Source organism: Triticum urartu, chromosome 5, assembly GCF_003073215.2.
Source record: "Triticum urartu cultivar G1812 chromosome 5, Tu2.1, whole genome shotgun sequence".
Classification (NCBI taxonomy): domain Eukaryota; kingdom Viridiplantae; phylum Streptophyta; class Magnoliopsida; order Poales; family Poaceae; genus Triticum; species Triticum urartu.
Genome location: NC_053026.1, coordinates 126,402,269 through 126,474,357, shown reverse-complemented (window position 1 = coordinate 126,474,357; position 72,089 = coordinate 126,402,269). Strand labels below are relative to the sequence as shown.

General features: G+C 45.4%; 2 protein-coding genes across 2 annotated transcripts; both read left to right on the top strand.

The window, feature by feature from the left end:
* Window positions 1-40,677: 40,677 nt before the first annotated feature.
* Window positions 40,678-46,451, top strand: LOC125508158. Its single transcript, XM_048672763.1, has 7 exons — window positions 40,678-41,239; window positions 42,735-42,926; window positions 43,082-43,354; window positions 44,286-44,388; window positions 44,885-45,003; window positions 45,116-45,283; window positions 45,385-46,451. Exons 1-7 carry the CDS (start codon window positions 40,874-40,876, stop codon window positions 45,994-45,996), a joined length of 1,833 nt encoding a protein of 610 aa, XP_048528720.1. The 5' UTR covers window positions 40,678-40,873; the 3' UTR covers window positions 45,997-46,451.
* Window positions 46,452-46,687: 236 nt separating this feature from the next.
* On the top strand, window positions 46,688-47,703 carry LOC125508159. Its single transcript, XM_048672764.1, has 2 exons — window positions 46,688-47,070; window positions 47,158-47,703. Exons 1-2 carry the CDS (start codon window positions 47,013-47,015, stop codon window positions 47,496-47,498), a joined length of 399 nt encoding a protein of 132 aa, XP_048528721.1. The 5' UTR covers window positions 46,688-47,012; the 3' UTR covers window positions 47,499-47,703.
* The last annotated feature ends 24,386 nt before the right edge of the window (window positions 47,704-72,089 follow it).

Below are 72,089 nucleotides of genomic sequence, written 5' to 3'. Positions count from 1 at the left end.
TTAATATGGCCCTGTTGCAACGCACGAACGTTCTTCTAGCGTAAGCAGTTTTACAATATCCCTCGCCCCCTCTCCCGGTGATAGTTTTAAAAGAAAAGAACAATGACATGGTCTTCAAGGTGATACTTTGACCGATATTATTTACAAGAGTATGCCGTTTGTTGTGTAAAATAAAAATGTCACACATTGGAAAAAAAATGTATCATATCTTTTTCTTTTGCAGAGAAAACTTCCAAACTATTCATCTTCAATCATGGCAATACAATCAACATAAAAAATAATAATTACATTCGGATCCGTAGATCACCTAACGACGACTACAATCACTGAATTGAGCCGAAGGCGTGCCGTCGTCATCACCACTCCCTTGCCGGAGCCGGATAAAACTTGTTGTAGTAGACAGTCGGGAATTTATCATGCTAAAACTCCATATGACCAACACACCAGTACAACAACCGCCGCTGATAAAGAGTAGCGTATATCAGAAGGATCCAATCTGAAAACACACGAACTTAGACGAATAACAACCGGATCCGAGCGAATCCACTGAAGACACACATTCACACGCCCACAAACGATGTTAGATGCACCACTGAAACGTGCAATACAGGAATCAGGTACTTTGCCGTCTGTCATGACAGACGGCAAGAGACAGGTTCACGAACGGAAAAAGTGTGACGCCCAGATAATTAAGCTACAGTAACCCTCTCCTAATGATGTCATGTCACCGATGTCACTGTAGTTAATCTCATGATGGTTCAAAAGCGATTTAAATTCAAATTTAAAATAAAGACAAACAATAAAAGTTTTCAAACTTTAAAACTAAAATGTTCGAGTTATACGAAATAATGCAAAGGTAATTTTGATGAAGAAACCCCACTTTTATAAAATCTTTAAATACTCTAAAATGAATAAAACAGTAGCAAAAAAATTATTGAAATGCCTTTTATAATTAGTAAAATATTAAACTATTCTATCTAAGGACTAAACTCTTTATGGTAGTGGGTTTAGTGGTAGTACTAATTTAGGGGTCATTTTTGTACTTTACAAAACTAAAATAAAAGAAGAAAGAACATAAAACAGAAAGGAAATAAAATACATATAAGAAAAGCAAACTAAAATATAAAAAAGGCCTCGTGGCCAACTGGACCTCGGCCCAACCAGCGACCCAGCTGGCCCCAGCCGCCCGAATGGGCCGGCCCACCCTGCGCCCTGGCCTCCTAACCCCCGGTCCGACCGACTGAAATCCTAACCCCTCACTGCCTCACTTGCCCCCTTCCACTCCCCCCACGTCTCTCTTCCACCCCCCATCGATCCTGATCTGGATCAGGAAAAGGGGGGGCTTGATCACCACCTACCGCCGCAGGGACCATGCCACCGCCGCCTAGGACCACCTCGCCGGCGCCTCCTCTCCCGCGGCGCCCATCGACCCCGACGTCCACGACGCCGCGGCCACCGTCACCTTCCTCTCCCACGCGGAATTTCCTCCTCGCCAGCGTCGCGTCCCCATCTTCCTTCCCGAGCACCGCTGCCCCCGAACCCTACAACCGCCATGAGCCCTGGCCTCTCCCTCTCTCTCCCTCCGTCCATGACCGCGCCCGACCACCAACCCTTACATGCGCCGGCCGCGCTCACCTCCGTCCGCGTGCACGCGCCCATAGCCGCTGCTGTCGTTACTTGCTGCCGCCTGCCTGCTCACGCCTGCCCTCAACCAGGGACGCTCGTGCGCGCGCCCCACCACGGTCGACCGGGCCACCGATGCCTGCCGCCGACGCTCGCCGCTTGACTCGCCGCTGCTCGCCTCCTGCGCCAGCGCCCGCGGCCTGCTGCTTGCTCCGGTCCGCCTGGCCTTGCCGGCAGCGACCCGCATCCGCGCACCCCCGACGCCTCTGCCCGCGCCTGCCCCTTCCGGCCTCAGGACACGCCCCGGGCGCGCTCACAGCGGCCCGCGCTCACCGCGCCGCCCGCGGCCTCCCTCCTGCCGTTGCGCCCCTCCCTGCTGCTACCCCGCCTCTGCTTGCCCACCGGCCGCCCGCGCCGTCCGTGGCTCGCGCGTGGCCATCCCCTGCTTCCCCCTCGACGTGCTCGCCTCCTGCCTCGCTCATCGCCGTCCCTAGCCTCGCCCCGTCCACCGCGACTCGTCCCCCCCCACTGGCCGGTGTTCTGGCTGCCGGCGCCCACGACGCGGGCTGCGTCCGGGGCCAGCCCCGTTCGGCCTCGGGCACGGGCACCACGCCCGCACCCAGCACTCGTAACCCGCATCGGCCACATGGGCCCATGACAGCTGGGCCCCGCCCCCACTATGCAATAATTAATTAATTAATTAATCTTGATTAATTAAACTAAGCAACTAATTAAACTAATTAATCATGTTTAGTCTTAGTCAATGACAGTGGGGCCCACCCCTAATTAGTCCTGGTTAGGTTAATTAAAATTGGTTAATTAAATTGTGTCACTGATGAGTGGGACCCACTGGTCAGGTTGACCAGTCAACCCTGTTGGTTGTTGACGTCATGATGATGTCAGCAAACACTATTCTGGATAATGTTGATTTAAAATAATTAAATAAATCCTAAAAATGATTTAAATTTTTTAAAATTAATATAAAATAAACTGTAGCTCAGATGAAAAAACTTTGTACATGAAAGTTGCTCAGAACGACGAGACGAATCCGGATGCGCAGCCCGTTCGTCCGCCACACATCCCTAGCATGGCGAACACACAACTTTCCCCCTCCAATTCATCTGTCCGAAAACGCGAAACACCGGGGATATTTTCCCGGATGTTTCCCCCCTTCACCGGTATCACCTCATACCGCGTTAGGGCATCCCTAGCACCGCTACTTGTCATGCCATGCATCTCTATGCATCTGTTTGCATTATATTCATTGTTTCTTTCCCCTCTTCTCTCCGATAGACTACGAGACTGACACCGCTGCTGGTGCCCCGTCCGACTACGTTGTTGACGACCCCTACTCGCCAGAGCAACCAGGCAAGCCCCGCCCTTGATCACCAGATATCGCCTATTCTTCACTATACTGCTTTCATTAGAGTAGTGTAGCATGTTACTGATTCTGTGCATGTTTGTCGGTGGAACCGGTCTCACGTAAGAGTACGTGTAAGGTTGGTCCGGGCCGCTTCATCCCACGATGCCGCCGAATCAAGATAAGACTAGTAACGGCAAGCATATTGAACAAAATCAATGCCCACAACTACTTTGTGTTCTACTCGTGCATAGAATCTACGCAATAGACCTAGCTCATGATGCCACTGTTGGGGAACGTAGCATAAATTCAAAATTTTCCTACGTGTCACCAAGATCAATCTATGGAGTCATCTAGCAACGAGGGAGGATTGGATCTACATACCCTTGTAGATCGCGCGCGGAGCGTTCAAGAGAACGGGGTTGATGGAGTCGTACTCGTCGTGATTCAAATCACCGATGATCCTAGCGCCGAACGGACGGCACCTCCGCGTTCAACACACGTACGGAACGGAGACGTCTCCCATGCCTTGATCCAGCAAGGAGGAGGGAGAGGTTGATGGAGATCCAGCAGCACGACGGCGTGGTGGAAGTAGCGGGATTCCAACAGGGCTTCGCTAAGCGCTGCGGGAGGAGGAAGATGTGCCACGGGAGGGAGAGGGAGGCGCCAGGCCTTAGATTGTGTTTGCTCCTCCTTTTCCCCACTATATATAGGGCCAAGGGAGAGGGGGAGGCGCAGCCCTTGCCCCTTCCTCCAAGGAAGGGTGCGGCCAAGGGGGGGAGGAGTCCATCCTCCCCAAGGCACCTCGGAGGTGCCTTCCCCTTTTAGGACTCTCCCATTTTTCTCTTCTCTTGGCGCATGGGCCTCTAGGGGCTGGTGCCCTTGGCCCATATAGGCCATGGCACACCCCCTACAGCCCATGTGGCCCCCCGGGGCAGGTGGCCCCACCCGGTGGACCCCCGGGACCCTTCCGGTGGTCCCGGTACAATATCGGTGACCCCGAAACTTGTCCCGATGGCCGAAATAGCACTTCCTATATATAATTCTTTACCTCCGGACCATTCCGGAACTCCTCTTGATGTCCGGGATCTCATCCGGGACTCCGAACAACATTCGGGTTACCGCATACTAATATCTCTATAACCCTAGCGTCACCGAACCTTAAGTGTGTAGACCCTACGGGTTCGGGAGACATGCAGACATGACCGAGACGTTCTCCGGTCAATAACCAACAGCGGGATCTGGATACCCATGTTGGCTCCCACATGTTCCACGTTGATCTCATCGGATGAACCACGATGTCAAGGACTCAATCAATCCCGTATACAATTCCCTTTGTCTAGCGGTATGTTACTTGCCCGAGATTCGATCGTCGGAATCCAATACCTAGTTCAATCTCGTTACCGGCAAGTCTCTTTACTCGTTCCGTAACACATCATCCCGTGATCAACTCCTTGGTCACATTGCACATATGATGATGTCCTACCGAGTGGGCCCAGAGATACCTCTCCGCTTACACGGAGTGACAAATCCCAGTCTCGATTCGTGCCAACCCAACAGACACTTTTAGAGATACCTGTAGTGCACCTTTATAATCACCCAGTTACGTTGTGACGTTTGATACACCCAAAGCATTCCTACGGTATCCGGGAGTTGCACAATCTCATGGTCTAAGGAAATGATACTTGACATTAGAAAAGCTTTAGCATACGAACTACACGATCTTTGTGCTAGGCTTAGGATTGGGTCTTGTCCATCACATCATTCTCCTAATGATGTGATCCTGTTATCAATGACATCCAATGTCCATGGTTAGGAAACCATAACCATCTATTGATCAACGAGCTAGTCAACTAGAGGCTCACTAGGGACATGGTGTTGTCTATGTATCCACACATGTATCTGAGTTTCCTATCAATACAATTATAGCATGGATAATAAACGATTATCATGAACAAGGAAATATAATAATAATCAATTTATTATTGCCTCTAGAGCATATTTCCAACAACCTTTACCTACAATCCTAAATGCTTAGTATAGGATGCTAGTATTCCATCAGTGGCCCTACATTCTTGTCCGTCTGCCATGCTATACTATCGGGCCGTGATCACTCGGGAGGTGATCATGGGCATATACTTATATACATATTATATGATACTTGTGGTGACTAAAGTCGGGTCGGCTCGTAGAGTACCGGCGAGTGATTCACGGATTGGGTCTGAAAGGACGTTTGTCCGGACGGCCCTCTGAGTGAACCTTTGTGGCAGAGCGACAGGGTAGGTTGAGACCACCTAGGAGAGAGGTGGGCCTAGCCCTGGTCGGCGTTCGTGGTTAATTCAATTAACACGCTTAACGAGATCTGGGTATTTGATGTGAGCCTGGCCACTAGCCTATACGCACTAACCAACTACGCGGGAACAGTTATGGGCACTCGACGTCGTGGTATCAGCCGAAGCCTTCGTGACGTCAGCGACTGGGCGGCGCGCCCGGGTTGGAATGGAATGCGTGCTCTTGTATAAGAGAGGCTAGGTCTGCTCGCCGGTCGCGTTCGCAACATGCAGGTGTGCAATGGGCGATGGGCCCAGACCCCTGCGCCATAGGATTTAGACCGGCGTGCTGACCTCTCTGTTGTGCCTAGGTGGGGCTGTGACGTGTTGATCTTCCAAGGCCGGGCATGACCCAGGAAAGTGTGTCCGGACAAAGGGGATCGAGCGTGTTGGGAAGTGTGGTGCGCCCCTGCAGGGAAGTTTATCTATTCGAATAGCCGTGTCCCTCGGTAAAAGGACGCCTCGGAGTTGTACCTTGACCTTATGACAACTAGAACCGGATACTGAATAAAATACACCCTTCCAAGTGCCAGATACAACCGGTGATCGCTCTCTCACAGGGTGACAAGGGGAGGATCACCGGGTAGGGTTATGCTATGCGATGTTACTTGGTGAACTTACCATCTACTCTCTTCTTCTGCTGCAAGATGGAGGCTGCCAGAAGCGTAGTCTTCGACAGGACTAGCTATCCCCCTCTTATTCCGGCATTCTGCAGCTCAGTCCACATATGCTAGCCTTCTTAAGGCAAACTTGTTAACTTATGTCTGTACTCAGATATTGTTGCTTCCGCTGACTCGTCTATGATCGAGCTCTTGTATTCGAGCCCTCGAGGCCCCTGGCTTGTAATATGATGCTTGTATGACTTATTTTATTTGTAGAGTTGTGTTGTGATATCTTCCCGTGAGTCCCTGATCTTGATCGCACATGTTTGCATGTATGATTAGTGTATGATTGAATCGGGGGCGTCACAAAAAGCCTTTGCCATCTGCTGGCAGACGGCCCCACTTCCAGCACAGAAAACCATGGTAAATGGCTACTTTGTCGTCTGCATAAATAAAGAGGACAGAAAATACCTTTGTTGTCTACCATACAGGCCAAACAGACGGCAAAGTAATTGGACGACATAACAATGAGGTTAGCCCCGTTAGGTGGCTAACGACAAAGAGATAAGCTCCTTTGCCGTCTGCCAGGTGACGTCAGCTGGCCCTAGAGGCAATAATATTGTATTATTATATTTGTATTATTTATAATTAAGAGTTTATATTTCATGCTATAACTACTATGTTCCTGAAATATGTGATTCAATGGAAAACTCATATGCACGTGTGAAGTAATAAACAATAACAATAGGTTCCCGGTCTCGCCTCTAAGACTGGCTCAAGTGTTGTTGGTGATCATGTTTTCTAGATCTTAGGATATCATTAAGTGTAATGATAGACCTAAAAGAATATTGAGGGTATGACGTTAGAAGAACGGTCATATTGAATCAACCCAATACTTGTCTGTTATACTTTGTGAGTATATCGTCTATAATCATCTGTTATAACATGGAGTGTTAACATGTTTTAGTTCCTCAGACCATGAGAGTATCTTGATCACTTCTAACCAGACAGTGGGCTTTGGGGTTGCTCAAACGTCATCTATAACAAGGTGATCATAACGACAACTTTCAGGTTCACCGGAAAGTTTGACAAGTGCCCGGATAGCTCAAGAGTGGGATTTGCTCCTCCGACGATGGAGAAATATTCTTGGGGCCCTCTTGGTGTGACGGCATCAATCATCGTCTGGTCAGACACAGATGACTATCTCACTGGGATGCCGGAACACGTCAACGAGAAAGAAGAACAAAACCGGTAAGGGAAGCAACGATATAGTGAGCATGGCGATGACTCAGGAGGATATTGATGCACATCGGGTTTTGTAAAGTATCGCGAAGCAAAGGGAACATCACATTATAACCAAAGGTTCACTTGGATATCATTCGTGTAATCATAGGGACCGATATGAATGTTCACGGTTCCGCTATCGGTCATTGAACGAAGGGGTTTCGTTCATGTCTATGATTTACCGAACCTACGTGGTCAGAAGCTTAAGGTAATCCCAATTTGCTGAGTATTAGTAGGACGGGAGTGATGAGAATATATTTGTGGAATTGTTCCATTAATATCCGGAATAGTTCTGAGAGGTTCCGGAAGCGTTTTAGGGTCACCGGAAGGATTTCAGTGAATATAGGGTAATACAGAGTATTACCGATTAATATATACAAGTGGAAAATGTTTCCAAGGATGTTAAATTATATATATATATAATGGTTTGAAAATATTTAGAATATTTTCCATTTAATTTAAATATCTATGGCCTTAAAAGGCCAAAAGGTGGAAGGCAACTTGGGCCACAAGGGCCCAAGTAGGAAGGTGCCCCACCCTTTCCTTGTGTGTGTGTGTGTGGGGGGGGTGAATTGGATTTGGGGAGGAGTCCTACTCGTCCCCCTATGGACGGCGCCCCAAAGGGGGACTTTCCCCCTTTGGTGGCTGCCCCTCCCTCCCCTCTAACCTATATATACTAGAGGATTTTCACCTTATGTATATACAACTTTTGGAGTCTCCTCTAGTTGATCTAGTTCTAGTTCTTGTTGGTCATAGTTGACTAATTAGAGCTAGCTCTAGCCACCTCTAATCCCCATAATTAGAAACCCCCTGTGGTTCTAATCTACTCCCTCTAATTCTCCGGCAATGATTAGCTCTGGACGGTGAAGCGTTGCCGGATCATGAAGACCGTACGCTTGCAACCAAGTAGAGAGGCCGTGATTTTGGTCTTCTGTTCGAGGTATCGTTTCAGGGCGGTTCACGGGGTCATCATCGATGTTCGAGGGACTCCAACTTCAAGGGATCAATCAAAGGGAGAAGAGTGATCAATTGGTCTAGGGTGTCCAGAGCACGACTATTGAAGAAGGACTACTTTGCTCCGAACCTAACTTTCCTGGATGATCCATGGTTTTGTCGCCGTTTCCGCATGTGGATACCATTGTTCTTGCGCATTGTGGAGGGAGTGGAGGCACATGATGACTACTTCAAACTCAAGAGGGATTGTTGTGGCCAACTTCCTTTCTCTGCTAAGCAGAAGTGCACGACTACTCTGAGGATGCTTGCACTTGGTACTGTAGCAGATGCCGTTTGTGAGATGGTCGGGATGGGGGAGAGAACATGCCTGAAGACTAATGTCAAGTTTGCTCACTTGTGGTGCAGGTGTTTGGAGTAGATTATCTGATAGAACCAAATGCATAGGACACAAAAAGGTTGTTGGCTATTGGAGAGGCCAGAGAGGTTCCAAGAATGCTCGGATCAATTGATTGCATGCACTAGCAATGGAAGAACTGCCCCAAAGGTTCATGGGGAATGTATCAAGGTCACACCAAAGAGGATACCATCATACTTGAAGCGGTGACATGATACGTCTCCGTCGTATCTATAATTTTTGATTGTTCCATGCCAATATTATTCAACTTTCATATACTTTTTGGCAACTTTTATATTATTTTTGGGACTAACATATTGATCCAGTGCCCAGTGCTAGTTCCTGTCTGTTACATGTTTTTGGTTTCGCAGAATATCCATATCAAACGGGATAAAATTGGACGGAGCTTATTTTTGGAAAATATGGAAAATTCGGAAGGAAAATCAATGCGAACCAGTGCCCGAGGTGGTCACGAGGCAGGGGGCGCCCCCCTAGGGCGCCCCCTACCCTCGTGAGCCCACCGTAAGGAGGTTGGCGCTCTTCTTTTGCCGCAAGAAAGCTAATATTCGGAAAAAAATCATGGCGAAGGTTTCAGGCCAATCGGAGTTACGGATCTCCATATATACACGAAATGGTGAAACAGAGCCAGGAGAGAACACAGAACCAGAGAGAAACAGAGAGATAGATCCAATCTCGGAGGGGATCTCGCCCCTCCCATGCCATGGAGGCCAAGGACCAGAGGGAAAACCCTTCTCCCATCTAGGGAGGAGGTCAAGGAAGAAGGGGGCCCCTCTCCCCCTCTCATCCGGTGGCACCGGAACGCCGTTGTGGCCATCATCATCATCACCGTGATCTACACCAACACCTCCGCCATCTTCACCAACATCTCCCATCACCTTCCCCCCTCTATCTACAGCGGTCCACTCTCCCGCAACCCGCTATATCCTCTACTTGAACATGGTGCTTTATGCTTCATATTATTATCCAATGATGTGTTGCCATCCTATGATGTCTGAGTAGATTTTCGTTGTCCTATCGATGGTTGATGAATTGCTATGATTGATTTAATTTTCTTGTGGTTATGTGGCTGTCCTTTGGTGCCCATCATATGAGCGCGCGCGTGGATCACACCATAGGGTTAGTTGTATGTTGATAGGACTATGTATTGGAGGGCAAGAGTGACAGAAGCTTCAACCTAGCATAGAAATTGATGCATACGGGATTGAAGGGGGACCAATATATCTTAATGCTATGGTTGGGTTTTACCTTAATGAACATTAGTAGTTGCGGATGCTTGCTAATAGTTCCAATCATAAGTGCATAGAATTCCAAGTAAGGGATGACATGCTAGCAGTGGCCTCTCCCACATAATACTTGCTACCGGTCTAGTAAAGTAGTCAATTGCTTAAGGGACAATTTCGCAAGTCCTACCACCACTTTTCCACACTCGCTATATTTACTTTAGTTGCTTCTTTACCTTAACAGCCCCTAGTTTTATTTTCGTGCTCTTTACTTTCATGCAAGCCTTTCCGAAAACACCTACAAAGTACTTCTAGTTTCATACTTGTTCTAGGTAAAGCGAACATCAGGCGTGCGTAGAGTTGTATTGGTGGTCGATAGAACTTGAGGGAATATTTGTTCTACCTTTAGCTCCTCGTTGGGTTCGACACTCTTACTTATTGAAAACTGTTGCGATCCCCTATACTTGTGGGTTATCAAGACCTTTTTCTGGCGCCGTTGCCGGGGAGCAATAGCGTGGGGTGAATATTCTCGTGTGTGCTTGTTTGCTTTATCACTAAGTAATTTTTATTTGCTGTTCTTAGTTGTTCTTTATCTTTAGTTATGGATATGGAACACGAAATACAAAAAAATTAGGTGTACTTTCTGCTCATGGAGATGGGGAACCTCCTAAAACCCTCGATGTTGGTTATGTGAAAGATATTATGTACTACTTTAATAATCCTGAGAAAACCCATTCAATTATGTAATGGGAGTAACGTTGGATCAATGTGAATACTTTAGGGATTATCGCTTGACACAAAAAGGGAAACTATTATGGGATCGAATTTATATATTGAAGTGGTATGCTAGACAACTATGCTCGGAATATGATTATACTTGTTGCTCTAGGATGAATTCTCCACACCTCCCCTTTTCATGCAAATTTAATGATAATGAAACCTTGGCTTCTTATGCTAGAGGTATATATGATTACTATGATGTGGAACAAATAGAAGAATTTGTTGCTTTTATGGGTGCTTATGAAATTGAATCTATGTTTAAAGAGTTTGATGATATTGATGATGCTTGTTATAGATCTGAAAATTTAGCTATCCTCAAATATTGCTATGAGAATTATGAATACAATTATGAAATTAATGCACTTATTAAGAAAGTCTTCGCTGTCCAAGAAGAGACTAATATTTTGCAGGAATCTATGGAAGAAGAAGTTGATGACACTATGAGCTCATTGGATGAAAAAGATGAGGAGGAGAGCGAAGAAAAAAATGAGGAAGAGCGGATTGATCACCCGTGCCCACCTTCTAATGAGAGTAACTCTTCAACTCATACATTGTTTAATTCCCCTTCGTGCTTACCTAAGGATGATTGCTATGATGACTATTATGATCCCTATGATTCTTTTGAAATATCCCTTTTTGATGATGCTTGCTATGCTTATGGCCAAGATGCCAATATGAATTATTCTTATGGAGATAAACTTGATATAGTTCCTTATGTTAAACATGAAATTGTTGCTATTGCACCCACGCATGATAGTCCTAATATCTTTTTGAATTCTCCCGATTATACTATATCAGAGAAGTTTGCACTTATTAAGGATTACATTGATGGGTTGCCTTTTACCGTTGCACATGATGCTTTCGATAAATATAATATGCATGTGCTTGCTGCTCCTACTTGCAATTATTATGAGAGAGGAACTATATCTCCACCTCTCTATGTTTCCAACATGATAAAATTGCAAGAAACTGTTTATATTATGCATTGGCCTTTACTAGGTGTGCATGAATTGTTCTTTTATGACATGCCGATGCATAGGAAGAGAGTTAGACTTCGTCATTGCTTGATATATGTTGCTTTGTGCTCACTACTAAATTACAAATCATTGTTAATTAAAATTGGCTTTGATATACCTTGGGATCCGGGTGGATTCACTACTTGAGCACTATATGCCTAGCTTAATGGCTTTAAAGAAAGCGCTGCCAGGGAGAAAACCCAGAAGTTTTAGAGAGTCATTTATTTATGTTGAGTGCTTTTATATAGTTTAAAAACAACAAAAATAAAGAGGGGAACCCAAAACTTTTCAAAAAGGAAAGTGAAAGTGAGAAAGACAAGCACTGTTGAAGTGGGAGAGCTCCTTGAACTTTGTTCATGCTCACGGCAACTTTGTGAATTTTGATTACAGAAACTTTTCAACAAAAATAATTATCCCATTTTACAATTCCATTGTATTATAAAAATAATGTGCCAAGGTTTGCCTTTAGGATGTTTACGATGCTTGTTGGTTTGTGCGGTGCAGGATAGAAACTTTGGATGTAGTGCATGAATTTTAAGTTTTTACTGGAACGTCAAATGGTTCTAATTCTTTTTGCACTGTATTGATGTAATTTTTTTTTATTTTTCCTAATTTTGGCAGAATTTTTCAAGTATCATAAGTATGGTGAATGTTCAGATTTCTACAGACAGTTCTGTTTTAGACAGATTCTGTTTTTGATGCATAGTTTGCTTGTTTTGATGAAACTATCAATTTATATCAGTGGATTAAGCCATGAAAAAGTTATAATACAGTAGACACAATGCAAAAACAAAATATGAATTGGTTTTCAACAGTACTTATAGTGGTAATTTGCTTTATTATACTAACGGATCTTTCCGAGTTTTCTGTTGAAGTTTTGTGTGGATGAAGTGTTCGATGATCGAGAAGGTCTCGATGTGAGAAGAAGGAAGAGAGGCAAGAGCTCAAGCTTGGGGATGCCCGAGGCACCCCAAATAAATATTCAAGGAGACTCAAGCGTCTAAGCTTGGGGATGCTGGGGAGGCATCCCCTCTTTCTTCAACAAGTATCGGTATGTTTTCGGATTCGTTTCGTTCATGCGATATGTGCAATCTTGGAGCGTCTTTGCTTTAGTTTTCATGTTTCTTTTTTGCACCATGCTGGTATGAGATAGTCCTTGGTTGATTTATAGAATGCTCTTTGCACTTCACTTATATTTTTTGAGTATGGCTTTATAGAATGCTTCATGTGCTTCACTTATATCATTTGAAGTTTGGATTGCCTGTTTCTCTTCACTTAGACAACCGCCATTTGTAGAATGCTCTTTTGCTTCACTTATATTTGTTAGAGCATGGGCATATCTTTTGTAGAAATAATTAAACTCTCTTGCTTCACTTATATCTATTTAGAGAGATGACAGGAACTGGTCATGCACATGGTTAGTCATAAAATCCTACATAAACTTGTAGATCGCTGAATATGATATGTTTGATTCCTTGCAATAGTTTTGCGATATAAAGGTGGTGATATTAGAGTCATGCTAGTGGGTAGTTGTGGATTGTAGAAATACTTGTGTTGAGGTTTGTGATTCCCGTAGCATGCACGTATGGTGAACCGTTATGTAACGAAGTCGGAGCATGATTTATTTATTGATTGTCTTCCTTATGAGTGGCGGTCGGGGACGAGCGATGGTCTTTTCCTATCAATCTATCTCCCTAGGAGCATGCGCGTAGTACTTTGTTTCGATGACTAATAGATTTTTGCAATAAGTATGTGAGTTCTTTATGACTAATGTTGAGTACATGGATTATACGCACTCTCACCCTTCCATCATTGCTAGCCTCTCTAGTACCGTGCAACTTTCGCCGGTACCATAAAACCACCATATACCTTCCTCAAAACAGCCACCATACCTACCTATCATGGCATTTCCATAGCCTTTCCGAGATATATTGCCATGCAACTTCCATCATCATATTTATGACTTGAGCATTCATTGTCATATTGCTTTGCATGATCGTAAGATAGCTAGCATGATGTTTTCATGGCTTGTCCGTTTTTTTATGTCATTGCTACGCTAGATCATTGCACATCCCGGTACACCGCCGGAGGCATCCATATAGAGTCATACTTTGTTCTAGATATTGAGTTGTAAGTAAATAAAAGTGTGATGGTCATCATTATTAGAGCATTGCCCCACTGAGGAAAGGATGATGGAGACTATGATTCCCCCATAATTCGGGATGAGACTCCGGACTTTACAAAAAAATAAAAGAGGCCAAAGAAGCCCAAATAAAAAAAGAGGCCAAAGAAGCCCACCAAAAAAATAAAAAAAACAAAAAAACAAAAAAATAATAACAAAAAAAAACAAAAAAATAAGAGAAAAAGAGAGAAGGGGCAATGCTACTATCCTTTTACCACACTTGTGCTTCAAAGTAGCACCATGTTCTTCATATAGAGAGTCTCTTGAGTTATCACTTTCATATACTAGTGGGAATTTTCATTATAGAATTTGGCTTGTATATTCCGATGATGGGCTTCCTCAAATGCCCGAGGTCTTCATGAGCAAGCAAGTTGGATGCACACCCACTTAGTTTCAGTTTGAGCTTTCATACACTTATAGCTCTAGTGCATCCGTTGCATGGCAATCCCTACTCACTCACATTGATATCTATTGATGGGCATCTCCATAGCCCGTTGATACGCCTAGTTGATGTGAGACTATCTTCTCCTTTTTGTCTTCTCCACCATCATATTCTATTCCACCTATAGTGCTATGTCCATGTCTCACGCTCATGTATTGCGTGAAAGTTGAAAAGGTTTGAGAACATCATGCTTGGCTTGTCATCGGGGTTGTGCATGATGTGAATATTTTGTGTGGTGAAGATGGAGCATAGCCAGACTATATGATTTTGTAGGGATAACTTTCTTTGGCCATGTTATTTTGAAAAGACATGATTGCTCTATTAGTAGGCTTGAAGTATTATTGTTTTTATGTCAAAGGATAGATTATTGCTTTGAATCACTCGTGTCTTAATATTCATGCCATGATTAGACATACAATCAAGATTATGCTAGGTAGCATTCCACATCAAAAATTATCTTTTTTTTATCATTTACCTACTCGAGGACGAGCAGGAATTAAGCTTGGGGATGTTGATACGTCTCCGTCGTATCTATAACTTTTGATTGTTCCATGCCAATATTATTCAACTTTAATATACTTGTTGGCAACTTTTTATATTATTTTTGGGACTAACATATTGATCCAGTGCCCAGTGCCAGTTCCTGTCTGTTGCATGTTTTTGGTTTCGCAAAATATCCATATCAAACGGAGTCCAAACGGGATAAAAACGGACGGAGCTTATTTTTGGAAAATATGGAAAATTTGGAAGGAAAATCAACGCGAACCAGTGCCCGAGGTGGTCACGAGGCAAGGGGCGCCCCCCTCCCCTAGGGCGCGCCCCTACCCTCGTGAGCCCACCATAAGGAGGTTGACGCTCTTCTTTTTCCGCAAGAAAGCTAATATTCGGAAAAAAATCACGGCGAAGGTTTCAGGCCAATCGGAGTTACAGATCTCCATATATACACGAAACGGTGAAACAGAGCCAGGAGAGAACGCAGAACCAGAGAGAAACAGAGAGATAGATCCAATCTCGGAGGGGCTCTCGCCCCTCCCATGCCATGGAGGCCAAGGACCAGAGGGGAAACCCTTCTCCCATCTAGGGAGGAGGTCAAGGAAGAAGAGGAAGAAGGGGGCCCCTCTCCCCCTCTCCTCCGGTGGCGCCGGAACGCCGCCGTGGCCATCATCATCATCACCGCGATCTACACCAACACCTCCGCCATCTTCACCAACATCTCCATCACCTTCCCCCCTCTATCTACAGCGGTCCACTCTCCCGCAACCCGCTGTACCCTCTACTTGAACATGGTGCTTTATGCTTCATAGTATTATCCAATGATGTGTTGCCATCCTATGATGTCTGAGTAGATTTTCGTTGTCCTATCAGTGGTTGATGAATTGCTATGATTGATTTAATTTGCTTGTGGTTATGTTGATGTCCTTTGGTGCCCATCATATGAGCGCGCACGTGGATCACACCATAGGGTTAGTTGTATGTTGATAGGACTATGTATTGGAGGGCAAGAGTGACAGAAGCTTCAACCTAGCATAGAAATTGATGCATACGGGATTGAAGGGGGACCAATATATCTTAATGCTATGGTTGGGTTTTACCTTAATGAACATTAGTAGTTGCGGATGCTTGCTAATAGTTCCAATCATAAGTGAATAGAATTCCAAGTAAGGGATGACATGCTAGCAGTGACCTCCCCCACATAATACTTGCTATCGGTCTAGTAAAGTAGTCAATTGCTTAAGGGACAATTTCGCAAGTCCTACCACCACTTTTCCACACTCGCTATATTTACTTTAGTTGCTTATTTACCTTAACAGCCCCTAGTTTTATTTTCGTGCTCTTTACTTTCGTGCAAGCCTTTCCGAAAACACCTACAAAGTACTTCTAGTTTCATACTTGTTCTAGGTAAAGCGAACATCGGGCGTGCGTAGAGTTGTATCGGTGGTCGATAGAACTTGAGGGAATATTTGTTCTACCTTTAGCTCCTCGTTGGGTTCGACACTCTTACTTATCAAAAACTGTTGCGATCCCCTATACTTGTGGGTTATCATGACATCACATGACTTATGAATTTGGCATGTTTTCTTTGGGATGTCAGGATCTCACAACGACATCAACATGCTTCAACGATCTCCGGTGTTTAGGAGGCTTTATAATGGGAATCGCCGTCATGCAACTACACTGTCAATGGTCGTGAGTACAACATGGGATATTATCTTGCAGACATCATCTATCCTCAGTGGCGCCGTGAAAGACCATATCCGAACCACAGGGCAACAAATAAAGCCACTTTGCAACAATGCACGAAGCAACTAGATAGGATGTGGAGAGGCCATTCGGAGTGCCACAAGCTCGTTGGGGAATTGTTCGTGGAGCTACCATGACGTGGGAATCAGAAACTTTGTGGCAGCTCGTGACATGTTGTGTTATTTTGCATACTATGACTGTCGAGGATGAGGGTGATGGTGTAGTCCAAACCAATGATTTTCAAGCACCTGGAGAACAAGTTCAAATTCCGAAAGATCAAGATGTAGCTCAGCTTATAAACTTTCTCCAGATGCATAAGAATCTTCGAGATCATCAAGTGCACGCGCAACTACTCAATGATCTTGTGGAGCATATATGGATCCACAATGGAAAGCAAAGAGCTAATGTTGGAGTTGTGCACTTAAACAAAATATGTAACAAGACCTATTTTTGGTACCAATATTTGTTATTTACGTGTGACATCAACGTGTATAATCGATCTCCAATTATTCGCGGGGCAACTTCTTTCTCTTTGGAGAGCGAGAGCGTGAGCGAGAGCGCCTCCTCCCCCAAGCCCGCGCCGCTAGCCACTCCGGCTGCGGCGGCCACCTGCCGCAGCTGCCCCCCATCCCCGGGGATGCCTCCCCCTCCCATGCCTTCCCCCGCCTCTCCCGGGGATCCCGGGTCCCCACCGACCAGACATCAATGCCTCTCCCCTGCGGGTCTGGATCTATCCGCCGGGCCAATCCGAGGTGGCTGACACCCCCTCTCCCATGGCCGCGTGGGAGGAGGGTTCACCGCCGCAAATCCTGCAACATGGGGCGGTCCCCGAGGACGCCCCCCCTTCAGACCAGGAGGCCATGCCCGCCGCCTACCGTCTGAGCAACAACGCCTTCGATCCATCATAGTAGCACCGTCTCCCTTGCCAGATCTAGCCCCCAACAACATTGATGAACCCACCGACGACAATCAAGAGGGATGGGAGCTGCACCTTTCCCGCAAGAGCAAGCAGGCCCTCAAAGCCTCAACGGTCCGTGTGCCGCCCCCGCCGCGGGCCCCCCTCGGACCGTGGTCCAGCCGCGGCTCCTCCCCGGGGCGCGAGGCCTTCCTGAGCAGATTTAAGGGGCTCCGTTTCCGCTACCTGAGCTCCAGCCACCGCCGTGTCGATTGCCATGACCCTCTCCACTGCATCATCTGTAGAAGGCCTGGCCACTACGGTAGAGAGTTCCCCCAGAACAATAGGAATGGGAGAGGCGACGGCTCGGTGTGTGACCGCCTGGGCTCGGGCGCCGCCTCGCGCCCTGTTCGCGAGCGGCTCGTCTTCCCCGACCGTTCCGCCACGCCACCCATGGCCTACGACAATGCCCTCGGCGTCGACCACATGCGCCGGCCCCGATCCAGCCACAAGGTGATTGCTTCCACGCCGTCCCTGGAGCAGCAAGCCTTCCTCCTATAGTAGCATGTAGTGGTGGTGGCCGCCGTCAGCAAGGTCCACACCGCCAGCCCTTTCTCCATCGGCCGTGCCATTGGGAAGGAGTTCCAGATCCTTGCGGACCTCCTCGGCGTCACCAGCCACGACCCAGAAGACTTCTTCGTCCACTTCCTCCTGCCCGCCCACAAGGATCTGGTTGTGCGCCGGGGCGCGATCTCGGTGGACGGTGTTCAGTTCCTCCGGGAGCCTTGGCGGGAAGACACACACGTGGTGCACGCCACCTGGATGATGCACGTGCGCGTCGTCCTCGAGAAGCTGCCCATGCATCTCTGGACCCTGGAGGGGGTGGCCGACGCGCTCGGTGACCAGGTCATCATCGACCGGCTTGACAATGATATGTCTCCAACGTATCTATAATTTTTGATTGCTCCATGCTATATTATCTACTGTTTTGAGCAATATTGGGCTTTATTATCCACTTTTATATTATTTTTGGGACTAACCTATTAACCGGAGGCCCAGCCCAGATTTGCTGTTTTATGCCTATTTTAGTGTTTTGAAGAAAAGGAATATCAGACGGAGTCGAAACGGAACGAAATCAACTAGAGAAGTTATTTTTGGAAGGAAACACACCTGATGGACTTGGACCCCACGTCAGAAGATATTGGAGTTGCCCACGAGGGTGGGGGGTGCGCCCCTGCCTCGGTGCGCCCCTGCCTCGTGCCCCCCCCCCCCCTGGCTCCCCTGACGTGCTTCTTTTGCCTATATAACTCCATATACCATAAACTTCCAAAACGCACAATAGATCGGGAGTTCCGCCGCCAGAAGCCTCCGTAGCCATCGAAAACCAATCTAGACCCGTTCCGGCACCCTGCCGGAGGGGGCAATCCTTCTCCGATGGCCATCTTCATCATCCCGGTGCTCTCCATGACGAGGAGGGAGTAGTTCTCCCTCGGGGCTGAGGGTATGTACCAGTAGCTATGTGTTTGATCTCTCTCTCTCTCTCTCTCTCTCGTGTTCTTGAGGTGATACGATCTTGATGTATCGCGAGCTTTGCTATTATATTTGGATCCTATGATGTTTCTTCCCCCTCTACTCTCTTGTAATGAATCGAGTTTCCCCTTTGAAGTAATCTTATCGGATTGAGTCTTTAAAGACTTGAGAACACTTGATGTATGTCTTGCCGTGAATATCTGTGGTGACAATGGGATATCACGTGCCACTTGATGTATGTTAAGGTGATCAACTTGCGGGTTTCGTGACATTGGGAACCTATGCATATGGGTTGGCACACGTTTTCGTCGTGATTCTCTGGTAGAAACTTTGGGGCACTCTTTGAGGTCCTTTGTGTTGGTTGAATAGATGAATCTGAGATTGTGTGATGCATATCATATAATCATGCCCACGGATACTTGAGGTGACATTGGAGTATCTAGGCGACATTAGGGTTTTGGTTGATTTGTGTCTTAAGGTGTTATTCTAGTACGAACTCTAGGGATGTTTGTGACACTTATAGGAATAGCCCAACGGATTGATTGGAAAGAATAACTTTGAGGTGGTTTCGTACCCTACCATAATCTCTTCGTTCATTCTCCGCTATTAGTGACTTTGGAGTGACTCTTTGTTGCATGTTGATGGATAGTTTTATGATCCAATTATGTTAGTATTGTTGAGAGGACTTACACTAGTGAAAGTATGAACCCTAGGCCCTGTTTCCTAGCATTGCAATACTGTTTACGCTCACTTTTATCATTAGTTACCTTGCTGTTTTTATATTTTCAGATTACAAAAACTATTATCTACTATCCATATTGCACTTGTATCACCATCTCTTCGCCGAACTAGTGCATCTATACAATTTACCATTGTATTGGGTGTGTTGGGGACACAAGAGACTCTTTGTTATTTGGTTGCAGGGTTGCTTAAGAGAGACCATCTTCATCCTACGCCTCCTGCGGATTGATAAACCTTAGGTCATCCACTTGAGGGAAATTTGCTACTGTCCTACAAACCTCTGCACTTGGAGGCCCAACAACGTCTACAAGAAGAAGGTTGTGTAGTAGACATCAAGCTCTTTTCTGGCGCCGCTGCCGGGGAGGTTAGCGCTTGAAGGTATATCTTTAGATCTTGCAATCGAGTCTTTTAGTTTCTTGTTTTATCACTAGTTTAGTTTATAAAAGAAAACTACAAAAAAATGGAATTGAGTTTGTCTCATACGCTTCATCTTTTTAATATCTTTCGTGAGTATGATGGAAAGGATAATTGTGCTCAAGTGCTAGAAGAAGAGATCTCTAAAATGTTCGGCACTAAATATTTGAATGATGAGCATGATTGCAATGTTGTTAGTACGAATTCTTTGAATATCCATGATGCTAGTGATGATTGCATTAGTTATGATGAAAATACCTCCTATAAACATGTCAATTTTTGTGGAGTAGACTGGGTTTGCAAGTACACACCAAATAGGGAAGATAGATATTGCAAGAGGCATAAGTACTTAGAAACCAAATTGTTGCAAGAAGAGCTGGATGAACGTGCTGAAAGATTCAATATTTTTCGTGCCCCTTGTGAACTTTGCAATGAACATGGTCATTTAAAGCTCCAATGCTATTTGTTTCATGATCAAGTCGTGTCCAAACATTGTGATAATTTGATTACCCTTGAGCATCATAAAGAGCTTAGCCTCCTTTTGGGTTATGAAGAAATGAAACGTATAACTAAGGGTATTCCGAAGTTTAATCTTGATAGAGTTTTTGATTTTGATCTAGAGAATATTTATATGTATTGTGTGGTGAATTGCATTGAAAATCCTTATATTGCCAATTACATAAAGAAAAGAAAACAAATAGAAGATGAAGAGAATACTAATGAAAGGGAAGAGGCTTCCCAATATCCTCCTATTATTTCTTATGATGAATCAGGTAATGAGGAGGAGCCTTCTACTCAACCAATCTCATTAATAAGGAGCTCCAAAAAGAGGATTGAACCCACACATGATGTGGTGAAGAAGAAGAAAAGAAAAAGGAAGAGAGGTAAAAAGGTATCTCTCCCAAATAAAGTTGCTCCTATTATTGCTGTGCCTCATGAAAATGAAGATGATACACTTGATGATGATCTCGTTATGCCTATTGCTTGTTGTGATGATTATGATTGGGAAGATAATGATACTTCTTATGATCTTGAAAATCTTTTTGGTACTTGCTTGGAAGAATATAATAATTTCTATACTATCGGTGCTATCTATACTATTAATGATGAGAGTGATTATGCTTATGATATGAAAAGGCCCAAGCTTGGGGAAGCTATGTTTGATGAGGATGACATATTTGAGAATATATTTGCTGCAATTAATGTTTGTCCCAAGCTTGGGGAATCTACGCTTAATGAAGATGATATTTTTAGTCTCCCAAGTTTTGATATGCAAATTTATAATGATGATAGCATGCCTCCTACCTATGATGATTATCGTGATGATACTTATGCTATAAAAAGTAGTGATTATATTTATAAAACTTGTCATGAGTATGATTACCCCTTCACTGAACATTACTCTTTTAATGTGGAAACAATTTATAGTATTCGAGTCTCTTATGATACTCCCACTATCCCGAATGAGAAGAATTTTGCTTATGTGGAGAGCAATAAAATTTCTATGCTTGTAGATCATGAAAAGAATACTTTAGGTGCTGGTTATATTGTTGAATTCATTCATGATGCTACTGAAAATTATTATGGGGGAGGAATATATGCTTGTAGGAATTGCAATAATATCAAGATTCCTCTCTATGTGCTTAAAGTTTTGAAGTTATGCTTGTTTTACCTTCCTATGCAAGTTGATTCTTGTTCCCACAAGTTGTTTGCTCACAAAATCCCTATGCATAGGAAGTATGTTAGACTTAAATGTTCTAGTCATATTCTTTATGATGCTCTCTTTATGTTTCAATTCTTATCCTTTATGTGAGCATCATTAAAATCATCATGCCTAGCTAGGGGCGTTAAACGATAGCGCTTGTTGGGAGGCAACCCAATTTTATATTTATTCCTTGCTTTTTGCTCCTATTTAGTAATAAATAATTCATATAGCCTCTGTTTAGATGTGGTTTTATGCTTTTAATTAGTGTTTATGCCAAGTAGAACCTTTGGGAAGACTTGGGGAAAGTCTTGTTGATCATGCTGTAAAAAACAGAAACTTTAGCGCTCACAAGAATTGCTTCCATTTTTATTTGGAGAGTGCTATTTAGTTAATTCTTTTTCAAGATTATTAATAGAGAAATTCCTCAGGTCCAGAAATTTATTTGAGAATTTTATGAGTTCCAGAAGTATACGTTTGATCCAGATTACCACAGACTATTCTGTTTTTGACAGATTCTGTTTTTCATGTGTTGTTTACTTATTTTGATGAATCTATGGCTAGTAAAATAGTTTATAAACCATAGATAAGTTGGAATACAGTAGGTTTAACACCAATATAAATTAAGAATGAGTTCATTACAGTACCTCGAAGTGGTGATTTATTTTCTTACACTAACGGAGCTTACGAGTTTTCTACTTTAAGTTTTGTGTTGTGAAGTTTTCAAGTTTTGGGTAAGGATTCGATGGACTATGGAATAAGGAGTGGCAAGAGCCTAAGCTTGGGGATTCCCAAGGCACCCCAAGGTAATATTTAAGGACAATCAAGAGCCAAAGCTTGGGGATGCCCCGGAAGGCATCCCCTCTTTCGTCTTCGTTCATCGGTAACTTTACTTGGAGCTATATTTTTATTCGCCACATGATATGTGTTTTGCTTGGAGCGTCAATTTATTTTTTTAGTATTTTATTGATGTTATATATAACAATGTTTTGCATCTTTTATTTCAATAAAAGTGGCATTTATAGCCTTTACTATGCCTATGTTACAAGTATACATGTTGCTGTTTGAAAACAGAAAGTTTACCGCTGTTGCAATAATTCCCTAGAAAAGTCAGAATGTGATAAAATGTTGAAACCTTTTGAATATTAAGCTATGATAAATTTAATACAGTGGGAATTTTTTTTCATAATTTTTGGAGTTAGGGAAGTATGGATGTTGCAGCATTCTTTACAGACTATCCTGTTTAGGCAGATTGTTGTTATGTTTGCATTGTTTGCATATGTTTGCTTCTTTAATGATTCTATTTGAGGATAAGACTATTAAATATGCAGAGGAATTTAGTATGAAATGTTTGAATAATAATTTTAGTGATTTGCTACAGTAGAGTATGATAAGGTTTTTGCAATGGTTTATACTAACTTATCTCACGAGTCCTTGTTGAGTTTTGTGTGGATGAAGCTTTTGAGATTTAGGGAGACCGTGATATGAGAGGAATTAAGGAGACACAAAAGCTCAAGCTTGGGGATTCCCAAGGCACCCCAAGATAATATTTCAAGAAGTCTCAAGCGTCTAAGCTTGGGGATGCCCCGGTTGGCATCCCACCTTTCTTCTTCAACAATTATCGGTTAGTATCGGTTGATCCTAAGTTTTTGCTTCTTCACATGATGTTTGCTATTCTTAGATGTCATTTTATTTTGCTTTGCTTGCTGTTTGAATAGAGTACCAAGATCTGAAATTATTAAATGTTAGAGAGTCTTCACATAGTTGCATAATTATTCGACTACTCATTGATCTTCACTTATATCTTTCGGAGTAGTTTGTCATTTGCTCTAGTGCTTCACTTATATCTTTTAGAGCATGGTCGTAGTTTTATTTTGAAGAAATAGATGAACTCTCATGCTTCACTTAGATTATTTTGAGAGTCTTAAATAGCATGGTAATTTTCTTAAAATCCTAATATGCTAGGTATACAAGATTAATAATAAGTTCTCTCATGAGTGTGTTGAATACTATGAGAAGTTTGATATTTGATAATTGTTTTGAGATATGAAGATGGTGATATTAGAGTCATGCTAGTTGAGTAGTTGTGAATTTAAAGAATACTTGTGTTAAAGTTTGTGATTCCCGTAGCATGCACGTATGGTGAACCGTTATGTGACGAAGTCAGAGCATGATTTATTTATTGATTGTCCTCCTTATGAGTGGCGGTCGGGGACGAGCGATGGTCTTTTCCTACCAATCTATCCCCCTAGGAGCATGCGCGTAGTACTTTGTTTCGATAACTAATAGATTTTTGCAATAAGTATATGAGTTCTTTATGACTAATGTTGAGTCCATGGATTATACGCACTCTCACCCTTCCACCATTGCTAGCCTCTCTAGTACCGCGCAACTTTCGCCGGTACCATAAACCCACCATACACCTTCCTCAAAACAGCCACCATACCTACCTATTATGGCATTTCCATAGCCATTCCGAGATATATTGTCATGCAACTTTCAACCGTTCCGGTTATTATGACACACTCCATCATTGTCATATTGCTTTGCATGATCATGTAGTTGACATTGTATTTGTGGCAAAGCAACCGTTCATAATTCTTTCATACATTTCACCCATGCATCATTGCACATCCCGGTACACCGCCGGAGGCATTCATATAGAGTCATCTTTATTCTAGTATCGAGTTGTATCATCGAGTTGTAAATAAATAGAAGTGTGATGATCATCATTCAATAGAGCATTGTCCCAAAAAAAGGAAAGAAAGGCCAAATAAAAAAGGGAAAGGCCAAAAAAGGACAAATAAAAAAAAGAAATAAAATAAAAGGGACAATGCTACTATCCTTTTCCATACTTGTGCTTCAAAGTAGCACCATGATCTTCATGATAGAGAATCTCCTATGTTGTCACTTTCATACAGTAGTGGGAATCTTTCACTATAGAACGTGGCTTGTATATTACAATGATGGGATTCCTCAAAATGCCCTAGGTCTTCGTGAGCAAGCGAGTTGGATGCACACCCACTAGTTTCTTTTGTTGAGCTTTCATATACTTATAGCTCTAGTGCATCTGTTGCATGGCAATCCCTACTCACTCACATTGATATCTATCGATGGGCATCTCCATAGCCCGTTGATACGCCTAGTTGATGTGAGACTATCTTCTCCCTTTTTGTCTTCTCCACAACCACCATTCTATTCCACCTATAGTGCTATGTCCATGGCTCACGCTCATATATTGCGTGAAGATTGAAAAAGTTTGAGAACATCAAAAGTATGAAACAATTGCTTGGCTCGTCATCGGGGGTGTGCATGATTTAAATACTTTGTGTGGTGAAGATGGAGCATAGCCAGACTATATGATTTTGTAGGGATAGCTTTCTTTGGCCATGTTATTTTGAGAAGGCATGATTGCTTAGTCAGTATGCTTGAAGTATTATTATTTTTATGTCAATATTAAACTTTTGTCTTGAATCTTTCGGATATGAATATTCATATCACAAGTAAGAAAAATTACATTGAAATTATGCCAACTAGCATTCCACATCAAAAATTATCTTTTTATCATTTACCTACTCGAGGACGAGCAGGAATTAAGCTTGGGGATGCTTGATACGTCTCCAACGTATCTATAATTTTTGATTGCTCCATGCTATATTATCTACTGTTTTGGGCAATATTAGGCTTTATTATCCACTTTTATATTATTTTTGGGACTAACCTATTAACCGGAGGCCCAGCCCAGATTTGTTGTTTTATGCCTATTTCAATGTTTTGAAGAAAAGCAATATCAGACGGAGTCGAAACGGAATGAAATCAACTAGAGAAGTTATTTTTGGAAGGAAACACACCTGATGGACTTGGACCCCACGTCAGAAGATACGGGAGCTTCCCAAGAGGGTGGGGGCGCGCCCCCCTGCCTAGTGGGGCCCCCGTGGCTCCCCTGACGTACTTGTTCTGCCTATATAACTCCATATACCCTAAAACTTCCAAAAAGCACAATAGATCGGGAGTTCCACCGCCAGAAGCCTCCGTAGCCATCGAAAACCAATCTAGACCCATTCCGGCACCCTGCCGGAGGGGGCAATCCTTCCCCGCTGGCCATCTTCATCATCCCGGTGCTCTCCATGACGAGGAGGGAGTAGTTCTCCCTCGGGGCTGAGGGTATGTACCAGTAGCTATGTGTTTGATCTCTCTCTCTCATGTTCTTAAGGTGATACGATCTTGATGTATCGCGAGCTTTGCTATTATATTTGGATCCTATGATGTTTCTTCCCCCCTCTACTCTCTTGTAATGAATCGAGTTTCCCCTTTGAAGTAATCTTATCGGATTGAGTCTTTAAAGACTTGAGAACACTTGATGTATGTCTTGCCGTGAATATCTGTGGTGACAATGGGATATCACGTGCCACTTGATGTATGTTAAGGTGATCAACTTGCGGGTTTCGTGACATTGGAAACCTATGCATAGGGGTTGGCACACGTTTTCGTCGTGATTCTTCGGTAGAAACTTTGGGGCACTCTTTGAGGTCCTTTGTGTTGGTTGAATAGATGAATCTGAGATTGTGTGATGCATATCGTATAATCATGCCCACAGATACTTGAGGTGATATTGGAGTATCTAGGTGACATTAGGATTTTGGTTGATTTGTGTATTAAGGTGTTATTCTAGTACGAACTCTAGGGATGTTTGTGACACTTATAGGAATAGCCCAATGGATTGATTGGAAAGAATAACTTTGAGGTGGTTTCGTACCCTACCATAATCTCTTCGTTTGTTCTCCGCTATTAGTGACTTTGGAGTGACTCTTTGTTGCATGTTGAGGGATAGTTTTATGATCCAATTATGTTAGTCTTGTTGAGAGGACTTACACTAGTGAAAGTATGAAACCTAGGCCTTGTTTCCTAGCATTGCAATACCGTTCATGCTCACTTTTATCATTAGTTACCTTGCTGTTTTTATATTTTCAGATTACAAAAACTATTATCTACTATCCATATTGCACTTGTATCACCATCTCTTCGCCGAACTAGTGCACCTATACAATTTACCATTGTACTGGGTGTGTTGGGGACACAAGAGACTCTTTGTTATTTGGTTGCAGGGTTGCTTGAGAGAGACCATCTTCATCCTACGCCTCCTACGGATTGATAAACCTTAGGTCATCGACTTGAGGGAAATTTGCTACTGTCCTACAAACCTCTGCACTTGGAGGCCCAGCAACGTCTACAAGAAGAAGGTTGTGTAGTAGACATCAGACAACCGCACTTTCGAGCGGGCCAACACGAAGACGTTCGCCGTCTGGGTGTGGGTGTGGGAGCTGCACCACATCCCCACCAGCCGGACACTCTGGAAGCACGCGCGGGGCGCAAGCCGGGTGGAGGAGATGCATGGCTTCTCTCTGCCGAGCTCCACCATCGCGTCACCGCCGGCCCTACTCTGGTGGGACATTCTGATGCGCACCGACCGCATCGAAGACTGGTCCCCTCTGTCCCCGCGGTCCTACCACTCAGGACAAAGCGGCCTCCCCTCCTCGGACGACGACGACAACCAGCATTTTCCGCGTCGCCCTCCTGCCGGTGGCTGGACTCACGGGACCGAAGACAGGCGCGTAGTGCAAGAACTGGGCGCAGGTGCAGGCCGTGCCCGCCCCCAGGCACAGGTGGTGTCCACGGGCTACAAGGGCATGCCCTCGAAGGGCACCAGGCGCGGCCACGACGGCGAGGGTGGCGGCGGCCAGAGGCGGTCCTGGAAGGACACCCTGCTGGGGCGGGGCCGCGGCAAGGAACACGCTACGATAGCCGTTGACCCACCCCCTGAGCGCCATCGCAGCTGCACGCCAAGCTCTCGTCACCGTCAAGGGGCGCCTAGGGGGCGCCGCAGCAGCTCTGACCACCACGACAAGCACCACGGCAGTGGCAACGGCAACGTCCACGTCTCGCAGCACGGGAAGGGTGTGGGCGCTACTAGGCGCTTTGAGCGCGGTCAGTCTTCGAGGACCACTCCGCCCCCAGCCAACCCATCCTAGCACCGCCGTGCCCGCTGCCTCCTCCTGCGGCGGCCGCGGAAGCGGACCCGGCGGCCGATTTCTTCAAGGAAGCTGGCAAGGAGCTCCCTCCTCCGCCCCACCTGGACCCTAGGGCCGCTGTTGTGGACGCAGCGGCGGCAAAGAAAGTGGACAAGCCCCTCTCCTTCTCCGAACATGAGGGGGGCACTGAGGGTGACACTGACGGCATCGACATGGGCCCTGCCCTCTCCCTCGCCAGGCACACCCCGGTGATGGCGGACACGCACTCCCTGCAGCTCGGCGCCATGACCAGCCAAGTCTGTCACCTGCAGATCAGCAAGGAAGGCGTTAGGGGCGCGACAAAGCAGCTCTTCTCTAGCACCCCGGCCCATGTAGTTGGACGGGCGCCTCACTGCTCCAAGACCCCGCTCCGCCCCAAGCCTGCGACGACTTGCCATAGTGCACGCCAAGCCAGCAACCCCTCCATGGTTCCTGTCAGTCAGCGCGCCACCCTCCGCATCGTCCATTGCCTTGGCATCCTCGGCCCGAAGGAAGCCATGACTGCAAAGGCAGCCGAGGCTCTCATCAAGCGCTTCAACGAACCACTGTCCGACACTGACATCCAGGCCATCACTAGGCTCACCAACCTCGGCCCGGCCGCGCTGCGGGTGGCGGCTGGCATGCAGGGCCCTGACGGAGAGGCCCCGGAGACCATGCTTTCCCCATGTTAGTGCACTTCAATTGTCGTTCGCTCCGGCGACGCCCAGCGTCCGGCTGGGTTGAGCTAGGTCTAGTTCTCTGTAGTCCTTGTAGTAGGTGTAGAGGCGCTGCCGTCTGCCGGCAGATATTGGGGCCTATTGGTGGCCGCCGGCAACCCCCGGACCGTGAGGAGGTGTACCCGTATTTGCTTAATGATTTCCGTAGTCGCCGGAGCAGATTCATCGTGTTTAATGATTGATACAAACTGCCCCATCATGAGCTGGAACATCTAAGGTTTAAACACGTCGGCACGACGTGCTGTAGTTTGCGAGATGACAGAAGCACATAGATTAGCTATCCTTTACCTCCAGGAGACTAAAATCAAAGCCTAGAGACGCCCTCTGGTCAAGGAGGTTGGTGGAGCACGACTAGCTGATTGTGTGGTGCTCCTCGCCTCCGGCACCAGGGCAGCACTGCAATCTTCTGAGACAGTAGTGTAGTAGACGCGCAATCGCATGTTGTCGGACATTACTCCATCACCGCCCGCGTTACATTTAGGGAAACTTCAACACTGTTCTGGCTGACCACGGTGTACGGCCCCGTCAACGACAGCAAAAAGGACGAGTTCTTGTCGGAAATAGCTAGGACAGCGCCGCCACAAAATGATCCCTGGCTCATCAACGGAGACTTTAACCTCATATACAAAGCTAGTGACAAGAACAATAGGAACATCAACCATAGAATGATGGGAAAATTCCGTGCGGCGATCGACGCCGCAGGACTCCGGGAGATTAGATGCAAAAACCGCCGATACACATGGAGCAACGAGCGTCAAGATCCAACACTTGTCAGCATCAACAAGTTCTTCTGCAGCAATGCTTGGGACACCCTCTTCCCGACCGTCCTCCTCCACACCACGTCAACATCCTGCTCCGACCACTGCCCCCTGCTGCTCGCCGCAGCAACCGCACCATGCCGACCAGCCCGTTTCCGGTTTGAATCCTTCTGGCCACGCTTCCCCAGATTCCACACAACGGTGCAACATGTGTGGGATCGCCCCATTGCCTCTAGTTGTGCATTCAAATGCTTCCGCGTCAAACTAGATAGGGCGGCAAAGGATCTCAAAATTTGGGCAAAGGGTTTCTTCAACAGCACCCGTCTGCAGCTGCAGATCGCAAATGAAGTAGTTCTCTGTCTTGACATCGCCCAGGAGCACAGACAGCTATCTCGCAGTGAGCTTGCTCTCCGGAAGCAGCTCAAGCTTCGCGTCCTTGGCCTGGCCGCGATCGAGCGGGCCAGGAAGCATCATGCCTCGCGCATCACCTGGCTGCGGGCCGGCGACGCCCGGTCGGCTTTCTTCCAGGCCAAGATCACCTCTAGGAGGCAGAAAAACTTCATCCATGCCATCCACATGGCGGACTCGATCGTTACCTCACATAGTGACAAGGCCAATGCTATCTACGACCACTTCAGCTCCTCCCTTGGGGCGGCGCCCGTCAGAGACACCACTATCAACTGGAGCTCTATCAACCTTCCATCGCTGCCGGCAGTCGGTTTAGATAATCCGTTTTCAGAGGAGGAGGTTTGGTAGGTGATCTGTGCCTCACTGCAGGAAAAAGCGCTCGGACCGGATGGCTTCAAGGGAACTTTCTTCCGAGCATGCTAGTCGATCATCAAGCTCGAAGTCATGGCGGTTTTCCATCAGTTCTATCACCTCGCAGGAGGAGACGTGGCTGCCATCAACCGGCCCCTGATCGTTCTCCTCCCCAAGAAGGACAGAGCGACTGCGATCATGGACTATCGCCCCATTAGCCTGATCCATTCCATGTCGAAGCTCATCTCCAAGGTTCTTTCAATGAGGTTGGCGAAGGTGATCCACACAATCATATCACCGGCGCAGACGGCATTCCTCAAAACAAAATGCATCCACGATAGTTTTCTCTATGTGCAAAACACCGCCCGCCACCTTCACCGCCGCAAAATGCCGGCACTGCTCATGAAGCTCGACATCGAGAAGGCGTTCGACACGGTCTCATGGGACTACTTGCTTGAGTTGATGCAACATCTAGGGTTTAGCGCGCGCTGGCGAGATTGGGTGGCCCTGCTCCTCTCCTCGGCGTCCTCGGCGGTCTCTTTGAATGGGGTGCCGGGCTACCACTTTGCTCACCGCCGCGGTCTTCACCAAGGAGATCCGCTCTCTGATACGTCTTCAACGTATCTATAATTTTTGATTGCTCCATGCTATATTATCTACTATTTTGAATGTTTATGGGCTTTATTATACATTTTTATATCATTTTTGGGACTAACCTATTAACCCAGAGCCCAGTGCCAGTTTCTGTTTTTACCCTGTTTTAGGGTTTCGAAGAAAAGAAAAATCAAACGGAGTCCAATTGACCTGAAACTTCACGGAACTCATTTTTGGAAGGAAAGAAGCCCAGAAGACTTGGAGTGCACGTCGGGGCTCTACGAGGAGGCCACGAGGCAGGGGGGCGCGCCCACCCCCTGGGCGCGCCCTCCACCCTCGTGAGCCCCTCGTGGCCCCCCTGACATACTTCTTCCGCCTATATATCTCCATATACCCTAAAAACACCAGAGAGCACAATAGATCGGGAGTTCCGCCGCCAGAAGCCTCCGTAGCCACCGAAAGCCAATCTAGACCCGTTCCGGCACCCTGCAGGAGGGGGCAATCCCTCTCCGGTGGCCATCTTCATCATCCCGGTGCTCTCCATGACGAGGAGGGAGTAGTTCTCCCTCGGGGCTAAGGGTATGTACCAGTAGCTATGTGTTTGATCTTTCTCTCTCTCTCGTGTTCTTGAGGTGATACGATCTTGATGTATCGCGAGCTTTGCTATTATATTTGGATACTATGATGTTTTCTCCCCCCTCTACTCTCTTGTAATGAATTGAGTTTCCCCTTTGAAGTTATCTTATCGGATTGAGTCTTTAAAGATTTGAGAACACTTGATGTATGTCTTGCCGTGCGTATCTGTGGTGACAATGGGATACCACGTGATTCACTTGATGTATGTTTTGGTGATCAACTTGCGGGTTCCGCCCATGAACCTATGCATAGGGGTTGGCACACGTTTTCGTCGTGATTCTCCGGTAGAAACTTTGGGGCACTCTTTGAGGTCCTATGTGTTGGTTGAATAGATGAATCTGAGATTGTGTGATGCATATCGTATAATCATACCCACGGATACTTGAGGTGACATTGGAGTATCTAGGAGACATTAGGGTTTTGGTTGATTTGTGTCTTAAGGTGTTATTCTAGTACGAACTCTAGGGCTGTTTGTGACACTTATAGGAATAGCCCAACGGATTGATTGGAAAGAATAACTTTGAGGTGGTTTCGTACCCTACCATAATCTCTTCGTTCGTTCTCCGCTATTAATGACTTTGGAATGACTCTTTGTTGCATGTTGAGGGATAGTTATGTGATCCAATTATGTTAGTATTATTGAGGGAACTTGCGCTAGCAAAAGTATGAACCCTAGGCCTTGTTTCAGCACATTGCAATACCGTTTACGCTCACTTTTATCATTAGTTACCTTGCTGTTTTATAATTTCAGATTACAAATACATTTATCTACTATCCATATTGCACTTGTATCACCATCTCTTCGCCGAACTAGTGCACCTATACAATTTACCATTGTATTGGGTGTGTTGGGGACACAAGAGACTCTTTGTTATTTGGTTGCAAGGTTGCTTGAGAGAGACCATCTTCATCCTACGCCTCCTACGGATTGATAAACCTTAGGTCATCCACTTGAGGGAAATTTGCTACTGTCCTACAAACCTCTGCACTTGGAGTCCCAACAACGTCTACAAGAAAAAGGTTGTGTAGTAGACATCACTCTCGCCGTTCCTCTTCATTCTCGCCATAGACCCACTGCACCACCTGCTGGCGGAGGCGGTCGAGCAACAACTCCTACAGCAAATACCAGGCTGCGAGTTGAAGCTCAGGGTTAGTATCTACGCCGACGACACAGTTGTCTTCGTCAACCCAATCCTCCAGGAGGTCGACTCCTTACTGAGCATCCTATGCCAATTCGGACATGCCATGGGGCTATGCATAAACACCGCAAAATCCACGGCCTCGCCGATCAGCTGCAACGACCTAGACCTAGCTGATGTGCTGCATAATTTTGGCGGCTCAATCGCCCCGTTCCCGATCAAATACCTTGGTCTACCGCTCATCACCGGCCGGCTTCCGCTCGTGCATCTACAGTTCATCATTGATAGAATCAAGGCCCGGCTGGCGGGTTGGAAGAGAAACCTAATCCACATCATGGGGCGACGCGTGCTGGTCCGCTGTGTCCTCAGCGCCATGCCTACTTTTGCGCTTACCGTGCTGAGGGTGCCCAAGAAGATCCTCAAAGAAATAGACAAGTGCCGACGCCGTTTCCTTTGGAAGCAAGACGAGGAGATCTCCGGCACTAGCTGCAAAGTAAGCTGGGCAGCGGTCTGCACACCAACGGAAAATGGGGGCTTGGGAATCCCTGACCTATCGCGTTTTGGCCGAGCTCTTCGCCTGCGCTGGCCCTGGCTCGCATGGCGCCACCCTGATCGACCATGGGTGGGCTCAGATCTGCGATGCAACGCCGCCGACCTCTCCCTCTTCACTGCAGCAACCTCGATCAGCATTGGGGACAGCACGTCGGCGTCCTTCTGGCACTCCCAGTGGATGGGGCCGGTCACGCTCGCCCAGCAATTCCCGCGCCTGGCCCTGCATGCCCGGAGAAAGAACATGACGGTAAAAGACGCCCTCGTGGACGACACCTAGATCGGAGACCTTGCCCATGGCCATACTGAAGATCTGATCCACAACGTCCTAGTTTTGCATAGGCGGCTTCATGGCGCTGCCGGCGATCTGCGTGCGGGCACCCCCGACTCCATCAGATGGATCCTCGAGCGGACGGGCGAATACTCCGCAAGATCTGCTTATCAGTTGCAATTTCGGGGCATGACGTCTTCGTGTTTCGGCAAGATCATATGGAAAGCTTGGGCCCCCGGGAAGATCAAGATGTTTGCATGGCTCATGCTACAAAACAGGCTGTGTGCAACCACAGACTTCAGCGCCGCGGTTGAAAAATGAGTACTTCTGCCAATTGTGCACTCGAAGCCTTGAATCCTCAAAGCATCTGTTTTGGGAATGCCCAATAGCAAAGAGAGTTTGGGAAACGATCAGCTCATGGACGGGTTGCGCATCACTGGCTCCAGATGAGAGATGGCAAGATCTTCGGCATTCCTCCATTGCGCTGGCCGCCCTGGACAGGTCCGCACCCGGATGGCGCAAAGGCACCAACACACTTTTGTTGCTCGTATGCTGGGAGATATGGCAGGAACGGAACAACGCCACCTTCAGGAAAAGCATCCCAAGTGTCTCCAACATCATTAGGAGGATTAAGGACTGCATTGAGCTATGGCGAGTCGCGAGTGCCACCTGCATTGAGAGCCCCTTCGGGGAACCACCATGAAATGTAAATCCTAGGTTTCTTGTCGTTTGAGGATTGCCGGTCTGTGGCAAGCCCTCGGATCTACTGGATCCAACCACCGCCTTCTGTTCTTCCCACTGCTTCCTGCTTATCAATGAAAAGCCAGCGAAAAGCTGGATCTTAAAAAAAACGTGTATAATCTACGTGCATGAATTTGCATGGATTTGAGAGTACAGATTTGAGATACATATGGATATCGAGCACAAGATATGAGGGGCCGACGAGCACCAACCGCGGACGCGCGCGGGGGCTTATAGGTGCCTGGATTTGTCAAGTTCGGTTATAGATGCTCTAAAAACTAGGAAAAACTGACTAGCAAGCACGCATGCAGCCGCGGTGAACAGTATTGCACATGGGCGGCCCAAAACGTACGTACTTAACACTATTGTTTTCTTCGACGGTGTACGATTAGCATGCTAGTCGCTAGTCCCACTGCATTTCACCGCATGCATGAGCCCCTTGTGTATGTGTGCCAGCAGCATAGGGCATGACCGAAATCTCCTTTCTTGACTATGCATGCATTTGGGACTATTTCTTTTCTGCGACAGTTCAGAAAAGCATTTTTCTATTGATGTTCAGAAAGCATCTTCAACTAGCCCCGCAATTCCACTTGGCCGACCGGAATTCCAGCTTACAGTTTAAGACAGCGGACTGAGGAAGTGACAGGAGATGAGATTATCCCCGTCATAATTTGCTGGCAAAGCAAACATCGTTGCCCCCGCCCGCCGGCAATCCCCGATATAAGCAGTGGTGTCATCATGTCAGGCACGCCTACATGTCTGCCTTTTTCTCTCTCCGACGGTGCATGTCTGCTAAGTGTCTTCACTTGCAGAACTAGGGCTCATGTGATTCAACCGAATTTCATAGAATTTCTTTTGCGGGAAGGACGAGACTTATTATAAAAGTTCATCGAAAAAGCATTTTAAACATTATAAATATTACGTCAAGATTCCGAGACCACCGAACGGCCACTACTGCCCTCAGAATGAGCCGCCACTGTCGCCGCTACCCTAAAACCAGCTCGACTTTGTCGATGACAACCAGAAAGTCTTCGTACACGTGCTTTTAATGACCAGCGTCCTGGAGCCGCAATCGTCGTCATTGAACCCTTGCATAGCTCTAAAATACCTGACACTGAATCTCATGTGAAAATCGATGAAACTGGTCTTTTTCTGAAACTTTAACATAAAATGACCCCGATCAAAAAATATTTCACAAACTGACCCCTTTTCGCATGACGTCCAGGGCTTGGGCGCCATGATAGATAGCATGACGCCCCGGGTTAGGGCGCCATGGTAGCGACGTGTAGCTTGATGCCCCTGGCTAGGGCGTCATGCCAAATAGTATGACGCCCTAACCCGAGGCGTTATGGTATGTAGCATGGCGCCCTAGCCCCGGACGTCATGCAGAAGGGCTAGTTTTGAAAATATTTTTAGATTGAGGTCATTTTGTGTTGAAGTTTTAAAAAAAGTCTGTTTCGTCCATTTTCACAAATTTTGTCACATGACGAGAAATCTATTGGCTCCAGGGCATTGGGGTACTCAAAACGAAAACCCGAACCCGAACTGACCTGCATCGCTAGCAAGGTGACTGCCACGGCGTCGTTGCCTGCCTCGACCCTCCTCCGACGTGTTTTTTGGGTACCCGAAAGAACCAAACGATTTTTTGGGTCTATACAGGTTCGGTCATCTGTGTAGGCAAAGGCATATTTGATTCTCATTTTTGTAAACTTGAATTACCCACAAACCGAATTAACCGAACCAAAAAAAATCTGAAATACTCGGATGCCCAGGTTGACTGAAAATACCAAGGTGAACACGCTTCCATGTGTACCTACGCGAATAGTAAATTCAAAATACTATGAAATTTTTAAAAAACCTGAAATTTTGAGGTATCAAATTTGGTATATCATTCTATTCACATGCAAAGTTCCGTGAAGATTAACACTTATGGTACTCTTAGTAAAGAAATACAATTAGGACATTACCATTTACTAAACAATGTTTTTTAATATAGCTTCATTTTTCTTCATTTTTGCCCAGATTATCATGGATATCATTTCTTCGTGAAACTTTATAAACAAGCACACCAGCCGGCTATGTATGTTTAAGAAAAAAATCAGATTTTTTCTGGTATTTTTCATTTTACTATTCAAACGGGTGCGTGGAACCATGTTTCAAAAATTCTTGTCCTGACAGCATCACACAAAAAGAACTTATATTTAACAATACTACCAAGGTGTCCGTACAAGCGCGGAGTGAGCCTAGCTCGGATGGTTAGATTATTTTGTAAAATCAGCCCATCAGTGTTAAAGTTCCAAACTTAGCATTGGTGTTTGTATTTTTCTGGATTTATTACAAACTGTCTGACAATATTTGTCTAGTGAAAAGAGATGTTGAGACGTTTCTAATGATCTCGTCAACCTCAAAATAATGTGTCGGCATTTCTGTGTACTATATTCAAAATGTGCCCGTACAAGCCTTCCGGCCTAATTAACCGTTATAAAAGATAAGGCATTGACACGCACGCACATACCGAAAAAGGCTTTCGTCTTGCTTTATATATAAAACAACGATCCAGTTACAACCAACCTCATATAACTCCACACCAACACATAGAGGGCAAGATACAAGAATGTTGAGAACAACTACACCGCCCCACACAACTCGAAGCCATCTACAGAAAGGAAGAGAGAGCCCCGCTTGAAGTTGCCGGAGGCCTCAACCGTGAACGAATCACAACGAAGAGCCGAAGTTGTGCATGACGAACCGATTACTTCAAGGCGGAGCCTTCAACAAGGTTATGGCACCTAAGTACCATCGCCGCCCGATCAAGGGATCGAGGTTTCCCTCAGAGCAACACAGAGGAAGAAGAGGAACCACGACGACGCCTTCAAGAAGGAGACGACGTCCGTAGGCGACGCCGCCGCCGACCTGGCAAAGCCAAAGAGGGTTTTCACCCAATAAGCCCTCTTCGCCTCCGAGACGGAGTGCCGCAAGCACACTGCAGAACCACCGCCACCGACCGTCGTACCCAAGTTACCACGCCGCCTGCACGACCATGGTAACCGGCCAACATCAGAGCCGCGAGCTCCGCCCACGAGCATCGTGTCTCCCACCACCGAGGCCGCCGCCCCGGCATCCGAGACCACCCCTCGACCGCCGCCGCCGCACACCGACATCATCAACCAGTGAAGGGGCAGCAAAGACCCCTCTTTCCACCCCAAACAAGCTCCTTTGGAGGAGTGGCCGGCAGCTAGATCTGAGCAGGGGAAACGCCGACCGCCAGCCGTGCTGCAGCCACCCAAGACGCCCGATCTGGCACCTCCAAATCCCGGCGAGTCCGGGAGGCACCCCTGCCTCCCCCCTCACGGCGCCCATGCCACCCCCGGCTAGCCGAGCCGAACCAGAGCACAAGAGGAGCCGCCACCAGCAGCCGGTTCATGCACCACGACTGCTGTAGAGGAGGGGGTCGAACATACCGCTGACGCGCCGCCACCTCCGCCAGCCCACGCCGGAGAAGAGGCAGCCGCCCGCGACCTGTGCCAACCACAACCCTTGCCGCCGGAGGAGAAGGACGGCGGACGGCCGCTGCCGCCCCAGGCACACACCGCCACCGCGCCGCCCGTCGCGCCGCTGCTGCAGACGAACCGTCATAGTGCCCAGCGTCAGCGCCACGCCCCGGCCCGAGGTGTTGACCCGCGCCAACCCCACCGTGCGGGAGGACAAGGATGCCCCGCCGGCGCCGGCGCCGACCGGCCTTTGCCCGGCCGGCCCCCCTAGCGGCGGCGAGGGAGGAGGAGGGAGGAGGGGAGGGGAGCTGGTGGCGCGATCTAGGGTTCCCTTGCCGTCGCCACGCAGGAGCGACGCGGGATGGAGGAGAGGACCCCAGGGGTTTTTTTTTCACGCGCATTCGCACTGCATCAGTATCGAAGTAGACGTTTGTCCCGGAGATCAATCCATACTTCTTCGATAACCCTTCCCTGCACGGAAAAATCAAATCATTAGGGATTCAAATCCAAGCCTGCAAGGATGGAATATCCAGGCATAAAAACACGGAGATACCGAAAGAATATAGACGATTCCTTCAGGTTATACCTTGCCGCCACAATTGAGCTTGCTTCTGCTCATCTGCTGCCATTTCTTTCACAGAATCGATCGCAGGTTGATCTGCTCAAAATCACTTCGTTAATTAAATTAAGCTGTGTTGTGCTATCCTCTCTCACTTCAGCATGGTGTGGGGTCACGCCATCGGAGAGCTTCCATGCATATGCCTTCCCATATTCTCCCAAGCGAATCACTGGCTCGCCTCCAGCGCTTTTAGGAGCTGCAGGCGGCAGCCAGCATTCTCCTGCCGTTGAAAATGACCAAAGTGACCTTGCCAAGAAATCCAAAACTCAGATTTAAAAAGTATCCTATGTTTGGTTGGCGGGGCTAGTTCAAGTCCAAACAATGTTTTTGGACACAACAGAAATTACAGTGCAAGCTGCCTTAAGACATGGCTGTATTTTTGTCGAATTTAAGCTAATAAAATTATTGTGCTTTCATTAGTTAATCACTGAGTTGAGCGGTCCAATATATGTAATTAATCAATGAGAATCAACTCCATCCGGAAACAGTATTATTGTTGGCGCAATTTAAAAGCAATACATGCTTTGCGACTAATCAGGTGCATCTTAGCTAGCAGGGCCAGCTCAATGGCAGGGTTTATCTAATTAGCATCATGAGCTTAAGAAAAGAACAGGAATGATTGTGACATTATATTAAGATTAGGATTGATTAGCAACTCTACAAGCAAAAGCTATGGAGAGCTAAGTTAAATGAGGTTAGTTAAAAGTTTTGCCTTGTTTGGCGGCTTGGCGGAACCATGTCTACTCCTCTTCTTAATTAATGAAGATGACAAATTTTCTGCCTTCTTTCAAAAAATGTTAGTTAAAAGTTTATCATTACTTACCTAAGACAACAATAACAGCGGGGGTTGAGCAGGTTGCTAATTCAACTCGTCAATCAAGAGGAACCAAATTCATGAGCCCAGTAGTTTGGGCACATAGTACAAAAATAGCCCCAAAAGACACAAAATCAGTCTTCTTTTTTTTGGCGGGTGACAAAATTAGAATATTTTTTATTTGGAGGATAAAAAATTTGTGTGTTTTAGTTTTGAAAAAATATTTACATGGTAAAAAAATTCATAACATTGCAATTACACGCCCTCTTAAATTCTACATCACCGAGTTTTACAGAAAATTGCATCAAAGTGTTCTATCTTAGGTCAAAGGTTTTTTAGAACCGCTTAGGCTTTTGGCCTAATATGACCCAAGCCCGGCCCAGAAGCACAAAAAGTTACTAGTATATAATGTTTTATTGGAAAATAATGCTAGTTAAACTCTGAAATAATTAAAATGGTATTTAGAAATTTAGAAAAAAGATTTTTACACTTTTTGGCCAAGGCTCGGGCTTGAAGTTTTAGGTCACACTTTTGCAAGCATGTCGGGCTAGGGTTTTAGGTCTAGCTCAATCACCCCAATGAAATGTTTATAAAAAGGTTATAAAAAGGATAAGTATTATATAAAAGAAATCCTCCAAATATTCTTTTGAATCAACGAAGTCCCTAGGATGTTTAATATTGCGAGGTAAAAGTACATAGAACTTTGCTCCATTTAAACATGGTGAAAATGCTTCCACGAAAAAATAAGGTAAATTTACCTTCACAATGGTTCCAACTATTTTATTTTTCATTTCCAATTAAGATGGATTATCTATTCTATGCATATATGTCACGCACATTTTTTTGGCAGGATGACTGGTTTGGCATCAATGTTATAAGAGTTTCTTAAGATTTTTCGTATGACCATTTGACAAAGAATGGATACACATAGGTATGCACCCTTGCTCTTTTTATCTCTTCCGCTTCTCTGTCCTATATTTTTTTTTCTTTTGCAAACACCGTACACACAAAGATGTTCATAACACCCATAGAAAACTACTGGAGGCCAATACCGCTACCAAAAAAGTTTCCAGGCTTTGTTGGATGATTTGATGATATCGCAGTACCAAGTTAGAACATTTTCAGTTTGTAGGACGGAAAAGAGACCTTATCATTTGGTGCACACTAAGAAACTCTCGACAAGAGAACCAAGTCTATTAAGGAAGAATGCGCACGCGCATGCACACTCGTTTATCCCTATGAACACCCTCAAAAGATTAAATTGATACTACCTCTGTGCCGAAATATAAGAAGTTTTGCAATTTAAATTGAACTATAAAAACATCTTATATTTTGATATTGAGAGATTAGATCTTAAGATTGATAAAGTCGCTAGATGCACCTTGTAATCCACAAGCATGTCATACCATTGAAAAAATAGCGGCGGATGGCCTGGAATAAATCCAAAAAGCATGCGAGCACACATATAGCAAATCTAAGACTTGAATTCGGCTGCACCGGTTCTACCATAAAAAAAAACTAACCAATGCTTAGTTCGCTTCTCTATCCAGTCCAGTGTTGTTTAAGGAGTCTCCGCCCATTGCTTGAAGACATTCAGATGCGAGGCTTGGATTCAAAATTAAGCTTGGGGTCTAACCTGTGGCCCAGTGTCCTAGACTTCATCAACAACTAGTAGTTGTTGGTGTTCTCGCAAGGGAATAAAAAAGCAGTCGTTGGTGTGCTTGTAGGAGAAGTATTATTTTTTTTAGAGAAAGAAGGAGAAGTATTATATATAGGAGTAAAACAATTGTCTCTCGCACGGCCCGAGCTGAAGCAAAAACCCCAGGGGCAAAAGCGACCTTGTATCCTCACCCTCCCTCCAATTTAGCCGTTCCCCCCCGCGAACCGAAGCAGCGCCCTCCAGCCTCCAATCCCGGCGACTCCGCCTCCCTTCTGCAGAGACTGCAGCTCTCCTCTCTCGCGCGCGCCAGGAGCGCCCCGTGCTCCGATGGGGTCGCCGGGGATGGCGACGGCGGCGGGCACGGCGGTGCTGGTGTACCTGGTGCTGTCGGGGCGGCTCTGCGGGGACGCCGACGGGGCAGCTGGCGGCAGGGGCGCCATGGAGGACGAGATGATAACCTCCGCGGTCTCGGAGGCCGCGGCAGAGAGGGAGCGGAGGCAGGAGGAGGCGCAGGGGAGGCGGCGTGCGCGGCGCGCGAGGCGCGGGCGTCGGTGGCCGGAGCGGGCCCCGGACGGGTGGGGCGAGGCGGTGACGGGGGCCGCTCGGACCGTGCGGTTCGCCTACGGGCAGACGCTCGGCAAGTGGTCCCTCGGGGAGCTCGCCTTCGGGATCAACTACTACATGCGGCAGCAGGTACTCCGCACGTGCTGATCACCAGTGCTGCCGTAGACCAGAATTGGTTTGCTCCCGCGAGATTTTATTTTTCTCTTCTTTATTTATTTGGTGCGGTGCTGTGGTGATGCGTACGGGGGAGGGGATTGGTTGCTTCCTTGGGATTCTTGGTGATCAAGATTGTCGGCGTCTCTTTGATCTTGTTTGGATTCACATTTCACATGGACAAGGAGAATATTATCTATCCCCTTTCTACCTTCGAGAAAACGGCTTTCTTATCTTGCTTGCTTGCTTGCAAGCAAAGAAACGAAACGAAATATTCTCTTCCGTGAATTGATTACTTCCATACTTAGCAAGTTATTTCTCATTCGGTATGTTTTTTTCTTACGATTTACAGCGTCGTTAGTTCCGAGGTTTATTTTATAATTATATAGCTTACCACACGTGCCTGGATGAAAAAAAAAGAGTAGCAGGAAGCAATCGCAAATGTTTCGTGATGTTTTGTACTTATATGATTGTTGGGATTTGGTTTGTTGATCTCCTGGAAATCTTAAGATATATCCTAACATTTGTAGGAGTTATTAACTTCTAGAGAGCCTAGTTTAGAAGGTGAATGACTCAGTATTATGGGTTGTCATGCTTGTCTTGCTCAATAATAAGATTAAGGAAATTTTAGTTGGTTGATGCTGGGAGCATATGATGATTATCACTAAAACTAACATGTTAGCTGATCAAATGCAATGCCTATTTCTTTGTTGGATTGATGCTTTGCTAGTTGTGAAGCATCTAGGAAAGATATTTGTTGCTAGTAAGTGTGTGCATCTTTCGTTGCTGGTGTGAAGCATCTAGGGAAGGAACGGACAATGGAGAAACCAACGTGAGCCAGTTGGTTCAGGATTTGGAAAAACCTGTATAAACAGTCTAATTCGTTGAAGGTGATTAGGTTGCAAAAAGTCAAAGTGTTCCTCTCCTATGAATAATTAATGATTTATTGTTTCTCCCCTATTTTAGGTTTTCCCCCCTTTGATTTAAAGGAATTGCTAAAGTAATTAGTTGTTCAGCTTCAGATTTGGATCTCCATATTTGGTAGTGCTTCCTCGATTTTCCTATCGGTTCACTTAAAGCGTGCAATTCTTTTTTTTTCTTTTGGACGAGAGAAATTCTTAGTTTTCATTACATTGGGGCTACTAAGGTTTAGCTTTCCCCTTAAATCCTACTCCACCGTCTAAATAAGATATTTGTTTATACTGCACGGAATAGAGCACTAACACTGATAGCTACTGTAATTAATTTAAGCTCCAGCGATCTAAAGAAAAGCAATTGCTAGATCTGAAGCAGTTGTTAGATTAGATCTAAAGAAAAGCAGCTAGGCACTTTTAGCTGCTTGAGATATTTTACACTCGAAGAATCAGAAGAATACACTATTTCTGTGTCGGTCTTCCCTTTTTTACCAGCTCATGTTTGTGAAGTAGTACATATGTTAACATCCATATGACGTACTGTTTTACTTTATCAGGGTAATCTGCAGCATGAGTATGCTGGGAGTGATTCTGTACGATTGGGAGGGCCTGGGGCAAGAGAGGAGCTGATTTCATTACTCAGATATATGAAGTTATGCATGTATTTCTCAAAGAACCCATACAAAGTGTTTTTGGAATTTGGTGGATTTGATCAGAGTGATGTTCTTATTAAGAAATCTAAGGCGAGGGTGCGTAAGTACCAGTCAACACTCCATTTTTTACATTATGTACTCTGATTTTATTACATACTGTACTTAACTTGTTGAACCGATATTTTTTCTGTTCTATTTAGTACAGATTATAAATCAGGACAAATGGGTTGAAATTATGTGCTTTTGTGCAGTTTCTGAAGCCTGCTTTCACAGTTGTCCGTGATAGAGACTCCAAATGCTTTCTCCTTTTCATTCGGGGGGCTATTAGTGTTAAGGAAAGGTTGACAGCAGCAACTGGAGCAGACATTCCATTTCATCATGTTGTGGCTAAAGATGGCTGTGTATCCAACCTAGTGCTGGGGTATGCGCATTGTGGAATGGCTACAGCAGCTCGCTGGATTGCAAATCAGGCCATTCCTTGCCTCAGTAAAGCAGTAGAGCAATTCCCGGACCACAGAATTACGGTAATATATTTCAGTTTTCTGACTAGAGATGCTCTTTTGATGTTCTGCTTACAGAAAATTAAGCATTATGTATTGCCAAAAGAACATGCTCTTGAAAGATGATTGCAATTAGAGGGTATTTTTATTCTAAAAAAACAGACAAAAAAAGTGGTAATCATCAACGATTTGGCCATTACTATATGACACAGATTATAGATTTCCTGAGATCTCTACTTCCGACAGAGATGCACTGCCAAACAAGGCTTCTCTCCTAGGTGGACCATGACACACCTTTTGGAATATATGAACTGCAACTTGTAACAACCAAATATCCTGTTGAGGTAGGGAATTGTGAGCGTGAAGCTTATTTAAAAACAGTGACGTATTTGGAAAATGAAGATTCTCTTATTGATTTCTTAAGATTTTCCGGTGCTGAGAAACAAATTTCCTTAGGTAAGCAGTGCATTTCTGGCTCATACACTCTACACAAGTATGTAGTCACTGGAAAAAACACTTGGCAATGTAATAACTTGGGCTAATGAATATGATAATATGCTTTGGATACCTAGTAAACCTCAAACATTTTTTATCTCCCGAAGTAATACTTACAAATCTATTTTAGTAGATTTAAAGCCTATTTTAGTTTACTTGGCACTGCATTTTTATCAAAACCGCATCTATTTTGTGGACCCTAAAAATGAAAATGTTCATTTGAAAATAAAATGTTTGTGTTCTAAGATCTATCAAACCTACAAACTAGATAATTTTATTTTCTAAAAAAACAAACTAGATAATTTTGTTCTTTATGCATCTTCCATCTAATTTTCTTTTCTGGCAGTTCCTGCTAATCCACTTTTTATCGAAATATATGATGTTTGGTACTTGTGCACTGCATCTAGACTTCTAGACCTTTTTTCTAATTCTATTTGCTAACTCAATCTTGTTATGCTAGATAATTGGGCATTCAATGGGTGCCAGTATCGCTGCATTATTGACATACATTCTGCGTGAGAATGACAAGTTATTATCATCCACATGTATCGCATTTGGACCAGGTATGCCTTGTGACCCCAAGGGTATATAGAAGTTTTGCAATTGAATACTATATATGTTAATAGTAAACCATTTTATTTCCGTTTGTTAATTTTCTCTCACTAAAAATATGTATCGGCTCCTTACACAAATATAGTAACTTCTCATGATAGGTCTCTTGTGTTCATATTTTGGCATTTGTAGGCATGTGGCCTGCAATTCATTTTTAGAAAAAAGGAACTATCCGGCGTTAATCATGTAGTGAAAATCAAACGGCGGCAAAAAAGAACAATGATTTCACATGTATGCTTAATGATGATGACAATCGTTCTTTTAGGATAGCCTTTGATTTATATATCTAAGGACTATGAGTAGATAACCAAAAGAAAATTAACTCTGGGTTGAAGTATGAGCTTTCAACATCTGCAAGGAACTCATTGTTCTTTCTTGATGCTGCAAACTTGTGATCTACACACACAGTAGGTGTGAGATATTAACACTTCTACTGCTATTTTCCAGCTGCTTGCATGACATGGGACTTGGCTGAGTCGGGTAAAGACTTCATTACGACTATCGTCAATAGAAATGATGTAGTGCCATCTCTTGGTAGAGTTTCGACTGCCAAACTCCGTACAGAGGTACCTCTCAGCACGATAGTTGAAGTGGGAAACCGTGAAGTAAATATTCCTGTGAATTGTTTTGCCTAGTCAAACATATCATATATTTATCTTTGGGAGTCAAATATGGCAGGTGATGGCATCATCATGGGTGCACGAACTTCGTGAACAAATTCAACAGACTAGATTCTTAGGTTTCGTCAATCGCTCTGTGAGCTTCGTGCGATCTCATGTACCCTTCGTATCAGATCCAAAATCTAAAGTTGTAGATGTCGATATGCTTCAGCCTCCCACTTCCGAGGTACATAATAACAAATATATTGCTGCAAGCACTAGTTCTTGAAACAGATGGACACTGTTGTTACTTACTGAACTATTTGCCATATGACCTGAATTTGCCAGGCTGAGACCAGATCTTCAGAAGATGTCAATTGTGCTGCCAAGAAACGTTCTACTCTTGTTTGCTGGTCATGTCCTTCTGCACGGAAGCGGACTATTGATCCTGCAAAACATACTCGGTACATTACAAATCAAACTGATGTTGATGTGAAAACTGAAAAAAACGACACTGAAGCGGCTGATGCAGAGTTAGTCTCAATTTCTTTTGGGGAGTTAAACCTTCAACCATTAGATAATGAAGATACCGACAAGGAGGACATCAAATCACCTCTGAAAAGTTCAAGCGAAGGACAGGTCAGAGAATCCTTAACCAACAAGCAGATGGAGCCGTCATCGTCAAGCCCTTCTGAAGATCCCCTCCAGCTATACCCTCCAGGAAGAATACTGCACATGGTTGCATTGCCAGCTGCAGAAGAGTCCAACACAAGTGAGCAAGGTAGCCAGGAGGAGGTTGTCACCCTGTACGAGACACCTCGACATCTCTACAGCAAGATTCGTCTGGGGAGGTCCATGGTAGGGGAACATTACATGCCCAAGTACATCAGGACAATGGAGCTGTTGATTGAGAAGCTTGCGAAGGAGGACATGGACAGTGACCAACTGGACTTGTTGTAGCAGTGACTGATCATTGATGTAAAGAATAGTTGTTGTACAGATCACGGGAAGAGAGTGCATCTGCTTCTGTTTGCTAGCACCTTAGCATCCAGAAGCTGTATGACTTTGTTCTGTTGATGTGCCATCAACAGGATCAGCTCGAAGAGCAGAAGCCTAGTGATGATTTCGGTAATTCAGCAGTGTTGTTGCTTTTGGCTGTGAATATTCATCTATAAGTTAGATTGGCTAACCCATGATTTGGAAGGTCTTAACCGTTTGTTCAGAAGGTATTTGGTTCTGAAGCTGTTTAAGATCCATCAATTTGTCTGAATCTGTTTCAGATCTTGTTTTTTTTCGGTGTTCGATGGTTGTTCATCGTGTGTGATGCATTTCATACTGTCTGCTTTCTTTAGCTCGATTTCTGTAACCATTGTATTCATCATATATGTACAGTTTAGTTGAATACCTATTTAGAAGCGTTGTGTGGTTATTCAACCTCCTATATATCCAAGTGATCCGGTGCGGATTTTTGGGACCTAGGTCTATCTCTTGCCTAATCTCTGCCTCATCTACATTTGCATGCAATTAATTAGTTTACCTATGTATGTTAAATAGCCATGCATTAATTTATGGAAAGTGTTATCTACCGTTGGACGGAGGATTACGTTAATTATAGAGTGTCATTCTTCGGACGGGTGAATCGCATTAATTACGTGAAGTACTATCATCGAGCATTAGACGTGAGGGATCATGTTAATTATGGAGAGAGTATCATTTCTTCGAACGGGAGGATCACTAATAGCCCTGAAGATAGAAGGAATTAATGCACCGATTCTGTAGGAGATAATTTACTTACCGAACAAGCTCACGACCTTAATTTCGTCAAGATGAAAAATATCACTGGTAAGATATTGCATATCATCTCGGGATCTCTGTATGCACGAGCCGGGAGCTCTATATATAGCTGGCCAAGCTACGCTAATCAATCTTAATCACATCAAAGCTTCTCCTGAGCTACCTCGTTCTTAGCTTCAGCCATGGCGTCCAAGGCCTGCATCCTGATCCTGCTCCTCGTTGCAGCTCTTCTCCATACAGGTACGCAAGAACAAGATAATACTTGGTCGTCGTCGCAGTTTAATCTCACTGATCCTTGGATCTTATGTGCCGTTGATGTGTCCATAGGTCATGCTAGTGGCGACGCCGGGCCGTGCCAACTGGAGGACATCCGCGTCTCGTCGGTGTTGACAGGGCGGCGGGTCCTGAATGTGCCGGAGTACAGCGTGACGGTGGAGAACACGTGCTCGTGCGCGCAGGCGGGCGTGGTGATGTACTGCAACCTCGGCGAGGTGAAAGCGGTGATCTCGGACACGACCAAGCTCCGCCTGCTGAGCCGGAAGCAAGGGCACTGCCTCATCAACAGCGGCTGGCCGATCTTCAACGGCAAGCCCATAACGTTCACCTACGCCGCCAAGACGCAGCTCGACTTCACCCTCGATAACGCCTCGCCGGAGTGCCTGGTGTGATCGTAGCTTTTTTTTACGCAAACACAAGCAACTTTATTACTTGGAAGTAAGAATGTTTAAAGGTACAGAAATAGGGTCGTAGGAATGACCAGGCCAAATATGGCGTCCTGTACCTAAAGACGACGTGTCCTTTGCAAGGCTATGCGCCTTGAAATTAAAGTTTGTACGCTCATGAATAAAAAGGTAACTGTCAAAAGATGATTTATACTCCAATCTCTCTGATGATTGCTCCATAAACACCTCGAGATCACTATGTTCCTGAGATTCAAATCTCCGCTAGTGAAAAGCCTTCCCGACACGCCAAAGCTTCTAAGCAAGCTGGGTCTTGGACATCTTTGACAACAACTATTGATGCACCCACATATGCTTCAGTAATATCACTGTAAAATGTCACTGTCGCACCTTTTGTGCCCGCTCGGGCAAAGGCCGCATCAGTATTTACTTTTGCATGATACAACTAGGGTGGAAGCCATTTATTGTGTCTCATGTGTGATTCTGGGCTTTGAAACAATCACTTCTCGAGCGCCTTATCTCTGCCACATATTTTTATGAATTGATGCGTTGATGGACTCTGAAAGATGTTCCATGGATGGCCTTTCTTCTAGAAAACCAAATTGCCCAAAGAGACATGATCATACTTGAGAACTGCACTTGCGAAAAAAAGCCTTTTTGCATTTGGTTCGGTACACACTGGCATGCTTGCAGTCAAGATCGCATAAGCCAATGCCCATCTGCAACAAGCCATCGAATAGTCAAGGAGCGAGTGGTGCCATGAATCATCCCGCCTGCATAGTGTGCACATATTTCTCGTAGCCATGTGACGGTGTCCCAAAAGATTAGCCGTGGAAGCGACTGTTGACTGTTGTGCCAAACGCCAGATGAACACCTTCAACTTGAACGCAGCTACACCATCCAATTAGTTTTCTCTCCTGATTTTGTATCAACCAACATCCGGTACACATATCTCATGGTGAAAAACCCTTTAGGCTCCGAATGCCAGGACCAGAAATCTGTTATGCCACCAGTGCACAGTGGGATGTTGAGGATGGCGTCCGCATCCATCGGCAATAAAACATGGCACACCAAGTTGGTAGTACATGTGGCATCTGTGTGATTTATCAATTCATGAATCATGAACCGGCCGTGGTGGGTTCGATGCTAGTGGCATGAGCGATTGAAGCAACAACTACCTAGGGATCCAATTGCAGTCTTATATATGTGTGGACTGGCCATCAGCAATACTCCTGCTCAATCCTTGTCTAAGAGTGTAATGTCCGTCCACTATCGCACACCATACCTGTGAAGGATTAGAGCCAGGGTTTGCTTCTCAAATTGTTGGTGTTGGGTAATAATTAATAAATAGCCTTTAGTATGTGTGCACTCAAAGATGTGGGGTCTTGCAGCAAACGCCGCGCTTGTCTAGCCAATAGTGCTAAGTTGAAGAGCTACAAATCCCGAAATTCGCCCCCCCCCTTATGAATTTTGGGTTGGTCATTACCTTCAAAGACACCTAGTGGATTTTCCTTTTGCCATCTTTGCTCCCCCGCCAGAATCCCCAAATCAATGAGTTGATATGCTCACATAAGCCTCGAGGAAGTCGTAAGCAAGCCATAGAATAAACTGGGATTGCTTGGGCCACTGACTTAATTAATACTTCTTTCCCACCAGCAGATAACACTTTTTCAATCCGACCTTTTATCTCACTCCAAATTCTATCTTCCAAAAATTTGGAAGTGCCATTTTTTGAATGCGCAACATCACTTGGCATGCCCAAATATCTCTCATATAGAGATTCATTGGGGACTTGATGAGTTTGTTTCACAGTTTCTCGAGTACCATTGGGACAACCTTTACTGAAGAAGATGGAAGATTTGTCCTTATTTACCCTATGACCCGAAGCTTGACAATAGTGGTTCAACAAGTTTGAAACCTCCACCATCATTGCATAGTTACCCTGATGAACAACATGCTATCATCTGCAAACAGGAGATGGTTCATCGATGGAGCCGATGAGGCCACACCAATCCCACTCAAATTAGATGATTGATTGTATTTTAATAGACACAAAAGGCCCTCCGCTCTTATGAAGAAAAGATAGGGGGAAATCGAATCTCCATGTCAAAGTCCTCGTGATGGTTTGAATTCATCTAGTTTTTTACCATTGAAAAAAGAACTGGAAAATGAACTGACCTGACAATTCCCATGATCACAGAAACCCAATGCTGACCGAAGGCTAGTGTTAGCATAATAGCCCACTCAACTCTATCAAGCTTTCATCATATCCAGTTTGAGAGTTGCATAACGAATTTTCTTCACCCCGATTCTTTTCATAAAACGCAAACACTCGTATGCTGAAATAATATATTTCTGTAGTTAGCTGTCTAGGAACAAAAGCAGATTGCTCAGCAGAAATAATCTCAAACAAGATGACCTTTAGACGGTTTGCAATGACGTTAGAGGAAATCTTGTACAAAATGTTGTACCAACTGATAGGTTTAAACTGGGAGAGCAGAGAGGGATTTTCTACCTTAAGAACAAGAGCAGGTATTGTTTCATTGATGGACTCAACACTCCCCCCCTTCACAATTCTGAGAACTGCATTTGTGATTTCTTTCCCACACACATCCAAGCGGCGTTGAAAAAAATGCGCTAGTAACCATCTGGGTCTGGAGCTTTTGTTGGGAACATCTAGAACAATACAATGTTGACGTCCTCTTCTGAATAGGGCGTCGAGAGAGACATGTTCATCTCGTCGGGCACCTTTTACCCCAAGCCCCTTCGAGGAGGGGAGGCGGTCAAGGACTTGGCCGAGTGATGGACGGTGCCGTCGCCGGTGGATTGGATGATGCATGCGCGGTCTATTTTGATCAAGGTCATGACAATGATCCTTCCGCGGATTGACCTACGGAAACCTTATTGCAACTTCTCCTTCTCTAAATGATAAGGTTCAATGGACTTCTCGCAATGTCGGGGGCGGAAAACCATCCCTGTCGCCATGATCTGAACACTTCACTGGACCATTCAATCGGTAGGACTGACGGACGGTGTGTACAAAGGGGGACGTAGTCAACACGAGGTGGTGACTCACGCTTACTAGCCATTTCTTGTTGAAGACCAACAATTGCAATGATCTATCCTTGTCAAATGAAATTTCCAAAGATTACCCTGGCTTGTCGGTCAAGGATATATACTCGTTGAATACATCAGTGTGTAGCATGTGTGCGGCCTTTCGTTGCACATGGTCCAAAACATGCTCCATTCCATTAACCCCTTTTAAAGCAGAACAATTACTATAAGTTCCTTCGCTACTATTTCCATCTCGACTGAAAGAGAATGGTGCCCCCATGTTTGGTTTTGGTAATTGATGACAATCCTTATGGACTAATGGTTGCCTTGAGTTATATTTGAAGGGTTTATCCATATGCATTTCTTGAAGACCATTTGTTGGTTTCAAGGTTATTAGAAGAAGATTATGTGTTGACCAAGGTGCTATTCAAGGAGTTATCCAAAGATTGGTCATGTAAGATTTGAGGCTATTGCAAGCATGTCTTGAAGAAGAAGATTGTGTGAACATTCATGTTTACCTTTAAGACATCACCTTTATGAAGATAGAAGATAAGATACAAGGTTGTGTTGTGCAAGTTCAAGTGGATCATCGCGAAGAGATCTCTTTCTTGAACCTTGACGTCCATTGTGGTGATAATGGACATGTGAAGATGTGCTAAAGAGAGGCTCACCCATAGTGGAGTATGGGGGAGCAATCTACTAGTCTCCATCGAGCCAACGCAATCAAGAAAGGTGGTCCAACTTGAGAAAGTCAAGAACGTCACCATCTAGCTCAAGCGGACTATGCGCAAGGCAAATGTTTCTCCTTGATAGGTTTTATATTTTACCGATCTCATGGTGTTAGTTGGGAGACCGGGTTATAGGATCGATAGCTGCACTATCAAGGGGGCCTCTCGAGTGAGTAGCTTGATCGTATCGTTCGTAGAGAGCTCAAACCACCACATCCTTGTGATCATCTTTCTTGGTTCTTATTCATATTTTTTCTCTACATGAGTTTTGGAGCTTGTGGTCATTTCCAGACAAGCTCAAGTTCATCGAAAACGTATTTTGTTTGTATCATCTTTTATGTTTTTGATGTTGGAGTTTATGTCTGATCTTCATTGATGGAGGTTTCATGCCTCTATATCATTGGTGAAAGATCGTGTATGTCGCCTAGAGGTGGGTGAATAGGCGCTTTAAAATAATTATGGTTTAGTCTTGAACAATGCGGAATAAAACTAGCGTTTAATTTGTCAAGCACACAACCTAAAACAACTAGGCTCATCTACTGCACTAACAACTTATGCTAAGCAAGATAAACAACTAAATGATAGTAAGATATATAACATGAAACACTATGGATATCACAAAGTAAAGTGCATGATTAAAGGGCTTAGGTAAGAGATAACCGAGGCACTCAGAGAGAACGATGTATCCTAAAGTTCACACCCTTGCGGAGCAGTATGGAGGCACAATGCTCCTGTTAGGGCAATGATAACCCACAAGTATAGGGGATCGCAATAGTTTTTGAGGGTAGAGTATTCAACCCAAATTTATAGATTCGACACAAGGGGAGCCAAAGAATATTTGAAGGTATTAGCAGCTGAGTTGTCAATCCAACCACACCTGGAGATTAATTATCTGCAGCAACGTGATCAGTAGAAAAGTAATATGATAGTTTTGATAATAGTGACATCAGTAACAGTAACAGTGATAGCAATAGTTTTGTAGTAAGTGCAATAGTAACGATAGCAAGAACATTATAAGATAAATTCGTAGGCATTGGATCGGTGACTTGTTGGATGATATTCATCATGAGACAGTTATAACCTAGGACGATACAACACTAGCTCCAGTTCATCAATATAATGTAATCATGTATTCTGTAAATAGTCATACGTGCTTATGGAAAGAACTTTCATGACATCTTTTGTCCTACCCTCCCTTGACAGCGGGGTTAAATTGGAAACTAAGGGATATTAAGGTCTCCTTTTATCAGAGAACCGGAACAAAGCATTGACACACGGTGAATACATGAACTCCTCAAACTATGTTCATCACCGGGAGTGGTCCCGACTATTGTCACTCCGGGGTTGCCGGATCATAACACGTAGTAGGTGACTATAACTTGCAAGATTGAATCTATAACATGGATATAATGGTGATAACATAAACGGTTCAGATCTGAAATCATGGCACCCGAGCCCAAGGTGACAAGCATTAAGCATCGCAAAGTCATAGCAACATCAATCTTAGAACATAGTGGATACTAGGGATCATGCCCTAATAAAACTAACTCGATTACACGATGAATCTCACCCAACTCCTCACCGACCAGCGAGCCTACTGTAACACCCCGGATGTAACTTTCCATATTTGTATCTCTAACTCTTGCCATTTCCGGCTATGTGATATGATATTCCCTTCATGGTTGGGTTTTGTCTTTCGTTTTTCATTTTGTTCATGTCATGCATTTCATCTCATGCCATCATGTGCATCTCATTTGCATTCATGTTCGTCTCATGCATACTGTCTTTTTGCCCATTGTCCGTTTCGCAATCCGACACTCCCACATGCACCCGTTGCACCCCTCTAATCTCGTTTCGTGAGCGGGAGAAAAACGTTCTCGGAATGGGTCGAGATTTGTCGAGTGGCCTTGGCACATCACCGGTAGGCCGCCTATCAAATTTTGTTCCATTTGGAGGTCGTTTGATGCCTCAGCGGTTAACCGGGTAACCGTAAAAGCCCCTATTTTGTTGCAACCCAATGCCCCTCTAAAACAGCCCACTAACCCATCTAAACCCCCTCCATGCTCTCCATCGTTGGATCATGATCGTGTGGGTGAAAGCCGCACCTCATTTGGACTCTCCTAGCTCCCCTACCTATAAATAGGTGTCTCCCCCTCCAAATTCGCGGTACAAACCCTAGCTCCCCTCTCCCCGCGCCGCCGGACGCGTCTGCCACCACCACCACGACCAATCACCGCCTGCCACATCATCCCGCAGCCGCCTCCTCCACCGCGCGGCCCAGATCTGGCCCGCGCCCGCGAGCCGCCGCCGCCGAAGCCCGACCGCGCCGCCCCCGCGCTGCCGCCTTCGTCGCCTCCGCTGGCGCACCATCGCGCGAGCTCGCCGCCACCCTCCGCCAGTCGCCGCCGCCACCGGAGCTCCCCTCTCCGTGCCGGAAACCGAGCCCACGCCGCTGGCGCTCGCCCCGCTGTCTAGCTCCGGCCCCTTCCTAGATCCGGTGAGCTCGAGGTCGGCCTCATCACCCCCGGCCTCCTCTGCCACTCACCGGCCTCCTCCGACCTCGCCGGAGTGTCACCGCCGCCCGGGCCCTCCTCTATCTCCGACCTGACCCGGATCCGCGAACCCGACCCGATCCGCCCATTGACTTTTCCATAGGGTAAAAATATCTCTAAGTCCTCTAATTCCTACATTGTGATGCCCTGTTCATCCTGCTATATCTCCGTGCTCGGTGCTCCGAATCATGCATATGATATATAAAAATTTTCGCCTCGTGATGCTCTTCACGTTAGTGTCATTTTCATGCATGTTACTTTCCATATTGGTGCCATTATCGTCGTTGCAAGAGTGCTATATGATGTTGTCTGCTGGAAGTTAACAAAACTTGGTGATTTGTCATTTTTGTTGCATTTTGTGTGTGCATCCTATGAGCATGATGTCTACATGTTTTATGAGCTCCACCATGCATATTTACATAGGTGCAAGTCTTGTATTTTGTGATCTATGTGGTGACTAACACAAGCATGCAAAGTAGGCTATGTAATGTTGCTGATTTCAGACACTTAGTGTTTTTGCTAAGTCCTTTTCCTGTTACATTTTGATGCCATGTAAACTTGTTGCTACCATGAGATCCATGCACATTTTTGGATAGTTAACTAAGCATGTTTTAAATATGTTGTGTCTCTCTATCCATTAATTCTCTGGTTGTAATTATGGAGTACTCTATCATGTCTTTTCCATGCTCTACTTTTGCTAAATATTGTTCCTGGTAGATTGCTAACATGCGATTCAACTTTGCCATGGGTGTTGCTAGTGATGCATGTACCCTATGGACTTGATCTTGCCATTCTTAGCTTCTTGAACATGTCTACTCCATGTTGGTTACCTTGTTATGCCATCAAATGCCTTGTGGTGAGTGAATTGAGCTTCCAAAGTTGCTATCATGAATCTGTTTATGCCATGCTCTATTTTTCTACTAAGTCTGAAACTGATCATATAACTTGCCATGTTTGCATGGGTGCCACACTATTTTCCATGCTTCTTTGGTTAAAGTTCAATAAAGGAGTTTTTTTCTATGTCTTTAGTAGTAGCATGCCATGCCTTTGTTTGCCATGATATGTTCCTGTAGCATGTTGTTAGCAAGCTCTAAACATTACTTCCTGATGCTGTTTTGACATGTTTAGTATTTTCTCCCAGTCTATGAAGCTGATATCATTTGCATTTTTGCCGTGCTATTTTGAGCTTGTTCTAGTGAGAACTAGCAGGAACTTAGTGTTCATGATTTGTAGAGCTTCACCTGTACTTTTTGGTCATGTGCTTTGTTGCTATGTTGGAGTGTTGTAGCATAGTTTCTTGTTGCATTCTAAGTGCTATGATGCTATTAATCGCAGATTTGCATCATTCTTGTTTTGCTTGTCATTTGCAAACCGTGCATCCGTGTCCGGTGATCCTTATATCGATTTCGACCGAAATCACCCCATCTTTCCAGCGGCATACTTGTTTTGACAAGTTGATGCCTCGTTCATCCTTTTCCTTTCGGAGTACCCATATGCATTGCACATCATATCTTGCATTCCATGCCATGTATTGCATCATGTTGCTTGTGCATTGCACCGTGATTGATTGTTGTTTCATTGCTTGTGTTCTTGCTTTGGGTAGAGCCGGGAGACGAGTACGTGAACGAGGAACCTGTTGAGTACGCTAACGAGGAGAAAGCTTTCGACAACTCTGAGAACATTGCATGCAAGATGACCACTACCCTTGATATCACTTCTATCTTTGCTTGCTAGTTGTTTGTTCTATCGCTATGTCGCGCTACCTACCACTTGTTATATCATGCCTCCCATATTGCCATGTCAAGCCTCTAACCCACCTTCCTAGAAAACTATTGTTTGGCTAAGTTACCGCTTTTTCTCAGCCCCTCTTATAGCGTTGCTAGTTGCAGGTGTCTTGCAGGTTGTTCCATGTTGGAACATGGATATGTTGGGATATCACATTATCTCTTATTTTAATTTAATGCATCTATATACTTGGCAAAGGGTGGAAGGCTTGGCCTTTTGCTCGGTGTTTTGTTCCACTCTTGCCGCCTTAGTTTCCGTCATACCGGTGTTATGTTCCTTGATTTTGCGTTCCTTACGCGGTTGGGGTTATGGGCCCCCCTTGACAGTTCGCTTTGTATAAAACTCCTCCAGCAAGGCCCAACCTTAGTTTTACATTTGCCTAACAACCTAAGACTTATCCCTTGGGTTCTGGAGACCCGAGAGTCATCTTTTTTAACCCACCCCCCGGGCCAGTGCTCCTTTGAGTGTTGGTCCGAACTAGGCGATGTCCGGTGCCCCCTGGGCAACCAGGGTCTATGCCAACCCTGGATGTCTTGCCCATCTGGTGTGCCCTGAGAACGAGATATGTGCAACTCATCGGGATTTATCGGCACATCGGGTGGTCTTGCTGGTCTTGTTTTACCATTATCGAAATGTCTTGTAACTGGGATTCCGAGACTAATCGGGTCTTTCCGGGAGAAGGAATATCCTTCGTTGATCGTGAGAGCTTGTGATAGGTTAAGTTGGGACACCCCTGCAGGGTATAATATTTCGAGAGCCGTGCCCGCGGTTATGTGGCGGATGGGAATTTTTTAATATCCGATTGTAGAGAACTTGACATTTGACTTAATTAAAATGAATCAAGCGCGTGTGAAGCCGTGATGGTCTCTTTTTGGCGGAGTCCAGGAAGTGAACACGGTTTTGGGTTATGTTTGAACGTAAGTATTTTCAGGATCACTTCTAGCTTCACAACCAATGCGTAGCTTCTCATCTTACCCTTATTTGTGTATGTTAGCCACCATATTCACTTAGTGCTTGCTGCAGCTCCACCTCATTACCTTATCCTACCCATAAGCTTAAATAGACCGCTGAGTCCCTGTGACTAACGGATACTTCCAAACAGTTGCAGGTGCCGATGATACCAGTGCAGGTGATGCTACTAAACTCAAGTGGGAGTTCGACGAGGACCTTGGTCGTTACTACGTGTCTTTTCCTAATGATCAGTAGTGGAGTCTAGTTGGGACGATCAGGGATCTAGCAGTTGGGTTTATCTTCCTTTTCATTGGGTTGTCTGTAGTCGGACTATGAGTGTATTCTGATGATGTATGACTTATTTGAATATCGTGCGATGTGGCGAGTGTAAGCCAACTCTATTTATCCATGTCTTGTTCATTACATGGGATGTTTGTGAAGATGACCTTTCTTGCGACAAAACCACAATGCGGTTATGCCTCTAAGTCGTGCCTCGACACGTGGGAGATATAGCCGCATCGTGGGCGTTACACCTATGAAGGAATTACTCACTCCTGGTGGGGAGCATCATGGAATTGGCGATGGAGAAGGGTTGGTGATGACGAAGAACGAAGGTCCCCCTCTCCGGAGCCCCAAACGGACTCCAGATTTGGCCTCCCGATGAAGAACAGGAGGTGACGGCGGCTCTGTCTCGTGGATCGTGATAATTCTTTCTCTCTGATTTTTTTCTGGAAAAAAATATGATTCTATAGCATCGGTTTCAGGGTCTGCGGGGCCACTAGGTGGGGACAACCCACTTGGGCGCGCCTGGAGGGGGGCGCCCTGGTGGGTTGTGCCCACCCAGGTGCCTCCCTCCGATGGATCTTGGCTGTAGAAATTCTTATTTATTGTATAAAAAATCCTCTTAAAATTTCGTTCCATTCCGAGAACTTTTATTTCTGCACAAAAACAACACCATGGTAGTTCTGCTAAAAACAACGTCAGTCCGGGGTTAGTTTCATTCAAATCATGCAAATTAGAGTCCAAAATAAGAGGAAAAGCATTAGGAAAAGTGGATATGTTGGAGACGTGTCAACTCCCCCAAGGTTAAACCTTTGCTTGTCCTCAAGCATTTCAGTTGATAAGATGAAAGTGAAAAGAAAAACTTTTACGAACTCTTTTGCTCTTGTTTGCATAAATAAGCTTAAACAACACCTAGGTTTTCAGCCAACGTTATAACTAACCATGCCGACAATAATTCTTAAAGATTATATTAACTCATATCAATGACATAATCAGCTAGCGAGCAATAATAAGATATCTCAGACAGCAACATGTTGTCAAAACAACCATGATATAATATGACAATAGTGGTATCTCGCTAGCCCTTTCTGAGACAACAAAACATAAATGCATAGCACCTCCAAAGTTCAAGCAGCGACTAAACATTGTAATTCATGGTAGAAAAGATCCAGTCATGATGCACCCAACAGTAGCTACACACAATGCATAAGTCATGACAGCAGTGCTCTCAGGCTCTGGCGCTTGTTTTAGAAGGTGATGACACAACATAAAAGTAAATAGATAGTCCCTTCACAGAGGAAAGTAGTGATTTGCAGAGGTGCCAGAGCTCAAGTTTTTAAAACAGAGTTAAATGATATTTTGAGACATGCACCCGTCTCATTTACTTCACGACTATCAGTTATCAATATCTTCCATGCTAAGCACGCTAGTGGCGGTTCCCAAGCGATAAAAGTAAAGGTTTTGACTCCAGTGGAGTTTTTGTTTGATTATTTGTAAGTTTTTTCTGTTTGCAGTTTGGGACTGGGCATCCCTATTACCGCCCTTTTCTCGTGCGATGGCGAGTGAATAAACACTCGACCTGAGAATAACCCGCTTAGAATGGAAGATACCGACCACCTCCTGTCGTTCCATGAACGATCCACGTACACAAAAATGAGATTTATTAGAAGTTTTTAGAGGTGGCACATGCAAATTTACTTAGGACCACAGGGTAATACCACATATAGGTAGGTATGGTGGACTCATCTGGAATAACTTTGGGTTCAAGATTTTTGATGTACAAGCAGAATTCACACTTAATACAGGCGAAGGCTAGCAAATAGATTGAGAAGTGGACAGCTAAAGAGCAACAACGGTCATGAACATGCATTATTCATAAGTAACATTGGACACTAGCATGAGTAGGATATGAACACCATGAACATAAATATCATAGAGGCTATGTTGGTTTTGATTCAACTACATGCATGAACATGTGCCAAGTCAAGCCACTCAAACATTCAGAGGAGGATATCATATCATCATACTACATCACAATCATTTTAACGCAATGTTGATATACAAGATAAATCATTATCCACTCCTAGCTACTTATGCATGGCATGAGAAACTATAATCTCTAATTGTCATTGCAAACATGTTTAATCATAATGGGCTGAATCATGTATACTAGGTTAAACATATTTACACAAACATAAGAAGTCGAGTTCATACCCGTTTCTCTCTGCCATGACCAGTTCATGGAATATTGTCATTTTTGCCTTTTACTTGCATGACCGAACGATATGAAAATAATAATAGTGCAAGAGTGCCGTGGACTAAGCTGGAATCTGCAAAACATTTTATTCAACAGGAGAAGACAAGGTAAAATGGCTCTTTATTAGATCAACAGTTATTCATATGAGAGCCACTCAACATTTTCATCATGGTCTTCTCCTCGGTACAACTCGAATAAAAAGAAAAAAATTCAGAGAAACACACTGAAATATTTTTGGAGTTTTTTGGTTTTCTTGAACAAGGAAATAAAAGGGAAAAGCAAAAACTAGAAAAACTATTTACACGGGAAAGCTCCCAACAAGCAAAAGAAGAACAAGGAAATCTTTTTGGGTTTTCTTTTTAGTATTACAACTAAGCATGCATAGAAAGTAAACTAACTACAACTAATTTCTTTTTGGTTTTTCTAAGATTTTTCAAACACATAAGAAGAAAGCAAGACAATAAATTTAACATGGATGATACAATGAAAAGTGTGGACACCGACAAATGAAATAAGTGAACATGAATGTAATGTCGGCGGGAAACACGTACTCCCCCAAGGTTAGGCTTTTGGCCTAACTTGGTAATCAATCAGAATCCTGGATAGTAGTTGGGGTAATGAGGAGCAGGCATCCACTGATCCCACTGCTGAGGCTCTTCCTCCTCCTCTGCAGCCTGGTCGTTCCGGTAGGCGATGATGTCCATAGGCATAATCCTATATCCGCCCCTGGCAACAGGATCAAACAAAGCAGGAGCAGGCAATGGAATAATATCATGAGTTTCAATGCTGAAAACCAAGTTGCAAGGAATAGAGATGTCAGGGTAATCTCTTGCAATAAAATGGTGCTGTTCCTTGGCTGCACGGTCTAGGTAAACCTTGGTCAAAGGATAATCATGAAGGCGTATCTCAACATTGAAGTGAGCCGCCAAACGAGTAGCGAAAATCCCACCATGTATTTTACCCTTGGACTTATAAATGTGGAGGCGACGTGCCACAATAGCTCCCAGGCTATAAGTGTTGTCGCCCTCTAGTGCATGACGTAAAACAGTAAGGTCTGGTGAACTGAGTGCACCCACCTTCTCTCTAGCAAGCACGCATTTTGCAATGCAAAGAGCAAAGTAATGAACAACAGGAAAATGCAAGCCAACGGCAGTGATAGCTAACACCCCTCTCTCATCTCTCACTGTTAAGGTACGATAAAAGGCCTCAAACTCTACCGGCCTAGGCTCAACTAAGCTCCCGTCAGAAGGGATCATGCATATATTACAAAATTCAGTAAGTGGTATCTGATGGGTTTCGACATATAAACTAAACTGCACCTCACAGGGATTATTCCTAGGAAGGAAAGTAAAACTTTGAATAAATATATTTGTGAGGAGATGATACTGTTCACATTTAGCTGCGATGAAGTCGGTGAGGCCGGCATTAGCAACATATTGTGTAAACTCTTGCAGGATTCCAGCCTCTTCCATGAACCGGGTGTGCGGCCATTCGCACGGCCATACTTCCGCCAACCTCCGGAGGTGGAGATCACTGTCAGAAGGATCCCCAATAACTCCCTTGGAGTTCTTCTTGGAACCAAACTTCCTAAAGATATTCATGTCTTTCCTATGAACAAAAATTCTGAAATTTTTAGTCCACAAAATTTTCTCAACAAAACTTCATAAAAATGATACCAACTACTCATATGGATACATAGAGGCCATAGCAAGCACTCAAACTACTTAGAACTCTAAGAATTCAACATGCAAGCTCATCTACAGCAGCACCGAGAGTAGCTAATTATTCAAAATATAAACCACTAAAAAAACTAATTGGACAAATGGTGGAGTCACATACCAAGCAACAATCCCCCGAAACAGTTTAAAAAACGGAGCTTCGAGCAAAGAGATCGAAATCCGCGGGTTTGAGAGCAAGAACATGGGAGAGAGAGCAATTGAGAATTTTTGCTAGAGGTAAGTGATGATGTGGTGTGAAGGGATAAGGGAGGGGGGGGGGCACGTGGGGACCACAACCTACCAGGGCGCACCTGGGGGTCCTAGCGCGCCCAGGTGGGTTGTGCCCACCTGGTGCACCCCCCCTCCTATGTTATTTGCACCAAAAATTCTTAAATGTTCAGAAAAAATCGTATTAAATTTCCAGAGTATTCTGAGAACTTTTATTTTTGGGTCATTTTTTTATTGTACGGAAAATTCAGAAAACAGATAAAACATGGCATTTTATTTTATTTAACTAATAAAAACATAAAACAAAAGGCAGGGAGAGAAGGTAGTGCTTACTAAATTCATCAAATTCATACCTCTCAAAAATGATCCATTAATAAGGTTGATCAAGTCTTATTAACAACCACTTTCGATTAGCATGAAACCGAAGAACTTTGGTAAATCACTAAGTTACCTCAATGGTGATATGAATGTCCCCAACAATAAGCATTTCATATTTCTTTTTGACAGTAGGTAGAGGTATTTGAAAACTTCCAATAGTGATTGTCAGAGATTTTTCAATAATATTAATACCATTCACTTGGAATTGTTTCTTCAGAAAGTGCACCATATGCTCATTACCATTGATGTGAAAAGTGATCTTGCTTTAATTGCAATCAATAACAGCCCCTATAGTATTCAAGAAGGGTCTACCAAGGATAATCGACATGTTGTCGTCCTCGGGCATCTCAAGTATAACAAAGTCAGTTAAAATAGTAACATTAGCAACAACAACGGGCACATCCTCACAAATACCGATAGGTATGGCAGTTGATTTGTCAACCATTTGCAAAGATATTTCAGTAGGTGTGAGTTTATTCAAATCAAGTCTTTTATATAAAGAGAAAGACATAATACTAACACCAGCTCCTAAATCACACAAAGCAGTTTTCACATAATTCTTTTTGATAGAGCAAGGTATAGTTGGTATTCCCGGATCTCCAAGTTTTTTAGGTACTCCATCTTTAAAAGTATAATTAGCAAGCATGGCGGAGATTTCAGCTTCCGATATTTTTGTCTTATTAGTGATGATGTCTTTCATGTACTTTGCATAAGGAGGCATTTCAGCAAAGCGTTCAAATTCTTCATCATCTTTCTTTTTAGTTGACTTAGGTGGAAAGGGCATAGGTTTTTGAACCCATGGTTCTCTTTTTTTACCATGTTTTCTAGCAATGAAGTCTCTTTTATCATACCTTTTATTCTTAGGTTGTGGGTTATCAAGATCAACTGGTGGTTCTATCTCAACATCATTGTATGGTTCTTCATTATTTGGTTGACTATCTTCATGAACCTCACCATTAACTTTTTCATTATCAGAAGGTGAGTGTTCACTACCAGGTTGAGTTTTAGCATCAGAGATAGAAACTTCATTATCATTATCAGGAGGTTTTTCTACTTTAGGTTCACTAGAAGTGTGTGAAGTCCTATCATTTTTCTTTTCCTTTTTCTTTTTAGAAGGACTAGGTGCAGTGGTGTTGTTCCTTTGTGAATCCTTTTCAATTGTTTTTGGGTGTCCCTCAGGATATAGTGGTTCCCGAGTCATTTTACCTCCTCTAGTTGCAACTCTAACATCAAAGTCATGTATATTATTATTATTATTATTATTATTATTATTATTATTATTATTATTATTCATTTCATCTAGCAATTCTCTTTGTGATTTAGCAACTTGTTCTAACTGGGTTTGTACCATAGAAGCATGCTTCCCAACAACTCTAACATCATTTGAGATTCTAAATAACAAGTCACTCAAGTGAGCAATCATATCAGAATTGTATTTCAATTGTTTCATAACATTTGCATTGAAGTGATCTTGTTTTCTAATGTAGTTTTCAAACTCATAAAGGCATTGGCTAGGGTGCATATTGTGAGGATTGTCATTATCATTGAACTTCATAAGAGAATTTACCTCTATCACCTTAGGCAGTGGTGGTGTATTAAGCCCATGTATTTCTTCAATAGGAGGTAACTTTTTAACATCCTCAATTTTAATACCTTTTTCCTTCATAGATTTCTTTGCCTCTTGCATATCTTCGGGACTGAGATATAATATACCCCTCTTCTTCGGAGTGGGTTTAGGCGGTGGTTCAGGAAGAGTCCAATCATCATAGTTTTTCAATATGTTATTCAATAATTCTTCAGCTTGCCCAACAGTTCATTCCCTGGAAACACAACCAACACAACTATCTAGGAAATCCCTTGAAGCATCGGTCAGTCCATTATAGAAGATATCGAGTATTTCATTTTTCTTCAGAGGATGACCAGGCAAAGCATTAAGTAATTGGCAAAGCCTCCCCCAAGTTTGTGGGAGACTATCTTCTTTAATTTGCACAAAGTTAAATATTTCCTGCAAGGCAGCTTGTTTCTTATGAGCAGAGAAATATTTTTTAGAGAAGTAATAAATCATATCCTGGGGACTACGCACACAACCAGGAGCAAGAGTATTGTACCAAGCTTTAGCATCACCCTTTAATGAGAACGGAAATAATTTGAGAATATAGTAATAGCGAGTCTTCATCATGAGTAAAAAGGGTGGCTATGTCATTCAACTTAGTAAGATGTGCCACAACAGTTTCAGTTTCATGACCATGGAAATGATCAGATTCAACCAAAGTAATCAACTCTGGGTCAACAGAGAATTCATAATCCTTATCATCAATAAAGATAGGTGAAGTAGCAAACTTAGGATCATATGTCATTCTAGCATTCAGAGATCTTTCTTTATACTTGCATAGTAATTTCTCTAGATCATCTCTATCCTTACAAGCAAGAATATCTCTAGTTTTCTCCTCATTCATAACATAACCTTTCGGTACCTTAGGCAATTCATATCTAGGAAGGCTAGTTCTAGTAGGTGTTTCAGGAGTTTCAGTTTCAAGCTCATCATCAGATTCAACAACATCATGTTGTATTACTCTAGCAATTTGTTCATCAAGAAAGTTGATACGTCTCCAACGTATCTATAATTTATGAAGTATTCATGCCATGTTTACAATAGTTTTATATGATTTTGGTATGATTTGATTAGAACTAATCCGGACTGACGCTGTTTTCAGCAGAACTACCGTGGTGTTGTTTTTGTGCAAAAATAAAAGTTCTCGGAATACGATGAAAATCAACGGAGAATTTTTCTGGAAAATATAAAAAATACTGGAAAAAAATCTACCGGAGGGGAGTCCCATGGGCCCCATGTGGGTGGGGGCGCGCCCACTGTTGTGGATACACATAACAGGTAGGCCCACGAAGGGTCGAAATATCATAAAACATGGGGTCCACACAACATGTGGATCTAGATAAATTTCATACAGACATACTATCCACTTGGATGACCATGAAGTCATTCGGACAACAACAACCACTCGACCAACTCATTCCACTCGGAGCACCTGATCTCACTCGGATATGCGAAGACCAGCAGTCGACAAGGCACTCGAAGCATCATCTTAATAGTAGACTGAGTTATGTCTTTAACGCCCCCACTTTGTAACATAGGAGGTGAGGGGGTGGCGCACTCTATATAAGCCACCCCCACCACTAGACTAGGGGGCTTTTTTCTTCCACCTCTCTCTCTTTCTCACCATTTAGCTTGAGGCATGGAGATCCGTTCTCCCGCCCTCTCTCCCTCTCTAATACACCATGTAATCTCCGGATATACACTAGATAAAACAAAGCCTCTCCGGAGCACGAGACGTAGGGTTGTTATCTCCACTGTGAGAGGTCCGGACTCGCTAAAACCATCGTGTCACCCATTTGCATCTCGATAGATCATGCTCCGTTACCCTATACCTTATAATTGTTGGAATTGTTCCCACGACAGTTGACGCCCACCTTGGGGCACGACGTCTATCGAACCATGATGCAGTTGGTCATTTCTTCATCCACCGACGGCGGATCAATTCCCGTTGGTGCCCTCTATTCGATTTCATCTTCATGTTTTAACACGTTATTTGTACTGTTCGTCTTCACGACGAGCAAAGCATTGAAACAGAAGACAGAAGGAAAACAAGCATCCATACAAGAAAATACAAGGAGAATCATCAACCTTCAGGTTAGCTGGCCTCGCGTCCGTGTGAGTTGACCACCTGAATCGGTGTCCCGAACATCGCCAATAGCTGCAGCAGCGGCGCGAAAGCAGGAAACCAACTGCGCCTCCACGCGCGGCCGCCGGCGTCATCCGCCTCATCGTCGTCTCCGACCTCGACACAGCCGAGTGCGTCTCGTCGGCGACGTCGTCGTTGAGTCCCCGCGTGTGCGGCCACCGGCACCGTCCGCCCCATCGTTGTCACGTGCGACCGCCGGCGTCGTCGTGTGATGACGGCCGCCGGCGCTGTTCACCTTGTTGTTGACTCCAGCCTTGTATTCTCGGTTGCTCGGCGGCCACCTCCGCGATGGAGGCGCATGCGCGCAAGGCTCCTTCCTCCAGCACTGATCACCGGTGACGGTCTCCGTGGCGGAGGCGCGCTGCAGCGGCGACCTACGAAACCGCTTCAGCCCTCAACCGATGGTCCTTCATGACTGAAGGAATCAATACCAAGTAAGTACATGCATAACGTAGGCCACTTAATCGAGGAATAACTGCATGCAGGAAAAAAGAACGGAAATGTTAACGCCTACACGTGTGGGCGTTTGCACATCGCCCACACGCCTCCATCACCACTCATTTTGCCACGTATGAATAGATGACATTAGCAGAATTTTTTTTGGTTTTCGGCTTAAAAATGTTGTATCTCCTAAATAAAAAAGCGAACTAAAAATCCGTTTTCACCATTAAATCCGTCTCGACGAGATCTTCAAAACTAGACCCCATGTTGATATGTTTCGACGATTTTTTTTGCCAGAAGTTGCCATGATGTTTACACTGCAGTTGCCATATGGCTTAAACTAAAGTTGCCATGTGGCAATTTTAGTTTGTAGATCATGGCAATTTTAGTATTTTGATGATGGCAACTCCAGTACTTTGACCATGAAAATTATTTTTTGTATGAACCATGGCAATTTTACGTGCATGTATCATGGCAATTTTAGTTTATGGTTCATGACAAGTCTAGTTTCTTAATTCCCCATTTTATAAATGTCAAAATTTACTTTTAAATGTAGAAGAAAATAGCTGAAACATATCATGGCAACTTCAGTGTAAACATCATGGCAATTCATATGCAATAGACATGGCAACTTTTAATTCAATTTTTTTTCATCAAAACATATCAACATGAGATCTAGTTTCGAAGATCTCATCGCGAGAGATTTAATGGTGAAAATGGATTTTCAATCGAATTTTTCGTTTAAGAGATAAAATATTTTAAAAACTAAAAATCCAAAAAGATTCCTACATGCATGCATGCGATGAGATGACAATCTGTTTACATTAAAGACGTATGGTGCGTCTCCCTTCCTGCCACACGTGTGGCAGTTAGCGCAACCTAAAAAAAACAGAAGGACAGCTCCCACCCGTACGCAATGCCTAACGTGAGTCTCGTAATTCCTTGAAGCATGGATTGACCGCTTGTTAAGGTAATCGCCTCATTAAACTGCCAATTGATGAGGATTACTAACGCCACCTATCTAATTGCTGCGGTTAGAACAAGCATGCATGCAATTCGTGCCAATCAATTCGTGCATGCATGCATGTGTAAATGTTCGGCCTTCAACTTTGTAGCCGTACTTGCTAGTAACTGGCAGGGTCACCCGATGGATCTTTCACTCGGACAGCTGCCGGCCAGATTCGTTCAAAGTTTAGACAGATGTAATCCACTCGGACATAGACTCTGGTTCACTCAGCCATGGACCCGAGTTCACTCGGACGGGTTCCTCGTTCAGTATCAGCGCGCAAGCCGGAGGGGGCGGCATGGTCCTGGCTCGGTGTCAACATTGATGACTCCTCCCGTCGGGCGTCGACCGCTCGGCGCAGGGCGAAAGCCAGGGGCTGGCCGTGCTCCCACTGCGCCTCTTCCCCCCGGCGTCGGCCGCCTGACCATGGGCGCCGCGGCGCAGGCACACACCCAGCTTGACACAAGCGCGAGGCTGTCCCTTCTCTGGATTAACCACACGGCGATGACATCTGCAGGAAAGACGCGAACCTGGCATGGCACGGGCGCTCGGCAGCGAGTCCCATCGATAACAGCACTCGACCGTAGGCTGGGCGTTCATCAAATTGGCCGGTGGCCGGCTTCCCTGAGCAACAAAACATGACAGCCGGCAACATTGCTCCTCCCTCCGGTGCCAGATACTCGGCCAATCGGTGGCTCGGTCAGGCGCAAGCCAAGCGCGATGCGGGTTCACTCGGACGGGATTAAAGCTTACTGAAACAACCATCTACTCGGACAATTCGCATGCATGCTCAGATGAATAATGGACCACTGCGGCAGTCGGACACAGACGACGCCACTCGGTGAGATACATCTCCATCACTCGGTCGCCCCGCGTGTTACCACTCGGTGAGGTATATCTTCATCACTCGATCGTTCCTGTGCGTCGTCATTTGAAGGATACGTATACATCAGCTTATCTGACAAGCTAAGTATTCTTTTCATACTTTAACCTCATACATTTTACAAACGGACAATTAAACTCCGGACAATATGCAGATTTTCTCAGACAATTAAAATATCCGGGCATTCGGCCGCCACGCGCGTTGCCACTCGGCTGGACATGTCCTTGTCACTCGGCCGCACGGCGCACCGTCAAGCGGTTGGGCACATCTTCAACAACATGCTCGACTCGACCACCCTACGCACCGTCAAGCAGTTGGGCGCGACTTCATCAACTTGCTCACTTCGCCGCCCCGCGCGTCGCCATTGGTTGGTCACCTCATCACCATTCGGCCGCTCCGCGCGTCGTCACTCAGTTGGTCACCTCATAACAATTCGGCCGCTCCGTGCGTCGCCATCGGTTGGTCACCTCATCACCACACGGCCGCTCCGTGCGTCGCCACTCGGTTAGTCACCTCATAACCATTCGGCCGCTCCGTGCGTCGCCATCGGTTGGTCACCTCATCACCACTCGGTCGCCCCACGGGTCGCCATCGGTTGGTCAGCTCATCACCACTCGGCCGCTCCGTGCGTCGTCATCGGTTGGTCACCTCATCACCACTCGGTCGCTCCGCGCGTCGCCACTCGGTTGGTCACCTCATCACCACTCGACCGCTCCGTGCGTCGCCATCGGTTGGTCACCTCATCACCACTCGGCCGCCCCGCGCGTCGCCACTCGGTTGGTCACCTCATAACCATTCGGCCGCTCCGTGCGTCGCCATCGGTTGGTCACCTCATCACCACTCGGTCGCTCCGTGCGTCGCCACTCGGTTGGTCACCTCATAACCATTCAGCCGCTCCGTGCGTCGCCATCAGTTGGTCACCTCATCACCACTCGGCCGCCCTGTGCGTCGCCATCGGTTGGTCACCTCATCATCACTCGGCCGCTCCGTGCGTCGCCATCGGTTGGTCACCTCATCACCACTCGGCCGCTCCGCGCGTCGTCACTCGGTTGGTCACCTCATAACCATTCGGCCGCTCCGTGCGTCGCCATCGGTTGGTCACCTCATCACCACTCGGCCGCTCCGCGCGTCGTCACTCGGTTGGTCACCTCATAACCATTCGGCCGCTCCGTGCGTCGCCATCGGTTGGTCACCTCATCACCACTCGGCCGCTCCGCGCGTCGTCACTCGGTTGGTCACCTCATAACCATTCGGCCGCTCCGCGCGTCGTCACTCGGTTGGTCACCTCATAACCATTCGGCCGCTCCGTGCGTCACCATCGGTTGGTCACCTCATCACCACTCGGCCGCCCTGCGCGTCGCCATCGGTTGGTCACCTCATCACCACTCGGCCGCCCCGCGTGTCACCATAGGTTGGTCACCTCATCACCACTCGGCCGCCCCGCGTGTCACCATAGGTTGGTCACCTCATAACCATTCGGCCGATCCGTGCGTCGTTTCTGGGTTGGTCACCTCATCACCACTCGGCCGCCCCGCGCGTCGCAACTCGGTTGGTCACCTCATCACCACTCGGCCGCTCCGCACATCGCCACTCGGTTGGTCACCTAATCACCACTCGGCCGCCTTGTGCATCGGCACTCGGTTGGACACATCTACATCAATCGGTCGCCCCTCGCATCGCCATCGGTTGAACACATCTTCACCACTCTGCCACTCGCTCGCCTTCAGACAGCTAAGTCATTCTACATGCACTACATTCTGTTATTTCCGCATTCCCAAGTATCTTGTTATTCACACATCACATTCACTCGGAGGCCACGCCACCAAGTGTACCTCTACGCTCGGCTGCTTATTTTCACCCGAGTCCAACTTTCATTCTTTCGCATACATCATTCACGAACACCATGTGCTCTTCATTTCAAGTTTGCATCAGTCCTCCCGGGCTGCAACTCAGTCGAAACACTACACTTCCGTTTTATTTGAGCCAGCACTTTGACAAGTTTGAACGGATCCTTCGCTCTTTCAGACTCTTGCTGGTTAACCAGCAAGCCCCTTGCACTCCCAGCGGGTGTCTATGAGTGTTATTCGCATAAATCATTTCAACACACATCAAATTTCCTTGAGAAATTATTTCGTTGGCCTGTGCCATTTTTTACACAAGTTACATGATCACTTGACGGCCCTATGCGCCAACTTCATCGCTGCCTGGACTTGGTCACCATACCGGTTCTAGCACACCACAACACTGACATTACCGCTCTGTTGACTTCAAACACATCCGACCAACCCCTTTGTGGAATCCTCTTCATCGTATCAATGATATAGACCTCGTCAGGCATGAGACAGATAAGTCCCTTTTATAATTAAACTTCACACTTCACTCCTTTGCGAGTTTGCCTCTTTCGAGCATCACTCAGAAGCTTCTCCTCATCTTTACCCGAGTCCGACTCGATGAATTGCAAATCATCCATTCAAAACTATATTTCTCGTATTTTGACATGTCCGTTGTCGAAGCCTGTAGTACGCTCGGGGGCTACGCCGCATTCGGGGGCCACATCTCATTTGGAATGACACTCTCCTGAGTAGTCGAGTACTTCATCACCAGTCAGATCCTTCACTTCAACAAGTGCATTCGATCCGCCACTTTGACAAGTTTTATAATCACCCAGACGCTCTGCACGCCACCTTCATTCCTACTCAGACTCGATTGTCACGCCGGTCTTGTTGCGTCGCAACCACACTACACCGACCTCGTCGCTACATTAGCTTCGAAAGCATTTGGCTAACTCCTTCGAAGACCATTTCAGCCGCTTGGCTGGACACCCAATCTTTCACTCGGCTGCCCCGCGCGTCGTCACTTGGCCACGCCGCGCGTCGTCACTCGGCCGCCCCGCACATCACCACTCGGTTGTGCACGTCTTCACCACTCGGCCGCTCCGCGCGTCGCCTCTCGGTTGTGCATGCCTTCACCACACGGCCGCCCCGTGCGTCACCACTCGGTTGTGCACGTCTTCACCACTCGGTCGCCCCGCACGTCGTCACTCTGTTGTACACATCCTTACCCCTCGGCCGCCCCGCGCATTGCCACTCAGTTATGCACGTCTTCATCATTCGACCCCCTCAGACATCATGACTCGGCCGCCCCGTGCGTCGCCACTCGGCCACCCCACGCGTCGCCACTCGATTGTACACATCATCGCCCCTTGGCCGCCTCGTGCGTCACCATCAGTTGGACATGTCTTTACCTCTACACCCCCAGCACGGGAACAACTAAGTTACTCATATGATCAAACCTCATATCACACTCTGTAGCAAGCTTACCTCTTTCGAGCATCACTCGGGGGCTACGCACAGCCGTTGGCCATGCCGCCCTCAGGGGTTACGCCCATTCAATCAACCCATTGATCACATAAGGAATATCTTTCTGACCATACATGCTTGTTCCATCGAAAATCTATAAGGGTAGTACTGTCCACTCGGACGATCGCCCAAATCATTTCTTGAAGTCATCTTCAGGACTGCAAAAGGGTGAAAATGACGCTCCTCTACGGATGCACTTGGCCCTTATCCTAGGCTCCAAGGCGTCAGTTTCACAAACTTGGACTCAGAGATGGCATGTGTTGGTGTTCCCCCGGGATAATGAGTGGCATCTCTCCGGAGAGCCAGCCCACACACTAGCCTCGCCACTCGGGTTTCATGGCACGTCCATGTCAGACCACTAGTCTATCTCCTCCGGGAGACATACGAGTGCCACCAAGTTTTTCCTCGCGGTCAACATACCCCGATCAGTCGGGAAGCACGTCCACTCGAACAAATACCCCTTTCATGCAAAAGGGTGAAAAAGAAGCTCCTCTACAGACACAATCTACTCTTACAAATACCCCTTTCAGGAAAAATATAATGGTCAATATAAGAAGTACTACTGGAACGATTATTCCCTGGAGTGTCCAGCTTTTTTCTACAGTCGGCAGTTTCAAAGATGAATTCATTCACCGTGCCGAGAGAACGAAGACTCAACTGCTTGACCGAGTTCCAGGCTGAATTTATTCCATGCCGAGTGCACGAAGATCATCCGACTGACTCAGCTCCAGGCTGAGCTTACTTACCATGTCAAGCGCCTGAAGATGCATCCGATTGACTCAATTTTAGACTAAAAGATATTTACCGTGTCGACTGCGTGGAGGTTTACCAGGAGACTTAAATCCTCTGTCCGACACATCTTGTCCGATAGAGGCTCGGGGACTACACCCAGTGGGTGCACTCAGCGTGCCCCCACTGGAAGAGAACTCAAAAAGAAACATTTTGCTCGATGCAAGACCAGCTCTAGATCACTCAAGTGCTACTCGACTTCCGAGTCGAGGAAGGGCAAGCTAAACCAGTACCAGATCCTCAAGTACTACTCGTCCTCCGAGTCGGAGAGGAACAAGTTCTATTAGTACCAGCTAAGAAGATTTTTAGTTCTCTCAGACCCCCGCCGATTGCCCGTAGTCGACGGTGGTCTCGGGGAATACACCCAGTGGGTGCACTCAGCGTGCCCCCACTGGAGTAATCTCCACTCG

What these genes read in the sequence shown, in the direction of transcription:
- LOC125508158 (XM_048672763.1), top strand. Translation starts at nt 40,874, where the DNA reads ATGGGGTCGCCGGGGATGGCGACGGCGGCGGGCACGGCGGTGCTGGTG. An exon ending in TTAAGAAATCTAAGGCGAGG is followed by an intron (nt 42,927 to 43,081) that starts GTGCGTAAGTAC and finishes GCTTTTGTGCAG; the next exon opens with TTTCTGAAGCCTGCTTTCAC. An exon ending in ATGTATCGCATTTGGACCAG is followed by an intron (nt 44,389 to 44,884) that starts GTATGCCTTGTG and finishes GCTATTTTCCAG; the next exon opens with CTGCTTGCATGACATGGGAC.
- LOC125508159 (XM_048672764.1), top strand. Translation starts at nt 47,013, where the DNA reads ATGGCGTCCAAGGCCTGCATCCTGATCCTGCTCCTCGTTGCAGCTCTT. An exon ending in TGCAGCTCTTCTCCATACAG is followed by an intron (nt 47,071 to 47,157) that starts GTACGCAAGAAC and finishes ATGTGTCCATAG; the next exon opens with GTCATGCTAGTGGCGACGCC.